Genomic DNA, 72,089 nt, shown 5'->3' with positions numbered 1-72,089 from the left:
CCCCAGGTCCTAAGCCCGCAGTAGTCTCCACGTTAAAGTACAGCATGCGCTTTCTGTTTTCGGAGTCAAAACACTCCTGTATGGGCGGCTTCTCAGGAGTATGTCCTCAAAGGCTCCAGGCCCGAGTCCCTGCCTCCAACCTTTCTAATGTTTCTGTTGTGGAACAAATGGCTCTGCACCCCCAGTGGGAGTGTCCCTCGGACTCCTGCTGTGGGCCCGCTCTCTGCAAGAGGCCAACTCAGCCATGCCACGTTGTGTGCCCAGCACACGTGGCCACTGGCTTTGATTGGGGAAATATTCCCGATCTGTCGGAATAATGATTTCAGTGTGTTCTGGGTAAGTTCATGGTGTGATCCCGTGAAGGTACCTCTTCCCCCCCCCCCCCCCCGCATGATAATGTTGTGATTGGATTGCTTCCCTGTCTCAATTTCAGTATCAGGCAGGGGGAAATAGCAAAACAGCATTCCTTCATGTAGATAACAGTAGGCAAGCTGGCCACTCCGGGCTGGTAACATAATCCCACCAGTGTACTCTGGCAGTGGGGCTTACTTGAGGGCAAGGACAGACGTTCTCTGCTCAGAAACAAGCCTGATAGATATTATTCCAGTAGCCTTCTTTCTGTCAGCAGAAATAAGGCCCCAGGGAAGAAAGAGCAGCGGGAGCCTGTCTCTGGAGTGAGCCCGAATGCCATCGTGGTCTCTGCTTGCCAGCTACATGGCCTTAATTATTCAGGCATTCGCTCAGGAATAGTGCAGACCCTGTGTAGGTCTGTGCCTTAGATAAACAAGCTGCTCTTGCTGAGCCTCAGCTTTCTCAGCAGCAAAGCAGGGACAACAGCACATACCTCCCCAGGACCATGTGAGGACACTGCACATAAATCTCGCAGCCCACCGCTGGCACAAAGGATGCCCTGCTTTAGCTGTGGTTTTTTGTGGTGTCGTTCCCTATACTCACATCTCTGCTATCCTTCCTCCCAGTTAAGACTCTGGACGATGCTCACTCCCTTCATCTAGTGAGCACCAGGTACCAGGCTCGCTGTTCAGCCTGCTTTCTGTATTCCTTTATTTAATGTTTACCTGGTGCTACCCACAGCAATGGAGCTGCACAGGCAATGTTAGAAATCATGTGGTCTGTGCCCTGGTTCCAGAGCTGGGCTACAAAGTCTATGACTCAGAGTGCTCTTCCTGAGAGCTTTCTATATGCCCAGCAGCACACACGAATCTAATATATTTAACTATGTACACAAAATTTTGTACAACTATATGTTAGAATAAGCCAAAATATAAATAAAACACTCTGATATCATATATATCAGATAGAATTGTATGTAATTCATTATACAACTAATATATATTATTTTATCAGATTAATATAACAAACTATAGTAGTCTATGTATTATGCATCATATAAAATATATGTACAAAATATATAAATATTTTATCATTTCCTTTCCCAAAGCTGACAAAATTTCTCATCAATTAGACAGAAACGATTTTGAAACAATAAAGTTAATACAGAGAGACTAAAGTTGCCCCAGAAATGGTCCATAGAAATTTCCCAGTTCATCCAGGTTACATTACAAACATGGTAGCAGAGGAGAGGAAGGAATTAGAAATGGCTTCCAGAGTCCCAACCTCCATTCTCACTGCCCCAGGTCCCTCAGGGTACTGACGTATGTCTAGTAAGGAAGTAACAATGATGTCTGTGAAAGTGACCAAGAGCCCAAATGTCCTCCAGTGAAAATGAGCCATCCTACAAACTCCACCCATCTCCACACAGGAGTGACCAGGAGTCCAGATGTCCTCCAGTGAAGATGAGCCATCCTACAAACTCCGCCCATCTCCACACAGGGAGTGCTCTCAACTTCTTCAGAGCATAGTCCCCAGAGCCCTGGGTGAGCTATTTCTTGGCAGAGGACATCACGGTGGTTCTGATGCAAGACCACTTTACTTTTGCTATACATTTTACCGTTATTTTTTCTTCTTACTCAGCAAGTGTTTATTGCTTGCTGGCTGGCTGCCTGCAAGGTGCTTGCTGTGCATTTAGCGTTAGAATCATAGTTACCTAGTATGGATCTTGCATTGTGCTTTACCCAGAGAGAAATCTGCCTTAATATACTAGCCAGAACAACCCTAAAAATGTTCTGGATCTTATCTGACCAGCATTCCCTGGTTGAAACTCAGGTTTAGACCTCTTCTAATACCACCAGAGGATTCCAGTGTCCTGGTTCCTATGCAGGCCCAGGTCTCTGTTCCAATTCTCCTCCCATCTACAGGCACACCCCAACGTCACGTGTGCTTTCCTGACATTCATAGAGATTACCTATGCAGAGAACAGTATACAGAAAGTGTTCACTAAATGTTATTTGTTTTTTATTGACCTCCCACCAATCATCATCATGAGAACACGAACTCACCTTCCTTGTACAATGTTCTGTCCCTATCACCTACATGGCAAAGGTTTAAGATGGATGTGTAAGATTGGTTCCGGTATTTATTTATTTCAAGATCTGGGAAAGCAATTTCAGCCTCCTCCATGGAAGTGCTGAGCTGGAACTGGAAGTTACTGATGCCGAAGTTCTTTAACACACCCCTGGAGGAAATCACACCATGGGCCCCCCAAAAAACTGGAGGGTCATACCATCCCAAATGAACCATAGAGATGAGTGCTGCCAGCTAACCCAAAAGCAAGCCACCCTGGAAATAGGTTTTCCTATCCTACTAACCAGAGACAGCAAGGGTGTGCACAGCCTGTGGACTATTTCAAGCGGAGTGTTATTCCTCTGCACCTCATCTCCATGCCAACTGTGCACAAAAATGACAGGCAGTAATTTTCCATGCCCAGAAAGTACAGTGTTGAGATCTATCTCACAACATGACATGGACTCCTCCCATCTCCTGCCTCCCCATCAACCTTATAAAGTCCTCTGACAAGAAGAAAACATGCCCAAGAAGAGCCTAGGTGAAGCCTGGGCTTTAATTTAAAAACAAAACAGCATTTGTTCATTAATAAATTAGTCGGTTTGAAGACATTTAATCATTAGCTTGAATGTGTCATACCTCAAGAGAGATCCTTGAAATTTCAGTATAGCACAAGACGGTAGAATAGGCTGATTCAGACTGATAAGCCCAGTCTTTCCCCGTGGGTGCTGAATTCCCATCTCTTCAAGCCCATCAGCCGGTTAGTTTAGTGAGCAGGCTTCAGTACCTGTGTCTTGGGGTTGTGCTGACCATAGGAAAGCGTGTGGGGAGAAAATGCCGAGTCGCTTCACATATTTTTGCAGGTTTCGGTACAAGGGTATCAACCAAAAAAAGGAAGGGAATCACAATCAGAGCATGCCAGAAATGCCTTTAGGCAGTGTATTTATGATTGATGTTTTTCTATAATAATCATATGATATTGCCGTGGGTTGTTTGCTACACTGGGAAATAGAAAAGGCACAAGGGAGAAAACGGAATAGAACCAAAACTCTGCAGAATCTAAACAAAATTCCTTCTTTATCCAAAGCACAAATTATCTTGACCAGTACATACACAGTACTTCCAAGGTATTCCTCTGTTTATCAGTAAAGATCTGATAGGGCTGGAGAGCTGACTCAGCAGTGAAGAGCACGGGGTGCTAAGCGGAGGACCTGAGTTCAGTTCCTGGCACCCACATCAAGTGACTCACAGTTGTCTGGAACTCCAGCTCCAAAGATCTCTGCATCCAGGAAACAAGGCACAGTATGATAAAAAGGACACCTAACATTGTCACTCAGAACAGTGTCAGGAAACCCATGCCATTCAATTCCATTCCACCCAGGACACAAATCATTCCTTGGTACCTTTTTCCACACTATGTATTCCAACCACCCACTGGCCACTTAGCAGCCACCATAGGGATCAGATTGAGTACCAAAGTGATTATCCACATAGTCATTGTGTGGTAACAATGTCACACACCTTTCCTTGACACTGACTGATGATGCCACATCTTCCCAAGAAAAAAGAAAATGTTACAAAAACATTTTGAAGGAAAAGGACCAAATCTATATCATGTTTACTATAGTATATTATTATAATTATTTAAATACTGCTCATTTTCATTTCTTATGGTGTGTGATTTATAAATTTTAGTGGAGATATATATATATATATATATTAAAACACTGGAACATATAGATCTTGATATTGCCCACAGCTTAGAGCATCACCTAGGAATATCTTAGAGTGTATTCCCCAAAGATGAGGGACTACTCTATTTTTCAACAATCATAACATTGCTAGTGAATGAGAAGCAGTTGATAAATCTGGAGTCATGAAGCTATTGAGTGATTAGATAGCTTTCTGGACACAAGGCACCCCTGCTTCATGTTGGTCTCTGGCGTCCAACACAATTCTCAGAATCCTGCTGGGACTGGGAGATGAAGATGGGAGGGGATTTAGACAGCTGGCTCTCCTGCTTGGAATGCTTTCCGGAATAGGTTCAGTGTAGCACTGTAAACAGTGGGATGGTTTCTAAGTACTTCCTTCAGGGTACATCCTTCAGTGTGACAACCCGACAGGTAGGTCTTGGATTATCAATGTAAGCAACTCATTCAAGCAGAGAAGCAGGCCTGTGCCCTTAGATCAGTCTTTGCCTACTGTGGCCCCAGAATGAAACAAGCATCTAGTACCACTGGACTGTGTCTTTTAGAGGCCAGGGCCATGGGACTCCTCTTGACCACAGAAGGATATTTCTACTTACATCTAGGATGATAATTACACATGTCATCCTTTCAACATGGAACACGTTTCCTCTTTTTATCCTTAAAGACGAAAAAGTTTTACTACTAAATCTGTCATTACCAAGTGGTATTTTCTTCTGGATCTATGCTGGGACCAACCACTATGCCAACTCACCAAACACAAATAACACCCCCCACACACACACACACATACAAAAATAAGCAAGAATTAAAGAAGAAAATATGAGAATAAACAAGGAAAGAATGTTTACTTAATGCGTGTTGTAGTGTGTTCTGCAATATAAAAAAATTATACTCCGTGAGTTGAAGCATATGTAGACACGAGGCTAAGAATTTGGTACTAAAAGAAGTAATCATCATAAAATAGGGCAGCAGGGATGGGAAGCTATAAAACAGATTATACGACCTATATCTTTGAAAATCATGTATGTTGGACTCTGCTATGCTTCCACTGGCTATTTTTCCATCTATAAATTTACTTCATTATAAAACCATGGAAAAGGCAGAGTCCCTGGAGGAGATATGACTAGCACCTTACACTGAAGCCAGATCATAAGTACTTCCTGAAGACAGAGTCACAATATAATGGTTAAAGCAGATGAACAGGGTCCTAAAAAAGATATCAATGCCAATGAATGGTTTCCAAGCATGGAATGGACAGTGCCTTTGAAGAAATGTAGATTTCTCTGCTCACTGTGATCTGAGTCTCCACCAACCATACCATCTAGTGATGGAGGAAGGTCATTGGTTAAGTAATAAAGAAACTGCTTGGCCCTCATAGGTTAAAACATAGGTGGGAGGAGTAAACAGAGCAGAATGCTGGGAGGAAGAGGAAGTGAGCTCAGAGGCCATGCTCCCCTCTCCCGGGCAGATGCGATGAAACTCCGACCCAAATCCCAACACCTGGGAGGCAGAGGGAGATTGACCTCTATGACTTCAGGATGTGGTAGCATACTCCTTTAATCCCAATGCCTGGGAGGCAAAGACAGGTGGATCTCTGAGAGTTCAAGGACAGCCTGGTCTACAGAGTTATTCCAGGTCAAAGATATACAGAGAACCTGACTCAAAGCAAAAAGTTAAAAATAAAAATAAACAAAATAAAGGTTAAAATAAATCCACACAAAGATAAAAAATAAACAGAGAATTTTGATACTATATGCTATTATGCTCTCTTTAAACTGTTTAAATGCTGAGGAAGGAGCAACAGCTGCTAAAAGATATTTATTTATAAATGCTGCTGAACTAATCCAACATAGATATTTTAAAAATACCTTGATTTCAGAATTTGGATTTAAGGATATGATACTTTGGAAAAGAGATTCTTCTTTTGTTTTCACAGAGGATGAGACCCTATGGATTTCTTCTATTCCAATATGGTGTGATAGACCTCGCCCTCCTAAAAGGTTGCTGTAAACACCCTCAAAAAATTACTTTGCTCAACTGCCAACTGAGATGAACCTAGCAGACAGGTTATCACATAAAAGACCTGAATAACAGCTCCCCCATTCAGCAGAAAGCAGTTTGGAGAGAAAAAACTGTGCCCATATTCCCAAATATTATTTAGAAATATTCTTTTACATTTAAAGGGGGATATGATATAGGTATGGATAATTTGCATTGATATGGATTTTGCTTTAGTGGTTTAAATTTAAGGTCAATTTTGTTATATGTATATGTATTTCTGATATTGATTAAGGTATTGTGATTGTGTAGTTCATTTAAAAATAAATGTATATAGGTTGTTAATGGATAATCATCGACAATAGTCAAGCTTGTAGTTATGTTAGATTTTCTAGATGTACATAGATATATTTTAGATAGGCATTCTTTGTATCTTTCAAAGATTATAGAATATAACATTTTAAATGTTTTAATAACTTAGGGTTTTTCATGACAATGAGACACTCTGCTCCTTCAGGAAGAAGATGGGCATTGAAGAGGATCCTTATGGAGTTTGATAGCCATTTGGGCAAGAAACTGCTCTTGCAAGGACTGTTGCATAAACTGGACACAGAGAACCCGCAAAGAGAGGACTGCTGAACTTGCCTAAAGGTGAGATGATCTTTCGGGGTTCCTGATTCATGAAAGAGTCTGTGAGACATTCTGCAGGGCACAGCAGATAGTAACTGAACTGCCTTTTAAAATTTTCTGCTCCGTGAAAATGTCTCTGGATACTATGGGCCTGTAGGCCGAAGATTGATGCCCCAACGGTACAGAGGAACTTTGGGTGACTGTCCAGGCAGCGAGATGTCTCTGTCATTTCTAGAGTTTTGGATTTCTTGTTTACTTAGGTAATATTATGTTCTTCTGGAGTCTTTGATAAACTTGAAGTATGGTTAGTTATAGTTATAGTTTTCCATTGTTATGATAAAAGATAAGGTGGATATAAATATTGTAACTATAATTCTTGCTTAATAAGTGTTTTGTTATATGTAATTTTGCTATGTTAAAGTTAAAGCCTTTCCTTTTTGTTTAAACAGAAAAAGGGGAAATGATAAAGGAAGGTCATTGGTTAAGTAATAAAGAAACTGCTTGGCCTCATAGGTTAAAACATAGGTGGGAGGAGTAAACAGAACAGAATGCTGGGAGGAAGAGGAAGTGAGCTCAGAGGCCATACTCCCCTCTCCCGGCCAGACGCGATGAAGCAAGCCGCCAGGTCAGACATGCTGAATCTTTCCTGGTAAGACTGGTGCTACACAGATTATTAGAGGTGGGTTGATCGGGATATGAGAATTAGCCAGTAAGGGCTAGAGCTAATGGGCCAAGCAATGTTTAAAAGAATACAGTTTGTGTGTTGTTATTTTGGGTAAAGCTAGCCAGTGGCAAGAGCTGGGTGGCGGAATGCAACCCGCAGCTCCCACAACAATCTAGGACCATTTGCAGGACTGCATTGGCAGAGTTGGATGCCTTGGGATCTGCCTCCCCATCCCTTCCCCAAAAGGAAGCGACCACTCAACACTGTACAAAATCCATGGGAATTCCAGAGAAGCACTGAACTGATTTCTTAGAAGTGCTTGGTTTTTTCCTAGAGATGTTTAGCAATAGAACCTATTTTTCTTCAAACTTTTTCCTGCTATATGGGGGTGCTGTTAATCAGGTATTTCATGGTGCATCTTATGTGCTAGGTTCATCTCAGTCACGAGTTAGGTAAAATAACTTTTTGAGGGTGTTCATGACAACCTTTCAGGAGGCCTTGGTCCATGAAACTATATTTGCTTGGAGGCAATCCACAGGTTCTCATCTTCTGTGAAAACAAAACAAGAACCTCTTTTTTAAAGCACCATATCCTTAGACCCAAATTCTGAAGTCAAGATACATTTATTATATGCATGTTGGTTTAGCTTAATAGCCAATACAATAAAATGCCTTTCTGTACTCAGCTTCTTCACAGTCAAAAAATTCAAAGAAAACACAATACAGAATCCAGACTCTCTGTGAATTTTCCATTTACATAGCTTATTTTTCTTTACTTCTTTTCATCTATGACTATCTGTAATCTGTCTCTTTAAAGACTTTACCTCTTTCTTAGAGCATTATTTATGAATATCTATACTCTTTTTCTTCTTTCTCCCAAGCCTATGTACATTTATCCAACACCGTAACACATTTTTGGGTCTTTTATGTCTGAATTTGTCCTTATTGCATTGTCTGTAATTCTCTACTCTCTCGAAGAGCTTTTAAAATGCTAAGAAGCTTGGTTGCGCTGTTCTGAATGTTGGCTCCACCTCTCTCCAATTTTAAAATGGTGGAAGCACCACCAGTGCTAGCTCTGGGGCCACCAGGCAGGAACAGCGCTCAGCAGTCCAATCCCAAGAATGAGCGTACAGCACATAAACCTTTTTTATCTGAGTTACAGCCAAATTTGCCACACAGAGCATTGCACAGCCTGGAAACATCTCTCTCTGTATGGTGGCAGGAATCCACCATGCTCTCCTGCCTGCCCAAGCCTAGTAGACCTGATCCTGCCCACCGCCCAGGCAGGAAGACCACGGGCATGGTCTCAGATACTTTTCTCCAGACCCTGCGTAGGCACACAAACACCAGGGCCCACAAATACTCCATATCCAGAGTTTGCACCTGGGTCAGGGCCCAGGAAGCCTCATTTTAAAATGGTGTGGCTTTTTTTCTGCTGCTATTTCTGAGTCATGAAAACCTCTCTGGGCATGCCACCAGCAAACAGCAAAAAGCTGTGTTAAACTCTGTTTTTGTGTCTAGAATTCATTTTCAAGGTTTTATGTGGAGTTAGTTGGCCATGTTGAAGGAGCCGATTGTTACAAGGAGTGGGCCCTTTGTTTGTCCCGGCCACCCAGCTAGCTTACACCTGAAATAACCACACAGAAACTGTATTAATTAAATTATTGCTTGGCCCATTAGCTCTAGCCTCTTACTAGCTAACTCTTACACCTCGATTTAACCCATTTCTATTAATCTGTATATTGCCATGTGCCTGTGGCTTACCAGGAAAGATTCAGCATGTCTGACTCTGGTGGCTCCATGGTGGATCTCTCTCTCTGCTTTCCTACCCCTAGCATTCAGTTCTCTTTTCCATGCATACCTAATCTGCCCTATCAAAAGGCCAAGGCAGTTTCTTTATTCATTAGCCAATGAAAGCAACACATAAACAGAAGAACCTCCTACACCAAGCATCTCCTCATACTTGGGTAGAAAAGTGCTGAGATTAGAAGGTAAGATGCCTCCCCGAGGCTTATGTGTTGAACACCAGGTAGTCAGATGGTGATGCTATCTGATACCTTCAGGAAGTAGAGTTCTGTTAGAGAAAGTGGGTCACTGGGTGATGACTTTGAAGTTGTACAAACCAGCACAACTTCTTGTTCACTCCTTGCTTCCTGTCTGCAGAGGCAAGGTGACCAGCATCATCCTGCTCTAGCCATTATGCCTTCCCCATCAGAAGAGAATCTATGTCCTAGAACTCTAAGGCAGAAGAAACCTTCCCTTCCTGACATTTCTTCTTGTCAAATATCTTGTTGCAGCCATGGCAAAAGTAACTAATTCATTTTTTCCCCTGGGATTTCCTTGAATTTCCTCTTCACACATTACTGCTTTGTATGTCAATGTTTGGGCTGATAGTTATATTCCACCAAGTCAGAGACTGTGTCAGACTTTCAGCAGTCAGTTATTACCAACATACAGCATAGAGTTTGTCATGTCAAGGATACAGAAAAATTTTACTGATTACAACGTGAATGAGAGAGGCTCTTCCCTAACTAAGGACTCTAATCATGACCCAGAGTCCTTTTTATTCTACTAAGGGACACAGATCCAAAGCAAGAAGAAATACAAATTCTAAGATCCTGCTATCAATGTTATTTTTTTATCAGTGCTGTTCCTTGGTTAAGTCTCCAAGGACCAAAGAACTTGGAAACCAGCAACACCCTCTTCTTTTCTGACAAGTTAAGAAAACTTTCAACCCTCTTTTCCCCAAAGCCCACCCTCCCAAGCGGGTTATTAGCTCACACAGGACTCCAGAATCAACAAGGCGGTCTTTGTTCAGTTGCATATCCATGGCTCTATTTTTGCTTCCAGTAGCCTTGCTCTCGCCAGGCTGTCTGTAGTTCTCCTCAGAGGATGACTGTTGCTAACATGTATAACTTTTCATCAGAGTTCCTTCATACTCTGAAGATATTTAAAATTGCTATACCCTTCTGAGATGACCATTGAAGCCATCTCTTTTTATTTACTCCACCCACAATTGCCAAGGCAACCATCTTGATGTTTCCTCAGGCATCATCTGTTGTATCAAATAAAGGACTTGTCTTTGCAATGGATTTCATATTATGGATCCAAGGGTTGAGTTTCAAAAGAATCTGAAAAACACCTCAAAACATTTGCAAAATATTATGCAAACATACAATTTTCTTTTTTAATCTCTTATTATTAATTAGTAAAGTTTTCCTCACATGATCACAGTTTCCCCTCCCTCCGCTCCTCTTAGTCCCCTCAATATCTCCTCCCTTCACCATTCACTTCTTCTTTCTCTTCAGAAATGTACAAGCCTCCCATGTATATCAGTCAGCCATGGCATAGCAAGTTGCAGTAAGACTAGGCACCTCTCCTATTAAGGCTGGATGAGGCAACCTGGTGGGGGGAAGGGTTTCAAAAGCAGGTAACAAAGTCAGAGACAGACCCTGGTCATTCTTTTAGGAGCCTCACAAGAAGACCAAGCTGTACAACTGTAATATACATGCAAAGGGCCTAGGTTAGTCCCATGCAGGCTCCCTGGTTGGTGGTTCATTCTCTGTGTATCCCTATGAGGCCAGGTTAGCTAATTCTGTGGGTTTTCGTGGGGAGTCCTTGGCACTTCTAGCTCTCATAATCCTCCTTCCCTCCCCATCTTCCACAGGAATCCCTGAGATCTGCCTGTTTGGTTGTGGGTGTCTGCATCTGTTTCCATCAGTTGTTTATTGAAACTTCTCTGATGTCAGTTGGGCTAGGCAACAATCTATAAGTATAGCAGGCTATCATTATGAATCATTCCACTGACTTCTTTTTTTCTTTTTTGCCAGCCATGTTTGGTTCTATCCTAGGTCTCTGGGCTGTCCAGTCTCTGAGTCCTGAACGCCAGGTGGTGTCAGGTAGTCCCTCTGAAAATATGGGTCTCAAGCTGAACCAGTCATTGGTTGGTCACTCCGTTATCTATGCCTCCTTTGTCCTGGCATATATGGTAGGCAAGGAAAATGGCAGGTCAGAGGTTATGTGTGTGGGTTGAGGTCCCAACCCCTCCACTGGAAGTCTTTTTTTAAAAGTTTTTATTTTTTTCTTACCATTGGTAAATTCTTTTTATTGTTCATCTCACTGGCCTTCCAAATGCTGTTTTGTATGGCACACAGAGAGAGGATCTACTTGGATGTGCGGTAACAGGAGGCTCCCTCTGACTAATAATCAGCCCTGCCTGGAGAGAAACTTTTTAAGTCTGTCCTAGGCAAGGTGTGGGTGTGAATCTAGAGCTGTCTCTTCCTTCCTTCCTTCCTTCCTTCCTTCCTTCCTTCCTTCCTTCCTTCTATTCTTTTTCTTTCTTCCTTTCTTTCATGTGTGTGTGTAGTCTGTGTGTGTATAGTCTGTGTGTGGTGTGTGTGTGTATGTGTGAAGGTTTTCCTATGCAGTCCTGGCTGTCCTGTATCTTACGGAGACTGCCTGCTTCTACTTCTCACCACATTCACCTCCCTGGATCTGGCCCCTTAAGGTTGATCACTGTCTTAAAGGGGCAGGTGTGTGTTCCACTGGAAGTCTTACCTGGTTACAGGAGATGCCCAATTCAGGTTCCATATCTTCCATTGCTAGGAGTCTTACCTAGTGTCGCCTTCATGGATTCCTGAACATTTACATTGTACTAGGTTTCTAGCTCATCCCAGTGATGCCCCTGATCCCAGTTGTTCTTCCCTCTTGCTTAACTATGTTCATAGCAGCTTTATTAATAACAGTTTCCATCAGCTGAAGAATGGATAAAGAAAATGTGCTACATTTACACAATGGGCTATTACTCTGCTGTTTAAAACAAGGACATCATGAAATTTGGAGGCAAATGAATGGAACTAGAAAAGATCATCCTAAGTGAGGTGTTGGAGGAGAGCCGCTTGTTCCTCCAGGCCGCCTGGCTAGCTTAGACCCAAAATAATCACACAGAAACTGTATTAATTAAATCACTGCTTGGCCCATTAGCTCTAACTTCTTATTAGCTAAGTCTTACATACTAATTTAACCCATTTATAGTAATCCGTCCACTGACCTCTGCAACCACTTATAGATAAACAATCACTCAGAGGCTAATATTTTTAAAAATATATTTATTTATTTATTATGTATACAATATTCTGTCTGCATGTATGCCTGTAGGCCAGAAGAGGGCACCAGACCCCATTACAAATGGTTGTGAGCCACTATGTGGTTGCTGGGAATTGAACTCAGGACCTTTGGAAGAGCAGGCAATGCTCTTAACCTCTAAGCCATCTCTCCAGCCCCTCAGAGGCTAATATTTTATTTTATTTTATTTGGTTTTTCGAGCAGGGTTTCTCTGTAGCTTTGGAGCCTGTCCTGGAGCTAGCTCTTGTAGACCAGGCTGGTCTCAAACTCATAGAGATCCACCTGCCTCTGCCTCCCGAGTACTGGGATTAAAGGCGTGCGCCACCACCACCCAGCCTCAGAGGCTAATATTAATATAATTGTTTGACCAGTGGCTTAGGCTATTACTAAATAGCTCTCACTTGTAAATTAACCTGCTTCTAATAGTCTGTATATCAGACTATTGGACAGTGTGACTGTGGTAATGCCTTAAGTGTTCTGGCATCTTGTCCTATGGGCAGCTTGCTAACATCTCTCTCTACCTCACCTTCTTCTCCTTTTTTTGTAAAATTTTATTTATTTATTTATTTTAGATTTTATTTATTATGTATACAATACAGTGTGATGCCTCCGTGTATGACTGCATGCCGGAAGAGGGCACCAGATCTCACTGTAGATAGTTGTGAGCCACCATGTGTTTGCTGGGAATTGAACTCAGGACCTCTGGAAGAACGGTCAGCATCCTTAACCTCTCAGCCATCTCTCCAGCCCCCTCGACTTCACCTTCTTTCTCTCTCTATCTCTTCTTGGATTTCCAGCCTAGCTATCTTCTATCCTGCCATAGGCCAAAGCAGGTTTTTTTTATTAATCAGTAGGAAAAATACATATTCACAGCGTATAGAAGGACATCCCACATCAACCAAGCTATACAACTGTCACATATATGATGTAGCGGGCCTACGTCAGTCCCATACTGACTCCCTGGCTGTTGTTTCAATCTCTGTGTGCACCTAAATGCCCAGATTAGTTGATTTTATGGGTTTATTTGTGGTATCTTTGACCCCTCTGACTCCTAAACCCTTCCTTCCTCTCCTCGACACGAGCTCTGCCTAGTGTGTGACTGTGGATTTGCTTCTATTTCCTCCAGTTGCTGGATGAAGGCTCTCTGACGACTACTGAGCTAAGAACCAGCCTATGAGTATAGCAGATTCAAGTTAGGTATCATTACGTTGGCTTGTTTTCCTTCAGTTGTGTTTGGTTCTTTCTGGGTGCTGCGCACCGTGCCCCCGTGTCTGCGCTCGGAGTGCTTGCACCCATTTCGCGAGCTTCGGGCAAGGGGGCTGGAGGTTAAAATACACAGACACACACAGACAGAGAGACAGCAACATGGGTCATCCTTGAATTCCCCAAGAATGCCTCCTTTATTGTGTTCAGGGGCAGATTATATAGAGATAGCCACGCCCCAGCCAAACCCACCAGAAACCACTCTCCTGCCATGGGGAACTCCTGAAGGTCTCCTGCTCAGAGCAGCTGTAAACACTCAGATCAGGGGATTACAAGAAATTCAGGATCTGGGGTCTCACTGCTCCCAACATCTGGGTCCTTAGAATGCTGAAAAAAACTGGTATCACTTACACTGGTGTGCGTCTGGAGAAAGTCATTTCTTCCCAAGACCTGGGACTCTATCAGATTAGTTTCTTCTATGAAATCATCTTGTCCCCTCCGGAGCAAGGGTCTATAGAATGTGATTCTTAAGCTTATCATCACTTGCTTGAAAGATGCTTCACCTGTAAGTCAGTCATCTTGAAGTTATTATCTTGCTTGGAATCCAGCATCTCCTCTGCTTTCTATTCTGAAATTATCCATCATAGATTATTATTATACAGGATTATTTCGTAGGCCACCTCCAACCACCCATGTCCATCCAGTGGGTCTCACTTAGAAAAAGATGGAGAGTTCACGGTCCATATGAAGAACCAGCTACCTGGGCACCCAGCCGGAGCAGCTACTCAGGGTCCCGGTTCCTAAGCGTCATATGCTTGGACTTAATGCTCTTCATTTGAGCTCATCAGTTCTCACAATGCCTTCTTGAAATTGTGTTTTGGAAATGATGTCCAGATGGACAAAGAGCTGTGTGTTCAGGGTTTAGAACCTCAGTTGGTGGGCAATTCTTCATTCTATCAGTTCCTGCCTCCCACCTAACCTCATTCTTTCTGCCTCTGACAAACTGAGTTAAGTCTTGAACCTGAGGAGGATCTCGACCTGGTTGGTAACCACAGTGCTTTGAAAAGCGATTAAGTTGAGGAAAGGAAGCCATCCCCTCACTCTCATAATCTCAGTACTGAGCAACTCTCAGCAAAGTAATTGAAGTCTCTTGGGTACCACCTCTCATCAATTATGGGGTAGGAAAGCCCATGAGAAGGCTTCCCTGTACTCTAAGGACACAGGGAGCCTATTAGTCTAGAGTCATTCGCAGGAGAAAGAATCCTGGAATCAATGGACTTCCCATGCATATCCAGAATGGAATCCCCTGGTCACATAAGGTTTGTGCTCATCTCTGAAAGAAAGAGGCCATCAATAGCAAATAAAACTATCATAATAGACTGAAAAGAAAAAAAAAAGCATGTTTTAATTCCGTACCTTTAAACGATTGACTATTTCTTGCTTCTCAAAAGGGGCCTCACGTTCTGTTTCACACAGGGAACCCTGATGTCCTCGGCCTTCCCTACGTATCAGCACTGTCCTTCCTGCATCTCCTCAGTTCCACACTGATTTCCTCCAGTCTTCCTCTCAAGCAGCCCAGAGCTGAAGGTCAGAACACGTCAGCCTCAACCCTGGTATTCAAGCTCTTCTCTTCTGTCTCCCTTGCCAAAACTACCATATCTTCCATCATCTCTTCACTTTAATGTCTATTTGCCTCAAATATCACCCCTAGAAACCGATCCCTAAGAGTCCCTGTCTTCCCTGCATAGGACAGAGATGTGTGCCCCCACTAATCAAGCTTTATCTCCTTACTCAGTTCCACTTCTCTCTAGACCACAGTCAACTCACAGAGGGCGTGCACTCTTCTGTCTACTCAGCCGTATACAGGGCATGTCAGGTGCATGTTGACTTTGATAGAGGATTCCTTTCCTACCTGAGTTTTCAAGAAATCTGTGCTGACCAACAGCATGTGGTCTAGGCAGAACTCAGTGCAGAAGCAGGATGAGAGGTGAGACGTCAGTAACCTCTGCGTCCATTCCTCTAGACTTCGGGGCTTCTTTTAAAGGCAATCTGGCCTTTCCCGTGCCCCACGGGTGCCACACGAGCCTACGGCCCAAGTTTGGAAGTGGTGGTTCCACAGATGTTTCCACTGTTTACGGATTCCCGGCCAAGTTCTCAGCCCTGTGAACTGAACTTGGTTTCCTTCAAGTCCATGGATTCCTTTTTAGCAGGAAACTTTTCATGACAGTGAGGAGATCTCCGGGTCCGTGTTGCTCTCTGCCAAGATTGGACTACTTCTTTATAAATTATGGCACTTAAGGATTCTTGGAGTTATTCAGAGCCACAATAAGTAAGCAACAGCAAATCACTAGTCCCAGAGTGAAAGCAGTTTCCCTGTGCATATGAATTACACAGATGCATCTCTCCACAAAATGGATCTGGGATCACAGATGGGGCAGGGAAGATTCTGATAAATAAATCAACTAAAAACAAAGTAAACTGGTAGAAGAACAAAGCAGACAAACTCTGTGGACATAGGACCATAGTCCAGTGTGCTCTTTTTATACATTCTCAAATCACCAAAGAACTGGTATTTTATACTCAAAGAATCCGATCTCTTTGAGCTGTCTTTGAGCAATTGTGCCTTCCTTATTTGAGGTCAGAAGAAGACCCTTCTAGCTCTTGACAGATATAAGCCTTCTTCGCAAATTTCATCCCTTGTGTAAGTATATATGTGTGTATACATAAAGATACGTGTGTGAATATACTCTACTTTAGGAAATATGCAGTTGAGTGAAGGTTGAGACAAGAGGTGGGTGGGGAAGGATGATCAGGGTCAGCAACAACAGGCCACGTGTATGAGTGAGCCTGGATGTGCCTATTACAGAATTCCCTCTGGTCATGAGTCCCATACAAATTCATTATTTGAAACTTGCTGGTTCTCAGATGTTCTTTAAGTCAGATATGTTCTATCCCAATATAAATAATTAAACTCTGAGCCGTCCATAGAGCCCTGTTCCACGTCCTCTTGTTGCAATGTTAAATAACACAGAATGTGGATCAACATAACAGTACTGATAAAGGTAGCACATTCGGTGGCAAAACCAAAAGCTGAAACTGGAGACCTTGCTTTCATTGCCAGCTTCATAGCCCATTTTAAATGTAAAGGAGAAACACTCATCACTGTAAGACTCAATTCAATAAAGTACTAGTGCCACCAAGTCTCCTATGTAGCCAGAAACTTTGTAAGATATTCTAGGAGGACTTAAGAGCAAACAGGGCCTATTTCCTCCATCCACTCACAAAACAGGGCCTCCCCACCACCCTTTCTCCAAACAGATGACCCAACTCCATTTTTATTGCCATTATTAGTCACATTTCTTTCATACTGACATGAATTAAAAAGATCTGTACTGTGTCAATAATTTCAACACGTTTGCATTTCCATTTTGGCTGTGTTGAAACTTTTTTTGCCATCTGTTTGTCCCTAGACTTTCCATACTCAAAGTGATGAAATAACCAGATTCAGTGGTTTATACCTGTAATCTTATGATACAGGGGGTCTGGAGAGGAGAACCCTAAGTTCAAGGGGAGCCTGGACTGCACAGTGAGTTTGAGGACACTTGTTCTTGACCCTTTTCACCCAGCCTCTCTCTGAGCCATTCTAGAAAGCAAAGTGCCTCACGTCTGTCACCATTTGAACCTCCTTTTCATGCCACTACTTCCTTTCAGGGCATGAGAAGCAGGTGCTTTTTTCTATTTATACTGGTATTTGTCACATGAACAAATGAACATTGTGAATGGGAAGGGCAAGATGGCATGGCAAAAAGAGAAACATTTGTAGGAAGAGTAGACTTTGTTGAGCAAGTGGCATCTATGTGGATATCTGAAATTCAGTGGGAACTGGCAAAATGATGAATATTAGATAGGCTCACTGTGGATGGGTGAGCAAAAGTTAACTGTGGTTTTCCAAGTACTACCCACATGTCTGTTCTGGGAGGGCATAGCCATTCTTCCACAATTTCTATCTCTGCTCCGAAATCACAGTAGGGTTCTGCTCTGGGCTGAGAGGCAACCTGTCCTTCTAATCTTAGAGCAGACTTTGGCAGGCAAATGAAAGGTGCTTCAAATGTATTAACTGCTGTCATCTGACTCTCGCTGTTTATATATGAACCAAGAATTGTCTGTGCTCTGAGCTTCACAGTATAGACTTAGTGGCATCCCTGCTCGGACCAGAGAGGATGGAAGCCCCATCAGGCGAGAAAGGTGGCAAGCATCTCTTTTAAGGGATTGGAATCGCTTGCTAAGCAGTAGAAGAGGGTGACCATTGCTACCATTTCATCAAGGCTCACTCTCACTTCTCAGACAAGTATCAGATTCTGGAAAATTTAAGAGGTGGTACCTAGTTGTAGAAAGTGGATTAAAGGGGTAATGGGTCTGAGGTTTATACATTCCCTTCTGCTCTCTGCTTGTCATTTATCATAAAGTGAGGAACCTCCTCTAACACAAGCACACACACACACACACACACACACATACACACACACACACCATGATGCATGATGTATGACATTATGGTCTTTCCAAGTACATGAGACCAAGCGACTATGTCAGGGGTTCTCAATCTTCCTAAAGCTGCAACCCTTTAATATATTTCCTCAAGCTGTGGTCATCCACAACCATAAAATTATTTTGTTGTTACTTCATAACTGCAATTTTTCTACTTTTATGTATTGTCATGTAAATATCCAGGAAATCTGACACGTGACCTCCAAAGGGGTCACGACCCACAGTTGAGAACTGCTGAACTGTGGATTGACGTCTCTGACAATGGATGCAGAACAAATATCCACTCCTCTAAAGTATTTTGTCACATCAATGAGAAAACTAGCTAAGACAAAATAAAGAATGCTTCGAGACGCAGCCTTGCATTATTAAGATGAGGTTTTATAATTTTCTTAGCTATTTCACACTCGCTTCCTTGTTTCTAAAACTGCTTGAAGCTTAGCCTATCTTGATAGTAGACAGTCGGGGAAGAAACATGGCCATTGAGATTGTGATATACACAGTGATAATTGTAACACACGCTATAATCAGTAATAGTAATTGGTAATTTTTGGTTTTTTTTACATACCATGGGCAATGCTTTAATGGAGGTGTTTTCTTGTAACTTTTACTTCATTGTTGACCCTTTCCAAGCCCTAGGAGATCGTATTCCCATTTTACAGAAGGAAAATCCACCCCGTTTTCACATAACAGGAAATCAGGGTAGCTTCTCTAGCAGAGTCAAGCCAAGAAAAACAGGAGATGAGCACAGAGTGGGGAAACCTGGCAGGAAATAACACCCCTCGTCTCTTTACCATTCAGCACCAAAAATGCTTGCATTTACATGGGCCCCATGATGTGTCAACTGTCTCAGTCCTCAGAAATGTACAAAAGCTGCTCATTGTAGAATATGGGCCTTGAGGTTGACTCTCTTTCTCTTGCTTCCAACTCAAGATCTGGTCATAAGAACTACCTCTTGCAGGCTGTTCTACTAGGAGCTGCTGCTGTTGGCTGTTTACACGCATATAGTCTTGGTGCTATGTAACACCAGTGCCTGGTGCTACAGTTGCAGTTCAGTTTTATTCTCTGGGTTATCTCATCATCCTGAAACAGGGGAGAGTAAAAGTTCTTACTCCACTTTTATAAAGACAATTGAAGTTCAAGGATGTCCTCAGTCCCCATTGTTGACCAGCACAACTGGGTACCAAAGTCCCAAACTCAGGCTCTCCAGAGTAACACAGCTAAGCATTTTAATAAGATGAAGAATGCAGGCCTCTACAAAAGATAAAATTCAGCTTTAAAGCCACATGAAGGTATACCCAAGGAATCTTTAAGAACATATCACACAAAACAGAGATCAATGGAGAGCTGGGCTTTATCCTGTACCAGACACTCTCAGACTCTCTGACAACATTGCAGTCAACATCCATGGGGTTTTGGCATGATTGTACATGGTTTTCATGTGCCAAGAAATAGACTTTGGACAAATTCAATGGGCTCTTCTGAGAAACACGGTTTCCTCTCATGCCGCTTTAATTCCGATTGGCTGGCGATCAGAAGAGCTGCATCTTAGCATTTCACCGGCAAAGACAACTTTCTGTGTCTCTGTGTGTTCTTTTATAAAATAACATCCAGTAGTTAAGACTTGAGGCCTTTTTTTTTCACCTTGTAGAGGAAAAAAATGAAGTCTCCTGAGCTCATCAAGCTACAGTTAACTCACTCTGATAGCTTACCAGAAAAGGAATTCACACTGCCGTGGCCCAGATCCCCTGTGGAATGCCCCTCTGAGTTTGGGGAAATCCATGTCATCACTTCTCTCCCGTTAGGGAGTCATGGGTATTTGTAGCTTCTTCCGTGGTCAGTCAGAGGTCGAATGAGACCAAACAATGGAATTCCCGCCCCAAGGACAGAGGAAGACTTTGGTTTCATGTTCCAATCAGAATTCACAGGGTTTCCACCTCAGACGTTTGTTTTCCAAAGCACTGCCTGGATTTGAGTGCTGTGCTGTAGACACCCATTGCTACTGCTCCTGTGGCTTCCAAGGGACTGGGGAGTAACCAGCAAAAGCTGCATGCTGAGGATTCAAAACTGCAAGCTTCACACTTGAGGGTAAAGCCCTGCAAGAGCCCTGGGCCCTTAGTGCACACAACGCTGTGCTTGTGTAAGACAAGGGCTTCCTCGCTACAGGTGCCGCTAGGAAGGCCAAACACTCTGTGGCTAGGACCTGTAAGTCTCTCGGAGTAGCCGTCAGAAGGTGTGTAGAGAAGCAGAAGGGAAAGGTGTGGTTCTTAGAAACAACTGGGAAGATCTCTAGATCTCTATGTTTTCTTAGTACCTCAAAAGCAAGAAGGAGAACACATCAATCACCACCTCAGAGAAACCTCCCTGGTCACGTATAATATAAAAATACCTTCCTTCCCACACCCTCTGTCCTTCCCCTGGGTAACTGTGTCATGCTGGAATCATAAAATTTCACTGCACAAATCACTTCCTGCAGGGTACTCTTGTGTATTTGGTTGACACTCGAAATCCCCATATCACAAAGTGATACCGTATCAGTGAACCAGCCCTGTTATCTATATATCCATATTATCCATGTTGGCCAAGAAACCCCAGTAGAACAGAGGGTACCCATCCAGCTGGTTTAGCATTATCAGTTCCCATAGATATTCCCAGCACCCCTGGCAATCTAAAGACACCTTCTTCCCCTGATGTCTTGTGTGAAGCCAAGTTAGAAATTATCAGGGGCTACTCTTCTTTTTGAGCCCCACAAAACGATCACTGCTGCAAGAACAGGGCAGCCCCCTTTCAGCTGCCAGAGAAAAGCACTTTTGGGAAGGGAGTCCCCTTTTGGTGATGAGCTCACCTTGTTTTCCTTCGTTGGCAGCCACAATAAATGGTCTGTTCAAATAGGAAGACTTTCCTGAGGAAGCATGGGAAACGGGGGTGGGGGTGGAGGTCCATGGCTGCTGCTAGAGACAACCGTTTCCATACACTGTCTGGAATGTACAATGTGCTGTTTTCATCTGCTGACAGTGGACGGGGGACCATGAGGTTGACGCCTCACCTATTTCTAAACCGTGGCCATCTCCTTAAAGAACTGCATCAAACCAATGGCCGCTTCTCTGATCAGTAGAATGGGAACTGCTCTTAGCACAGCACAGATGCAAACCCTCTGACTTCAGTGCACAGTGTCGGCCTCTCTCCTTCTTGTCTCTCTAGAATGCACACAAGACACAGTGATGATGGAGCTATGTAGGATGGTGCATCTGATCTCTAGTTTAGGTCAAGACTCATGAGGGAGCAGCAAGCTCCCTGCTCATGTCATATGGACAGGGCGAGGACAGAGGAGGGACATCCACTGAGATGCCATCATGCTGGGGTCATTGGAGCTGTGTCATCCCACCTCAAAGAATATAAATGCCCCCAAGGGATAGTAAGTGGTGTTCTCATTTTACATACTAGAAAATGAATCATGAGGCAGTTCAATAAACAGACCAATATCATACACTAAGCCTTGAATTTCTCCAAGCCTAGGTCCAAAATCGAATCTTAGGTCTTTATACTGCACCGTTCTTCCCAAATCTGCAGCACACACAGAAAGTATTGGGAAATGCTTAGAGGGCAACATTTTATCGTAAGAACAAGAATAAGTCATAAGTTTACTTTAAACTTTCTTCTTATATATAGTACCTTGGAAAGAATGTAGAGTAAAACTTTAGATAAGAAGCTGTGTAAGAATGTTCCAGGGACAGGTTGATAAGATCTGGAAATAGGCATGTCTCAACTAAGATTTTTTGGTTTTAAAACCAAAATTAAAAAAAAAAAACAACAAAAAAGCCCCTAGCCATTAAAACTATTTGGGAACTTTGGGAGATCTTTAACTGGCATGGTTTATAGAGACTTACTTGAAGAGTGTGGCTTGAAATATATCCTAAACAAAGGCCTAAAAGCTAGAGGACAAACAGAACGCTATGAGATACAAGAAGTAGCCTCTGTCTTTTAACTCCCCGCTCAGTTCCAGAGACCTGGGAGATGAGAGTTACCCCCAAATTTAGTTCCCATTAGAGATCCAGTTTGGTAGTTGGAAAGAAAGGGCTGTGCACTCTGAGATTCTCTAAGAGAATGCAGGCACCTGGCGCTGTCTTCCAAGATGACACACAGTAGACTAGACAACATAGGTGAAATCAGAGGGCTATCCAGAGGTGGGAAGGAGCCGGAGCAGACCAAAACTGTTCAATCCCTGTGAGTCCTACCATGAAATGTAAGGAATGGCATCCCAAGTGCTATAACCATCAGATACTTAGTAAGAGCCTAGGGTGGGCCAGACAGCAAGGCAGTGTTATTAGAGACAGAAGGCAGCATACAGATTGTTATAAAAGGACACATAGAACATGGATGTCAGTCATTAGAAAGGTAAATGATATGTCACTAATTTCCAAATGTCAGACATTAGGTATAAGGCCTGTGGGACAAGGCCTTGAGATTCAGAGAATGGAGAGATTGGTGAACCCAAAATGATTAAAAAAGTTACCCTAAGGGTAATCAAATTGGAATACTATGCATTGAGCTTTAGACTGGCAAAAAAAAAAATCTTGCTAGGCTGTTGTAATAGGAGTGGTGGGGCTGTGTCCCTGGAACCTGGCCACCCGCATGGCTAGCTTATGCCCCAAAATAATTACACGGAAACTGTAGTCTTTTAAACACTGCCTGGCCCATTAGTTCCAGCCTCTTATTGGCTAGTTCTTACATATTGATCTAACCCATATTTAATAAACTGTGTAGCCCACGAGGTGTGGCTTACCAGGGAAGATCTTAACCTGCGTCTGTCTAGAGTGGGAGAATCATGGCGACTCCTAGACTCTGCTTCTTTCTCCCAGCATTCTGTTCTGTTTACTCTGCCTATCTAAATTCTACCCTATCAGAGGGCCAAGCAGTTTCTTTATTAATTAACCAATGAAAGCAACAGATAGACAGATGACCCAGTAAAATGGTCTGAGCAGAAGCAAGGACATTGAATATACAAGGTGCCCTCAGGAACTAGCACATCAGTGGTCTAGGAAAAGGGATCCACAAAAAGTACCATTCCTGAAGGGAGACTTTACTTAAAATGCACCAAAATGGAGCTCTTTTCTTTATTACCTGACCTCAATCATCCACTCAACAGTGCTCAAGACTTCAGGGAGGGAAGAAAAGATGGCTTTTTCTCTACAGGACTATGGGGTTGGAGTTCAAATATGGCAGTAATAGTGTAAGAGAAATAAAACAGAACTAAACCTGAGATAGGCTGGCATCAAACTCCAAGGTCCCAGCTCCCTTCCTAGACCTTAGCCACTTGGCTTGGCCCAAACTTACCCAGTTCATTATGAGGCTCCCAAATGCCCTGGGCTACTCCAACCATCCCATCATCCTCCATCCCTCAATAACACTCATCTCCCCAACCTGCACAGGAAGATTAATGGATCCAGTACAGGGAAAGATCCTCTTGTATATTGACTTTTTTTTAGCAGCCTGATTTATACCAGAATCAAACAGCTCTGGCCCTGACTTTGCTTCTCCTCAAGGTCTTTGTTCCCTTTAAGGCAGTGCTTCTCAACCTTCCTAATGCTGTAATCCTTTCATACAGTTCCTCATGTTGTGGTGACCCCCCCAACCATAAAATTATTTTCATTGCTACTTCATAACAGTAATTTAGCTATTGTTAGGAGTCATAATGCAAATATCTGATATGCAAGATATCTAATATGAGACCCTTGTGAAAATGTCATCCAACCCCTAAAATGTTCACAACCCATAGGTTCTGTTGGTGCTAAGAAGATAAAACAAAACGACATGTCTGGGTACTGTGAACACCAGCATTGCTAGTGTTCATTGTGATGATATGTGTTCAGTGCACTAATATTTCTTCTATACTCTCAACCCAATGTTTAAATTCTAGAAATAAAGTGACCACTTAGTTTGGTCAGCCTCCCAACTCCCCTCAAGGCCCATTTAAAATTCTAACTCTTGTGAAAATGCCTTCAATTACTCTGGGCATTCCCTCATCAGGCTCTGATCCCTGAGTTCCTTAGTGGTGCTTAGCTATTAGCAGAGCATCTGCAGGGCTGGTGCTATACCGGTCATGGGACCCACATGTGGGCTACCCCTTCTCTAGTGACCAGCACAGAGTGTGTGCCCACCAGCAGGAAGGTGGTATCAGCACTGCATAAATATAGATATAAGCATTTCTCAAAGCAGCTTAAAGTGTTGACTCATCTACTTTTAAAATCAAAGTATTATGAAATACACATCCTTAATATTTAATTAATGTATTATTATTTTCACATATTATTAATTAATGTAATATATTGTTTATTAATATATTGATTAATATGTTAATATAAGATATTAATATATTACTACATTAAAACATCATAGACCTTGACCTTCTTCTAGATGTGCCATAAGGATATGAGTAAAAGACAGACTTCTAACATGAAGACCCTGCTTACTGAATACTGAGTACTGAATGCTGGATACCACCCTAGACATTTTGTGTGCATCATCTCACTCAAATATGAGAATGAACCCATGTAATTACACCAACTTTGATAAGAAGTGTCTACAAAAGCGTTGGGTGTCTATTGGTGGGCTTTTAGGAAAAGTTTACTCCTGAAGGCTTTGACATCTATGGACATATTCCTAGCTTAATAGAATTGTTGGGAAGGTAGAAACAGGTTCATCTAAAAGCAGGTCCCAGGGGTTGTGTCCTGCATCTTAGTTCCACACATCCTTTTTGTGACACTTCACTTGTCCGCAGGTCAAAACATGGAGACCGCAGGCTGCAAGCTCTAAAATCATGAGCCAAACTGCATCCTTCAAAGTTGATTGCTTCAGATCCACGGAAACCAGTACCACTGCATATTGTTACATCTGTTTTACATTAAAGGAAATTTATCAGCTTCTAGTGCTCTACTTAGAATCTCATATCCAGCCAGTGATAGACTCAACATTGGACCCAGGTTCTGTCTAGCCCAAAGCATGTGCGCTTAGTAAAAAACAATCTTCTTGACTTGACTAAGAAGTTTGCTTTTAAGGCCTTTATCCCTACTGAACTTTCCCACCAATAGTCCTTGTCTCTGAGTGTAGTAATATGGGGGCGGCGGCAGGGTTGCGTCCCCAAACACCCCAGCCGTCTGCCCGGCTCGGCTAGCTTATGCCCCAAATAATTACACGGACACTGTATTCTTTTAAACACTGCTCTGGCCCATTTCTAATCATCTGTGTAGCGCCCCTAGGTGCGCTTACCGGGAAGATTCTAGCCTAAGTCCATCCTGGGTTGGAGCTTCATAGCATGCGTCTTCCCTGGAGCAGGTAGCATGGCGTCTCTCCTGCGTCTGCTCCGGAGAGGAGAGCTGTGGAGTCTGACCTCACTTCCTCTTCCTCCCGGCATTCTGTTCTGTCTACTCCACCCACCTAAGGGTGGGCCTATCAAATGGGCCTAGCAGTTTCTTTATTGCTTAAACAATGAAATCAACAGATTGATATATGACACTCCCACATCATCTGAGATTTTGATTACAAGAGTCTTACCTCTTCAAGGCATTCCACAGACCCTCCCTAACTCAGTACCTTCCAATTAAGCAGAATAAAGTATCCATCCCAAAGATGCCCATGTTTTTATCCTCAGACCCAGTGTGGATACTATCTATATTAAATGGCAGGGGCATGAAGGAATTAAAGACAGCAGACAGAAGTAAGGTGGCTTATCAGACAATTTGTGTATGAAAGGATTAAAGAACCCAGTACAATTATAGAGATTTCCGTAATTGAAAGAACTAAACAGGAGAAACTGAGAAAAAAAATGTGACAATAAAAATCAAAGAACAAATAAGAGCAGTGTGGGCAAGCACAGGACTTAGGGTTAATCTGCATATCATGGTAAGTAACAAACTACCTAAACAGCAGCACTGTCTGGAACCACCAGGCATCATTGGTTTCAGTTCTAGGAAGTTATTGTACTCCTATGGGAACAAATAAGGCCAAGTGACAGTCTTAGAACCTTGTGACAGCTCACATTACAGAGGCTATAATCTAAATATTGGGAAATCTTTGTGATTAGAGGTTGAGACACCACAAATTGTTCCCATAATTAAACTGAAGAACACTGAATGACCAATTCAAATTTTTCAAGAAGAATGAACAGGAACTGGCCCCCTATCTTCTCTCCTGGCCTCAAACATGGTGTGTTGTCATGTTGATGTGGGAGGTGATACAGGCTGTGAATATGTTTTATTGCCATTGGTTAATAAAGAAGTTGCTTTCAGAAATGGCTTAACAGAGTAAAGCCAGGCTGAAAGAGATATATAGAGAGAGTAGGCGGAGTCAGGGAGAAGCCATATAGCCACCCACAGGGGACAGACAGATGTCTCTGTCGGAGCACACCAGAAATTTTCAGGCAAGCCACAGTCACATGGAGATACATAGATGAATAGAAATTGGTTAATTTAAGATATGAGTTACCCAGAAATATGCTTAAGCTATTGGCCAAAGAGAATTGCAATTAATACAGATTTCTGTGTGATAATTTTGGGAGTCTGCGTGGCCAGGAAAGATACAAGCAGCCTCCCCCAACATCATGTTGCACTAAATTTCTGATTAGCTGAGATTTCCTATGGAACTAATATGTTCTTGCTAGTTCCCTCATGATGCCCTCTCCTCTGGGAAGATCAAGAGCGGCCAGTGAGGTGCAGGCCAGCTGCTGGGTCCAAGCTCCCTCTCATACAAACCACATGCACAAATAGGAAGACGGCTTCCAGGGCTATCATTTCCTAGCCAGCAAGTGTCTTGGGTTTCTCTTTAGTGGTTAAGGATGTGTCGCCCGGGCGCCTTAGTATGGGGCACTTCCAACCTTCAATTAAAGAACTGCCATTTACTCTCTATATTAACATCCAGAACAGTAAACACAGTGCCCCACGGTCATTAGAGACAGCCATAATCCATGGCCTGCTGTGTATTGATGTCAACCCTGCTGCATTTGACAACTGAAGTAAATCCCAAAGAAAGCATGAGCTTTCAAAGCCAGCACTCCACTGAGGATATCCACCCTTGGCTGCCTCCCACCTCGACCATGATTCAACCACAGGGTTTTCAACCCTTTGTCTTTTACAGAAAAAACAACCACTTCTCATGCTGGGCATTGTACTGCTAGTTTTCATGGATGGGACCTAGTGGGGAATCTTTCCTGCAGGCTCGTAAAACAAATTCAGGTGGCTATGATTCCTAATCTAAGGGAGGCCATGATGGATCGAGCTGAAGACATCCTTGAAACTCCAACCAATTCAACAAGCGAAACAACTGTGAGCTGTTGATGCACACGAGAAATAGAGACGATGCTATAGTTAGACAGAAAGGCTGATGGAACCCTCTCGGCCTCCTTGTGGAGCGTGAGCAGTTTTCTTTTCACTGTAGCCTGTGTTTGTCACATCCTGTCCACACAACACAACGGTAAGCCCTCTGATCCAGCTTCTAAACGTCTGAGTCAGAAGACGGGGAGGAGATGCATACTACACACTGATAGATTGCTTAGGAGGCATGTGCCTGGATTGCCAAGGCAATATAAAGATCTAAATGTTACATAGGGAAACAAGGTGAAGAAGTAAGCTTTCTCAGCAGATGGAAGCAGTCTGGGGCTCAACACATGGGTTAAAGAGGGAGTGCTTATCTCTTAACTGTCCACTGGGCCACTGGTAGGGATATCAACAGGAAATATCCCTGGGAGTGAATCTGATGTTGGTTGTTACATTCAACACGCAGCATCCCTCCCGGTTATTGCTTCTTGATAGGCATGGACCACCCTCATGCATCCTCATCAAGAGGTTGCCTCTAGGCTGAGTCATGAGGCCTTGGTTGGTGTGAGCAAATTCAGCAAGCTAGCATGACTCAGAGAAACTCGAGGTTCCTAGCATCCTTCAGCTGCAGCCTTCTTCAGGAGGAAGACAGAGAACACATGCATGCCACCCTTTAAAAACTCGAGGTTCCTAGCATCCTTCAGCTGCAGCCTTCTTCAGAAGGAAGACAGAGAACACATGCATGCCACCCTTTAAAAACTCAAAGTTCCTAGCATCCTTCAGCTGCAGCCTTCTTCAGAAGGAAGACAGAGAACACATGCATGCCACCCTTTAAAAACTCGAGGTTCCTAGCATCCTTCAGCTGCAGCCTTCTTCAGAAGGAAGACAGAGAACACATGCATGCCACCCTTTAAAAACTCAAAGTTCCTAGCATCCTTCAGCTGCAGCCTTCTTCAGAAGGAAGACAGAGAACACATGCATGCCACCCTTTAAAAACTCGAGGTTCCTAGCATCCTTCAGCTGCAGCCTTCTTCAGAAGGAAGACAGAGAACACAGGCATGCACCCTTTAAATAAAGTGTGCATCTTTAGAGAAATCGCTTTGCTTCTATGTTACATTGCCTTTTTATTGGTCAGGTGTTATTTCAATGTGTGTGAGAGGTGTGCATGTGTGTGTAGGAGCACATGAGTATGTGTGAGTGTGTGTGTGTGTGCATGTGTGTGTGTCAGGAGGCAGTATTTAAGAAACAACATTCTTAGGACATCCCTAGCAATATCTATCTAGTCCCCCGCTTTTGACAACACTGTCATTGGTCTGGAGCTCACTAATTAGACTGTCACATCAGTGAACCCCCAAAATCCTCCTGTCCTTTCCTCTCTGAAACTGGGATTACAAGCACATGTCACCATATCCAGCATTTTGATGTGGGTTCTGAATATCAAATTCAGCCCATTGAGCTTTCATGGCAAGCACTTTTACCAACTGAGCCATCACGCTGGGCCTATGGTGTGTGTGTGTGTGTGTGTGTGTGTGTGCATGCATGTGTGTATGTGGTGTTATTTAATAAAGTCCACAAAAGCAGACCTGGAAAAAATGTACACTATTCCTTTTCTCTGGCTATGGATTCTTCAACTGTCTAGAAAAGACTATGCCCCATTCCCTTTTGGGAAGGTTGTATTTACAATAACAAGCAACCAAACACACTTTCTTATCCTAATTCAAGGCCCTGCAAGAAGCAAGGAAGGAGAAAGTGTGAGGCAAACTGATGGAGGCGTCCACATTTTCTGGAGAGCTTAAAAGATTTTTACAGACCTAGCGTGGGTCTCTAATGTCTTCAGAAATCACAGCCCTTTTTTCAAACTTTTCTGGCCAGCGCTACTGATCAGGTTTTTCTATGCATTGTCGCCACCTGCTGGGAAGTACTAGGATTGGCTTCTGGTGCCCTATAGGGTGGACACCTGGCCAGCTCAGGAAGGTGTGAGAGATGAGATTGTCAAGTTCATGCCATGGCTTTCATTCCAGAGGGAGTAGCTAACCTGGCCGTGGCACACGGAGATCTGAGCTTTAATACTCTTCTGGAGCCCTAAAGTCTACATTCCCTCTGGTAGCTCATCTCACTGTTGAATCACTTTCTCTCCAAAATATTTTTCCTCTCTGTGATCTCAGCGCCACTTCTGCTTAGGTTAATTTCCTACTGATGTGTTTTGATCAGGAATGAAAACCAACTGCTTCCAGTTCTCTGAGGGAAATCCTCGGCATGCCTGCAGAAAGAGCCACGAGCGTGCCCAGTTCTTCTGCAAAGGTCTCAGTTTTGAATCGCTGCTAGAAGCTGCCGCCTGGCCGTCACTCAGGTTTTCCTCTACCTCTGAGCATCCTGTGTGACACTAACCTGACCCCACTCCTTGTCCAGCCCTTCAGAAGACAAGTGCCCGCTGACTAGTCCTTCCTGGCTTCGTTGCCTGACACTGTCTGTAGTAATTCTTTTCCTTCAGAGGAGGTAGAGAGGTGGGACATTGGGCGGTGAGACCCTGTACGGGCTGTCAGCCGCTGTAGCTTCAATGCTCTCATCGTTAAGGAGAGGGAGGCCCCTTTCTAGCGTTTGCATCCCTCTCCAAAGCCACCCCGGCCATTTTTTGAGAGCTAAGTTTGGTTTCTCTTAAAGAATTTGCTTCTGAAAAAAAAAAGAGTCTGAAAAAAACTGGATCTGTTATGTCCTCAACCTATTTTGAGTTATGTGCTTCCAAACAGGAGAAAGAGAAGGGAGGGAATGAGAAGAAGGCCTGGCTGCCCTTCCTGCAAACTGCCTCTCTTCCAGAAGACACTTTTAAAGACCGAGAGAAAATGACTGATCAGAAGCTACAAAAAAAGGGGGGGAATAATGTACTAATACAGGTGGCACCCAGCAAGTGCTTCAGTCAGTCTGTCCCCCAGAGTTTAAGTCACTACAGGGGCTTTGCTCGATTGAGTCTGTCCATATTAGCAAGATACTATGGAGCCAGTGCCCTGATTTTAATTAATTCTTGTGATAATTGCTATCAAATGGGGTGCTATCATCCCACTGAACAGATGGGGAAACTAAGGCTTTGGGTTTTTTTTTTATGCCTCATGCTGAGTGGACCTGACAACCATTCTCCTGTGACCTTTCTTGAACTGGAGGAATGAAACTTCTGCTTTTCAGATACATACAGCCTCGTAATAAACTAACGGAGAGGTCTTGTTAGTGTGGAACGGTAAGACCCAAGAAGGAAAACTATGTCTGCCCTTGTCACCCTGGACCCTGAACCATGGAAGCCTGCAGCTAATTCAATCACAGCAACAAGCTTCTCTCGGGGAGAATGATTCGCGTTCTCAGGCCTGAAGCCTAGCCAGCCATGGGGCTTGAGATGTAAACTAGGAAGAAACAGTAACCACAGGGTGGGGGAAAGTGATAGCAGCTGGGTAGTCAAGAAGAGGCTCTACAGGGGGGAACAGCTCTCATCCAAATTGGCCATTTCTGCTCACTTCCAAAGACAGGGAATCAAAAACATATTGAGAATTCCAACCTGACTTCAACAGCAGAGAAGTCTTTAAAATGCCATTGAGGGGAGGGGGGGGGAAGCGTTGGGATTTGAGCGAGGACCCACAGGAATGTGGTATGGACTCCTCTTTAAAAAAATACTGCACATTCTTCTTCCCCATTCTCTGACTTAAATGAGTTTCCCAACCAGCTGGAGCAGATTCTAAGATCTTCTCAAGTTCTGACTTCCTCCATACTTAGCCCATAGGAGGCCAGCAAGTATGTGTTAATGGACCAACCAACAGGGATGCTTTAAGCCCCAACATCCATAACACCTAGAAAGGCCTTTTCTTACTGTGGTCAGCACTGTGTTCATCCTGGAGACTCGCAGCTGCCCAGTCCAGCCCAAATCCTACATTTCCCCCCAAAGTTCTCCCCAGATGACTATGCCATACCAGGTCAGTTCCTAATTCTCGATGCTGATGGAAGAGAATGCTTTATTTCTTCTGTAAGGGGAGAAACCACATTTTGCCACTCTTGGTTATGGCTGCCATTTGTCTTATATTGAATTTTCAAAGAACTCCATCATCTTACCTGCCACTCACAAGGATGCTTGACAATAGACAGGTTTCCTTGGTTACAAATAAGAGAAGTATAGTGTGGTAGAGCTTAACTGGAAATGAAAACTCAGACAACCAAGAAAGACTGGAGGACAGGCTCTCTCTCCCACCCACCTCTTTTTTCTTTCTTTCTTTTTTTTTTGGCACTCTGCCTCTCTCTGTATCTCTCTCTCTAACTCTCTGCACCTCTGTCTCTCTCTCTTTTTCTCTTCCCACAGGCTGTTTCTCTTTCTCCTCTCTCTCTCTCTCTCTCTATCTCTCTCTCTCTCTCTCTCCCCTTCCCTTACCTTCCCTTCCCCTACTCCCTTACTTTCCCCCAATAAAATTCCCCATGTTAAAAACAAACAAAAAAGACTGGAGGACATATTTCAAGGGCTCAGAAATAGGGATAAATAACTGTGATGTCTCTCTCTCTCTCTCTCTCTCTCTCTCTCTCTCTCTCTCTCTCTCTCTTCCTCTCTCTCTCTCTGTCTCTCTCTCTGTCTCTCTCTCTGTCTCTCTCTCTCTCTCTCTCTCTCTGTGTGTGTGTGTGTACTTCCCTCCTTTTTCACTTGCTCTCTCCCTGTCTCTCATTTTTCTCTCTATCTCTTCTCCCTGCTTATGTATGTCGCTCGCCATCCTTCCTGCTTCATTTGACTGACTTGTGAAGTAGAGGGCAGAGATTACTTTTTCTTATCAATGGCTAAGGGTTTGCTGGGCGGTGGTGGCGCACGCCTTTAATCCCAGCACTCAGGAGGCAGAGGCAGGCGGATCTCTCTGAGTTCAAGGTCAGCCTGGTCTATAAGAGCTAGTTCCAGGACAGGCTCCAAAGTTACATAGAGACCCTGTCTCAAAAATACAAAACAAACAAACAAGAAAGCAAGCAAACAAAGAAACAAAAGACAAAAATAAAAAAGGAAGGGACTGGAAGCATCCAAAAGCCAACTCTCCATCTTGGCAAGATATAATCAATTATGTCCTCTGAAAACCACACTAACAGTGAAGCTTGCACAGCTGCTTGGGTCTCCAGCACAGTCATGTGATGCTCTTTAGTAGATTCAAGATGAGAAACCAAGGTTCCCAGTGCTCCCTCCCCAACGATGTAGTACTTGGCTGCTAACCGGTGGCCTGGTTCAATAAACATCAGCCTACAGAAGGTTGGTTAATGTCTCCTCTAATCGAATGCTCCTCTTCCATTTGGGAATATTTAGGATGAAAGAGAAATAGTCTTTAAAAAATGAAGCTATCACTAAATTGTTGTTATAATGTAGCCTGGAAATTTACTAAAATAGCAATTACAACAACTACAACATTGAACCATCAGGGGTGCTCACTATGTGCTAACAACCATTTTTAGGGATTTGCATGTTAACTCCCAGCTCCACGGGCTAATCACCACTGAATGCTGGAAAAGCCAAAGCTGAGATGTCAGGTCACATGTAAAGTCACACAGGTAGGTAGCAAAAGGATTCCAGGATGGAAGAAACGATCTATATGTCAGAGATATGCCCTGTAGCCAGATTAGATACCCCGAAAGAGTTACAACAACTAATTTTTGCTCCTTTCTCCAAGGTCATTTTTGCCATGATCTTGAGTTCCTCCTTGATGTCTCTGACTTGGCAGAACCCAGGTCACTGTCCAATCCCACTGAATGATCATCTTCTCTTTCTAGTTTTCTTTGTTCTGCCAGGAACTAAATCGCCCAGCTCCTCGACATTGTAGCACTGACCTGTAGCTCTCGCTATTCCAAATTTGTCTTCTTCCTGAATGTCCTAGCAAGACTATGAAGATCTCCAGAAAGAAGATATACTGATCTCACTGGGGCTTTAGTCTCCATTGCCCAATGCAGAGATGATACCAGGAGACATTCAGTGTTACTAGAACGAGTGAATACATTAACTCAAGTGAGAATATATATGAAGACAATGCAATTACTTGATAGGAAGATGCCAAAGTAATTCCAAGGTTATATCCAGTTCTCTCCTATGTTGCTTAAAGTGCAGTGAGACTGAAGCTTTGAGAAGGAAACCAACGGCCTTGGAGTGGAATCAAAAGTAACAGTCCATGTTCAGGCCCTATCATTGTTATGTCTAGAATGCCAAAGGAAGAAGAAAGAACGAATAAACACAAGCCAAACCATGCAACTACCGGGAGCCTATAATCAAATTATTTTGGTCACCTCCTCTCAGACCTAACCATAGGAGTCCACTTCTAAGCATAGGTCAGAAGGTAATCTGACCTATGTCAAACACAGGATTCTACTGGGTGTATTTCCTCAGCTACATCCTCAAGTAACAGACTAGCTCTCTCATGGGTATGGGCCAAACAGCTGGTCTTGTTTTCCACCCTTCCTACTCAGGCAACCGGAAGCAGACCTCCTTCTAGCTGCACAGTGCACTCCTGCACAGTCTCTATTAGAACACGCTCCACAGAATTTCTACTTTGAGCACCTAGACATTTGGTCTCCCTTCCGCTCCTTCCCCTCCCCTTCTCTAATGTTAGACACTAATGAACTTTCTGTTGTAGAGGTAACCAGTGCTTGGGTTGGATCTGAGTCCTAATCCACAGGAGAGAATTAGTGCCTGGTACTGTGACCCCAGTCAAAGACTCATGATTGGAGAGGCCATGAGGGTTATAGAGAATTCACTACTGTTGTATAATTGACATGGAGACATTCTTCAATCTAAATATTTGTGTTTATATTCACAGACAAAGGCTAATGACTCTCAACCTTGGCCAGGGAATCTCCTCTCTGCAGGAGAGTGGTGTATTCAGAGAGTCATAACTGCTCAAGGTGCGGAGAATAGTTGACACGGGAGCACTCAGTCCTATTCAGGGCATTCTGTCATCCCTCCAAGGCTCAGGAAACATCGCAGAAGAGGCAGAAAGAAAATAAGAACCAGAAGACAAGAAAAAATATATGTGGAATGCTCTCTTTTAGGCATAATACAGGTATTGGAAACATCATCTCATCAAGCCTAAACAGGACTGGGTCTGTCAATAATCAATCATAGATTGGAAAAGGCTGAAGGGGGTCCCATGCATCCTTGATGAACTGTTGTCTACTGGTGGGTTATTGTCTTCAGTCATCTACCTTCATGAATCTCCAATGAACAATTCCCAAACCATAGTCATACAGATGGTCCTAGTGAAACCTAGTGGGTCACAAAAGAAAAACGGAAGTCATGAACATAGGAAAGGGACTTGGGGGTGGTGAAGTGGGAGGGGGAGAGAAGGTGAGAATGGGAATAATTAACATTCATTATACACATAAACAAAACTGTCAAAGAACATTTGATTAAAAAGAAGGAAAAATGAAGAATCCAAAAATATAGCTTTCTGTTTTAGGATTTAGAAGTCAAGATTTAGCAAGATATAGCTTACCCATCTTAATGACGAGAGTAAAAGAAAGGGGCACCTGCCATTTATAAGAGAGATGGCTTATAAATTAAACTGGGTAATATCAGATCTCAGTATAGGTATGGTATTAGGCAGGGTTTTCTAGATAAGAAAAACCCACAGAATGAACAAATATGTATCAGAAGGGAATTTAGTAGACTGGCTTCCAGGATGTATTCTAGAAAGTTCAACAATGGCTGTCTTCATGATGTGAATCCATCAGCTACTTGTAATGCACAGGCCAGACACCTCAGCAGTTCCAGTGTATCTCTGAAGGCCCAGATGATGATGCCTGGATAGTCTCTCTCTCTCTCTCTCTCTCTCTCTCTCTCTCTCTCTCTCTCTCTCTCATTGGGCACCATTCTGTAACATGTGGGCCTGCTTTTCAGGGTTTCCGTCCTGCCCAGTTCCTGCAGCCGATAAGCCCCAAAGAAATTCAAACAGAGGTCTCCATAAGTTATAAAACTGATTGGCCCATTAGCTCAGGCTTCGTATTAGCTCTTATAACTTATAAAGCCCATTATTCTTATTTATGTTAGCCACACAGGTTGAGTTGCACTAAAATTTCCTAAATTGAATGCTTTTAAAATGGGTACTGATGAGTTAGCTTGTCAATTGATGCCAGAAGCCATGGGTGAAATTCACTTCCTTGTGGATCTACTCTGTCTTCTTTGATTCATAATGTTACACATTTTACGAAGGTTCCACCTGCCCTTGAGGATCCTGGGGAATTAGTGTTGAAAGGCTCACTGATCTAATCTCTTCCTTTGTTTTATTAGCCATCAAGGTGAAATGATATGTTTACTCCAGCAGGATGGTAGAGCTCCAGGGAGAACTTGCTCCAGCACCAGGCCAGCTCCAATGTTATTTATGACACTAGCCTTTGAAGAAGAATCTAGACTAGGGTGAACTTTCTCCTTTCCTGCTGTCCTTTTCATCATCACAGCCATCAGGGACCTCTCATTATGTCTCTGTTTACTTTGTACTTTGCTAAATGCCCTCCGTAGGACATATACAGGCTATTTCGGTAGCACCGTGCACATAGAAAAATGTTTTGTTTAGGCTCCACCTTTGGTTCATGTTGCCTGGAGCCTGCCAAAGTTAATTGAATTGGAGAGAGAAAGCAAACATATCAAGCAGAAAGAGATAATTATGGCTTTAATTCTACCACTCCTTCCCTGCATGCCTCTCTCTCTCTCTCTCTCTCTCTCTCTCTCTCTCTCTCTCTCTCTCTCTCTTTCTCTCTCCCATAGTTAGACTTCTATAGCATCCACCCAAGTCATTCTAGAAGCAGAAGAAGAATCCTGTAGGGCAGCCATGATATCAGAGCCATCCATTATTACAGTCTTAAATTGGAGAGCCCGAGGGAGAGACCTTTGTATGCCACTAATTATAATATAGCTATAAAATCTTTTCTATAATAAGCAATTTTCCACAAAAACAACATTTCTAAGTCTCCTGGGACATAGCTGAAGCATAATTTGAATTTCATGTCCACTTTTAAAATAAAAAGCTTCAAAATCCTTAAGCATCATACAGTTTCAATCTTGAATTGTTTTATTTTCAGTAGAAGCCCCATTGGGGAAGAGAATTCATTGCTCTGGACTATTTGACTTAGCCTCCGTGAGGCTGCAGAATGGCTGAGAACAGTACACATATCTATGAAGGGTCTTTGAAGAGAGAAAAATGGTCAATCGTTTTCTACTTTTCCTGGAAACAAGACATTCTGATTTTAGTCTGTACTGAAACTGAAGAATTGAGAAAAAATATTAAGAAGTCTATTCTGGGGCCAAGAAGATAGGTCAATGGGTAAAAAGTCTTGGCCCACAAACCAAATTACCAGAACCCCAAATTTTTTAAAAAGTCAAATGTGAGGCTGCCAGGATAGTTGGATTCCTGGAAGGCAAGTTGTTCTCTGATTTCCAAATATGTGCACCAACACACACACACACACAGAGAGAGAAAGGGAGAGAGAAAAAGAGAGAGAGAGAGAGAGAGAGAGAGAGAGAGAGAGAGAGAGAGAGAGAGAGAGAGAGAGAGAGAAAACAAAATGTTAAGGTAGAAAAGTCAGATAGAGGATCTGTAATCACCATGGTCCAAAGACAAGATGAGATGCAGAGACTATAGGATCAGCTGGATGTTCTTGGACAGGTATGAAGTTCAGAGGCAGAAACAAGAGGAGAGACCATGCCTCAGACAACAGGGAGGAGGGAGAGAGCTGACACCTGAATAATGCTTTGACCTCCCACCCCCACGTGCATTCACACTTACTCATGCACATGTTAAATAAAAAACTTAGTAAACAAAAAGTCTATTCTTCCAACAAGTATATACTCAAATTCATCTCCTGTGATGGGGACAGGCCAAAAATCCTTCAATATTACAGAAAACTCAAAGATCTTTAATATGCAACAGCTCTGAGAGAGTACTGCCTAAGACAATGGTATGCATTGCATATCCTATCCAAAGGCCCCTACTGGTCTGAGCACATGCTCCAGATAAAGTATTACAAGACTGCAAGGTAGAAGAAGAAGGAACCACTTAACTAAGACCAGGAAGACCAGTCTGCATGCAGTCAACAAGAAACACTCTGGTTTTGCACCCTGGACAGCAAGAGGCAGATGATGGGGAGTCGGGATGTCACATGTTGGTGTTTTTGAGACAGACAACTTGAAGATGGCTGATGTGGCCAAGATGTCATTGGTGGGAAAATGTCAGTAGTGGTCAGATTTTGTGCTCAGCATGGCACAACCTAGAGTCATCTGAGGCCAGGGACACTTAAAGAATTGACTGAATTACATTGGCCTGTGGTCATGGCTGAGAGAGTTGTCTTAATTGATGATTAATGTGGAAGGACCCAGCCCACTGGAGGCTGCACCATTCCTGGGCAGGTACATTTGGGTTGCATAGGAAAGGTAACTGAGCATAAACCAGAGAGCAAGTCAGTAAGATGCATTCCTCCATGTTTTCTGTTCTGGTTCCTGCTTGAATTCCTGTCCTGACTTCCTTCAATGATAGTCTGTGACCTGGAAGAATAAGCTGGCAAAAGTCTTTCCATTTCCCAAATAGTTTTTGGTCACAGTGTTTATTAGAGCAACGGAGGACAAACTAGAACAGTGCCCCAAGCATAATAAAAGAAAAAAAAAGGAAAGGAAACCAGGAAGCCATATTAATGCATATGGACTTTAATTGAAAAATAAGGAAATGCCGTTAATAGGTTTTAGCTAGGGAAGTCACACAGAGAAATTTTTGCTTTTAAAAACTGATCTTTGTCATAAAACTGAACTCTCTGATCATGACGAACAATGAGGGCTGATGAGATGCCAAGGACAATGGCACGCAGTTTTGATCCTACGCAATCTGCTGGCTTGGTGGGAGCCTAGCCAGTTTGGATGTTCACCTTCCTAGATATGGACGGAGGGGGGAGGACCTAGGACTTACCACAGGGCAGGGAACCCTGACTGCTCTTTGGACTGGAGAGGGAGGGGGAGAGGAGTGGGGAGAAGGGGAGAGGGGTGGGAGGAGGGGGAGAAGAGTGGGAGGAGGGGGAGGGAAAGGGGAGGCTGGGAGGAGGTGGAAATTTGTTTTTTTTTTCCTTTATTCTTTTATCAATAAAAAAAATAATCAAAAAAAAAAACTGATCTTTGTTCAATATGGAGAATAGTCTCAGGGTGTGAAGGTGGTGTTGGGGGGCAAGCCATGGGACTGCGGAGGAGTGCAGCTAGGATGCTGGTATAGAACCTGGAATGGTAAAAGGGACATAGAGAGAACGGGACAGGTTCATGGGCTCTGCTTAGGAAGGAGAATGAAGACAATGAAGCAAAGAATAGGGTTTGAGAGGAGATGAAGTAGAAATTAAGATATCCATAAGAATCTTTATTTGAACAATAAGCTGAGTTCTGACCAGTGCCGAGACGGGAGGTAAAAATTGGAAGAGAACCAACTTCCAGGAGACAGAGTCAAGATCTCAACTTCAGCCACAAGTAAAAATAATAATAATAATTGTAGTGAAACCATGACCATGAAGGAGATCTCCGATAGACAGAGCACACACATCCTCTCTTGTCTCGCACATCTCTAACGTATGCATGTCACCCAATTTGATGTTTGTCTCATGTTAACGAATAAACAATAATTTTTAATTGGTACATTAAAGCATACGAAACCATGATCTCATTAGCTTTTGAAGACAGAATTCTCACTTAAACAAATGGTGAATGTACTAATTTGCCTCTTCCCCGTCACAATTTCTTTCCACAGCATAAATAATGTCTCCCTTTCTAGGACAGCAGAGAATCACAACTGGTGACAAAATAAAGTGAATTAAGATGCAAACATCCAGATCCAGCTGATTGCTTTTGATCTGAGAAAGAGACTTGGAGCAACTACTCAGTGATATCCCTAGTGCCCGCTTGGGGTACCCCCTCAGCTCTCAGCTAAAAAATGGCAAATGAGCTAAACAATGGCAAATAAGATTTTTTGAAACATGCCAAATCAAGAGGTCAATGGCCAATAAGGTCAGTGAAAAATATAGAAAATTTTAAACTAGAGAAAGATGAGAAAATAGATGAGAAATAAAGCCAACAAGTAGAGGTTGAGCCGACCCACCAGACTGTTTAGTCTAGGCACAGTTGCTAACGTGGTTTTGACTGCACAGAGCGTAAAGCCACTGAGTATCTCCCTTCTGAAATTTCCCTTTATCTTTTCAGAGATGCTTTCAAAGGAAATTGCTAAAAAGTTAAGGTGGCCAAATAAGAAAATTTAAGTGCTGAAGACCAATTTCTCATGAAAGCCGATGATAAATGTATCTTAATATCGCTTTTCATCCTGCACCGTCAAGGGTGTTAGTGACTGTGCAAAACACAACAGCCCGAATCTACTGAAGACGAGGCTTTCATCTTTCATTTCTGCATCCATAAGTGGTACTTTAACATATTCACCCACAAAAGACCCTTTTATAGCACTCATTAAAGCATTTTTCATTTATATCAAATTATCTTTGAATAATGTCCAGTTTTTAGTTTCAGATTTCCTTGTGTACATAGGGAAAATTAATGAAAATGCTAGCTATTAATTCCAAAGAAAGAAAACTGTTAACACTACTAAATAATGATAATTTATACCAGCCACATTGCAGAGCATTAGTTCTTTTCAAAAGAATTGACTTACTTTTTATCCAGTTTTTTTCCTTTAAGTTCATTTAGAGAGTGATACTATATCTGACATAATTGTGATATTTGAGATAAATTCAGTTTCAAGTTTAACAATAAAGAAGTATTATTTATTTGTGAGGTAACAATGTGCATTCAAATGTATTGGAATATAACATAATGGGAAATTTTTCATTGATTAAATTTGTTCTTTGATAAGTTCACATATGTATATAAGACATATTTACATATAATATATACATATAATACATTTAAATTATATCTATATAATACATATAATACATGTTTATTCTCAGTTGCCCACCCTGTCTTATTTCCTTCTCACCCTATGATCCCCCTCTTCCTTATAGGTCCCTTTCCCACAACCATGTGTTGTTTTGTTTGGAGACCCTCTCATCTTAACCGTGGATATCTGTGTGACCACTGGGTTTAAAACCAGCCATTGCAGCTTGGGGTGCTCACCAATATATACAAAACTGAGACAATGACTACCCTTGCCTCAGAATTCCATCAACTTCTAAGTATTCAACAGGGAGAAATAGGGCCTCATGATCCCCTCCATCCTCAACCCTTGATTGGCTGTTAACAGGCACAGTTTGTGCATCCCTAGCACAAACCAAGACAGCTGTTGTAAAGTCATGTTTAGAATGACTGTATCATACCCTAAATATAGCATTCACCTCTCCTCCTCCTGTATTCTGACTCTTACATATTTCTGTTCTTTCTTCTTCAATATTCGCTGAGCATTGGAAGGGGCAGTATGAATATCTTGTTTAGGACTAAGCACTAAATTGTCACTTATCCTAAGAATCTTGAACATGCAATGGGTTTCTGCATTCACCACCATTCAGTGCAAAAAGAGACTCCCATGACTAAGGCTGACAGTAGTGTTTGTCTATAGGTATAAACATTTTTAGACTATAGATGGATGCCATGCCAATCTAACAAAACGGCAGTAGTGAGTCCTAACTGGGGCCCATGACCTCCACAGACATAGCTTTTTGATGAGGTTTATAGTACCGGGCATGTATTCCCTCTTATGCAATGAACCTCAAACCCAATCCAAAAGTGGCTACTTATCCCCTAACAGTCATGCAACCCCTGTACCAGTGGACACATCTTGCCTGACAGGTTGGCATTCAAGTTTGTAGTGTTCACAGCTGGGTATGACCCTTGACGCCGTTTCTACACACACACACACACACACACACAGAGAGAGGAGAGAGAGAGAGAGAGAGAGAGAGAGAGAGAGAGAGAGAGAGAGAGGGAGGGAGGGAGGGAGGGAGGGAGGGAGGGAGAGAGAGAGAGAGAGAGAGAGAGAGAGAGAGAGAGAGAGAGAGAGAGAACCCTGCAAAGTAACTTCTGTGTGAGCTAGTCAGCAGGGCTCGACCTTGCCTTTTCTTGCAATCAGACTTCCAGACTTTGTGGTCTATTTTGCAATAGTGTCTTTTTCCCTTAGTATGGCGGGCAATCAACATGAATGACAACAGTCTTTATTTGAGGGGACCATCGGGAACCTCATTGGCCAACAGCTCCTAAAGAGGTACCCCACATAAAGCGCTAACCCTTTTGTTTAAAAGTCATCTTATTTATTAAAATAAAAGCCTGAAAGGGCAGAAACGCACTTAAGTGAGCTGTGGAATGAACACCCTGCATAGGTAAACCCACAAGATGCCACACCATTAAACATATGAATGATTGCACATTCTCAAATATGTTCTTGACAAATACAAAAATGTTCTTAGGAAAATGGTATGCAATTTAGAGTTCCTAAGAATAACACTGTTATAGGATTGCTCAAGACTTTGAATAACTACTTTCTAAGTTAGCCTGAAATGATATTAAAGTTTTGTAGTTGATACTTCTAAATTTATATTCTACTTTGGTCAAACTTGCCTTGGAAATTCCTTAACAAAAATATCCAGCAAGGAGAGCCAAGAAGTTCTTTTAGAAGGTTTATTGAAAGCAAAGCTTGCCAGCAGGTATTCATCATTCCTCCAAAGGATACAGCTTAACACATTTTATTATTGTGACCTCAAACAATGAATAAATTCTGCTTTTAGAATCCTGTAATTTCTTCCTGCAATATCTCAACCCGTAAAAGATATATGGATGGAACCCCTTCTTTTAAGTAAATATAGTTATATTCAGTATTACAGTGAAATGAAATTAGCACGCCTACATCTAAATTTGATTAAATGCTCAAAAGCATCTTAATTGGAAACAATACATTTAGACTTTTTCATGTAAAAATACTTGTGAATGTATCTTGAATGGAGCCTTTGAGTTCAAATGTTAACATTTCAATGGAAAAAATATTAAGCTAAATTTCAGTAGAATTGTGAAACACTAGGTATCTTGTATCCCAGCATAGAGTTCATGTGAATGTGTGTGTATGTGTATGTGTGTGTGTGTGTGTGTGTGTGTGTGTGTGTGTGTGGTATTTGCAGTGCATGTGTGTGTGCGTGTGTGTGTGCGTGTGTGTGTGCGTGTGTGTGTGATATGTGTAGTGCATGTGTGTGTGCTTGCGGTGCGTGCAGTGCATGTTTGTGGCATTGAGTACAGTGTACATATCTGAGTGGGTACGTAGAGGCTAGAGTACAACCTTGGGACTTGTACCTCAGGCGCCGTACATGTGTGTGATCTATTGACTTCATTTGATATCATTCATATCTCAATGCAAAAGTTTTTTAAAAGCATGTTAAAAGCTTTATAGTTTAAATATGTCATATTTAAGTATATTTCTAAGAAATGAGGCAAGAAATCCAGGAAAGAACAATAGGGGAAGGTTCTCTCCCAGGCCTGGCATTCACTGCTTCAGCAACAGTACTGACCAGCATCCCAGCCATCCACCCGTCTCTGTCCCCTGGCACTGGGGTCACAAGCAGGTGCCGTCATCACACCCCATTTTTCTCACATAGGCTTCAGTAAGTCTCTCTCTGCTAGGTCCTCATGCTTTCAAGACGAGTGCTTTACCAACCGAGCTGTCTCTCCAACTGGAAAGACCATGTATTCAGTGAAACACTTCACATGCTGTGGAGAGGAGCCGATTCTGTTACCAGCTTTAACAAAGATTGGGGATGTGTAGAGGCCTGACTGCAAAAGGCCGGCACAAAGGAATTTTAAAGGGTAATAAAAATTGTTTTTCTCCTGGTAGTTACATAAATCCACATATGTATTAACACCCAGAGTTGTACAGTATTAGTATTTTTTACTGTGCATAAATTTTGACAGTAAAATGATTACAATTATATCTAAAAGAATAAATGAAGAAACCATAATCCCAAAACTTATTTGGTTAATGTATATCTGTTTTATTGCTCCCTGTGCTTTACTGTATCTTAAGTATGACTTAGGTAAAAACCTTACAATTAAAAGCTATTAGTCCATTCTCAGTCACCTGAGACCTGTGTGCTGTTTCTTGTTCACCGCCTGAGGCTTAGCCATATTCATGAGAACTCAGACATGACCTGAGCTTATAGCAACTAACTTTTGATATATTCTCATATTGCTACGTTGATGCCTTAATGCTCAGATAATAGCAATAATTCTAAATTTGTTCTTTATTTTTAAATGTGTGAGTTTTCTGTCTCAATGTGTATGTGCACATCTATGTACATTGCCTGTGGAATCCAGAAGAAGGTGCTGGACCCTCTGGAACTAAAGCTAAAGACACTGGTGAGCCACCTTGTGGAGGCTGGGAACCAAACTTGAGTCCTCTGCAAAAGAAACAACACTTTTAACTGCTGAGCCATCTCCCCAGCCCCCAAAAGTGATGACTCTATAGGCATAATTTTTCTTCATACTTATTTTCACCATCAGAGATTTCAATTTTTTTCAGTCGTTTACAGCTGAAGCATTTAGGTAATATAACAATTTTGCTTATCAAGTCATTTCATAAGTGGGGGTTGGTTTGGCACTAGGTATAACATTAAGTACCATCAACCAATGAGAAAGGACATGATGTGGATATGAGTTCTAAGTGTTGAATTGAAACCAACTGCAGAGCCCCTGATATCACAGCACACTGCAGGTTTGTTGGCACTTATTGTGGAGGAGAGCAGCGGGGAAACTGAGTCACCACACGGCACATACCATCTAATTACAGACATGCCAGATTCTCTGAGTCTAAATTTAATTTGACGTTTGATTCAATGGAGCAAGTACATATTAGTTATAAGTATGAAGAGCCCATCCTCATTTTCTATCCACACATAGATATTTAAATAGCGTTTTCCTTACAATCCTATATGTCAATGCTAGGGATTCAGGGGAATTCTTTGTCATTTTACATAGCATAACCTCTGATCGAAAGCCATTTGTTCCTCAAAGTAAGTATTTTTAGTTCGTGGGGAGTCTCTATGCTTTGGAAAAAAGAGTTCAGCAAACTGAGGGGAGAAGTGTAAGTTCAGCATGAGAAGGGCAGGATGGCTGCTCTGGTAGTGTTTTGGTGGATGTTTTTGTTAGAAATCCTTTGTAAGTTACAGTTCTTCTTCAGAATATAAAGCGGTGATGGCCTCAGCAACTAGGTTGGCTCTGCCTCCTTATCCCAAGGACCTTGCGGTTCTTGAAAACACAGCATACTTTTTTCCTTAAATCTTCAAAGATTTTGTATATTTTAATTAGGCAAGTGTTCTGTGTCATTATGGCATCTACAAACATAACTTGTTTACATTCATTCTCCTCCCTCCCGCATTCCTTGGTCACCTCTTAGGCCCTCTAACCGCGGGAGCCTCCTGTCTTTTTTCATGTCCCATGTTGCCTCCATCACTTTCCTCCACTCTTCTCCCCTCGCGATGGTCCTCCTAGTTCCGTGACCTGTCCCCTTATTTACCACTGCATTTACACAGGCATCCTTAGAAACACTAAAAACTAGGACCCACACACATGTGAAAAAGCACATACAATATGTCTTCCTGAGTCAGGATCGCCTCATCTAATACAATAGTTTCAGGTCTTTCTATTTTTCTTCAAATTTTGTAATTTCATTTTTGTTACAGCTTAATGAAATGCCATTTTATATTTATCTACCACATATTCAATGTCCATTCGTCTGTTGATGGACATCTAGGCTAATTATACTTCCTTGCTACTGTGAAGAGAGCAGCAATAATCATGGACATGAAAATATTTCTGGGGCAAAACAGAGAGCACTTTGGGTGTATGTATGCCCAGGAATGGTGTACCTGGGTCATATGGTAAGTGTATTCTTAATTTCTGGAGAAATGCCGCACAGATTTCCACATTGACAGTACTGGTATGCATTCACCAGTGAATAAGTACTCCTCTTACCTTGCATACACACACACACACACACACACACACACACACACACACCAATTCAAAGCAGATCAGAGGCCCTGATTTATGGCACAGCTCAGAGGTAGAGTGATTGCATTAGTCCTGATTCAATCCCCTACACAGAGAAGGAGAAACCTACTTTGAACTTGAACATTCTAGGTTAAAACAATACAGGAGAGATACTTTGGCATGTGCTTTCTGAACATAACCCCAGTCATACACAAAACAGTGCTAAGAATCGATGTGTAAGATCACATAATATTCTAAGGGTTCTGCATAGCCATAGAAGTGATTGACAGAGCAAACAGACAATGAACAGAAGGAGAGACTATTATGGCAGCTACCCTTCAGATAAGGGTTAATCTATATAGTATATAAAGTGATGCATATAAGCACAGAAAACACAGCTCACTTCCCTGTTGCCTTAAGTCTGTTTCCTATAAAGCTCCACACAGACCACGGAGCACCTACATACCACTCTCCTCCCCAATGCCATTAGCACCCAAGCAAGTTCTTACTGCACAGTCTTCTTGGGATTGTCTACAAACAGTAACTGCTTCCTTCACCCTACTGAGACCTTTAACTCCTTGACATTGCTCTTTGTCACGTCCCTCTCTCCATCTCACATCCATTCCTCTGACAACTGTTTGCTGTGGACCTACAATGCCATCACTGTGGCTTTAGTGGGCATCCAATCCATAATTAATTAGTGGGGAATGCTCAGGTCTTCTCTTCTAAGTCATCTCTTTCCTCATTAAAGCAGAGTTGATAAAGATCAGTTCCTTGATAGTAGCCAGAGTAAGTGTCTCTCTGACAGTCTGATGGAACTCAGCCCAAAGAGAACCAGGTTTGAGATGAAGGACCCTTGACAGCCATTCACAGCAGAGGCCCAATGAATGCATGGATGTCTAAGTGAGCAAACACTGCTTTCCCACCTGCACAAGGAAGTCACTTTCTCCATTAGCACTTTCCATCCCAAAGGGGAAAGCCCCCATGGTGCAAAGACTTGGGACAAGAGATCTATTACTCCAGTAGTTAGGTTCATATGTCTCTTGCTGATTTTTCTGACTTGTTGAGACCTATTGTCGGTTTGGCCACGGTCCTAACATATCCTGGCCCATTCTGCTGGCTTCAGCTCAGCTCACACTAACACATGTGGCTGAACTCAATATCAGGGTAGACAATTTATGAGCACTTGTAATCACATGCCACCCACATCCAATTAACCCCGTAAGGGAAGTATGGGTTCTTCCACTGCAATGAGCAAATCCCCATCCGCCCCACACCTCAGCTTTTCCAGATGACCCTTCCCTGGGTCTGAGTGCTCACAGTCTCCAGCCAGGGAATAAGAAGCCCTTTAACACAGCATGAAACATTCCTTTGATTTTTAGTCCAGCTGCATGCAAGGTTTTCCCACCTTGAGCCATTCCATTCCGTGTCAGAGTTTTCAAAACCAAACTACGAAGAGCCAAAGATGCTGACCACACACCAGCCACCCAATGGTGAGAAGGCACCACTGGGAAAGAATGGCAGCGTGTATATTTTTTTTTTATTTTGACCTTGGCTGAAACTGTTTTAAAAAGAGGAAATGCCGTAGCAAAGACCTACCAGATCTGGGCTGCATCTGGCAAAAGCGGCTTGGGTTTCCATCCTCTGCTCTGTTGTTTTAGGCTTCTTCCAATTTCCATTTCACAAGATGAGTCTGTTGACACACTACCTGTCTGTCAACAAGATTCCCTCGGGCTGGTGGGCTGGGGTTGATCGATGGTCATAGCACTGTTGATCTAGAAAGTGGAGAGAGAAAGCTCAGATTAGTAAGGAAAAAATGCCTGTGCTAGAGGAAAGGGTGAAGTGAATCCTTTGATGAAGGACGTCGTAGAGGAAAGCAATCCCGCTGAATGGATGTTAGCTGTAGCATCTCTGAGATGGTCTAGGCTTGTCTGTAGACTCTGCCCTAAAGAGCATGGAGGTGAGAGACGCAGTTTCCAAGGGGTCCTGGGGTAGAGTATGGAGCTGTGCTATTGCACTGGCTTTCTGGTGTCTTTAGATATTTGACAGGAGACAAGTACAATAAAATTTGACTGAGGGCTTGTTGCTTTGTGTTGGACGGTTTGGGAAAAAATGGCTAGTGGTTCACACACTTAGAGATTAACCCACACTGATGCAGCTCTGTGCTATCTAACTGCAACTTACCTGTTCTATATAGCTTTTCTAATCTCCTTATTTGTATAATTGTTCTCTGAGCCACTACGGTACTCATAAGATTGTAGTGACTAGAGCAAACACGGCTCCTTTTCGTCAGGACTTGTTCAATAAGACTGTAACTCACCATAGCATAGTCTGTCTTTTTCAGTTTTGCAATTTCAGGTCATAGAACAAGGTCCAACACAGAATAAGCACATGGTGAGGATTTCCTGGGTGAAGAAATCAGCAAAACAGTGCCCAGTAATGGATTGTTGTCTTTAGGACCTTAGAAGACTGTCTAAGTAGACTTCTTAGAAGACTGTCTAAGTAGACTTCTTAGAAGACTGTCTAAGTAGACTTTGTTTCTTACATTGCCAGTAGACAGAACAGTGAGCCTGACTGGCCCATGGGTCAGATAGAAGCTAAGATTCCTTAACCTAACAGAAAAGGAAATGTCAATTGGCACTTATAATAGTTGTTATGGAACCAACCAGAGACTCAAGAAAAGAATCTGTCTTGAATCTATTCTTTCAGCATGCATGCAGAACTATAGGTAAGTGTCCTTCCTTTTCTCTTCTTAAATATCTATTTTTTATTTTATAAAAAGGTGTTCTTTAGCTCTGTGTATGCCTGGTAACCAAAGAGCCCAGAGAAGGTGTCAGATCCCCTGGAACTGGAGTCACAGATGGTCTGGAGTCACCATATGTTGGGAATCAAACCAACGTTGGATTATCTGAAATGACAGTGAGTGCTCTTAACCTATGAGCCTCCCCTCCAGCCCTGGGATAAACTAGCCAACTCAGTAGGAGGGGTGTTTATTTTATTTGTTTTCTTTCTTTTGTTTTGTTTTGGAGAGCTCTGATTGGCCTGGAACTCACTATGTAGGTGATATTTGCCTCAAAACTCACAAAGATCTGCCTGCACCTACCTCGAGTGCTGGGATTAGCGGTGTGTACCACCATGCCCAACATCTTTTTATAAACCATATATTGTGCAAAGTAATGGATTTATGACATTTTAACATAGTATCTCATTTCTTTGACCATATTAACTCCACTACCATCTCTTATCTCCTTCCAATTAGATTCCTTCCTCTTGTCAAATAATCCCCTCTAATTTACACACACACACACACACACTCATTCATTCTACACATGAGAGAAAACATATTTGTATGTCTGGGTCTGGTCTATTTAATTTAATATGCTGATATCAACTTTATCCATTTCACTACAGATTACATCATTTTATCCTTCTTTACCTGTGCACAAAGCTCTCTTGTTTATATAGTTCCTTTCTCCATCCATCTGTTGATGGATACCGAGGCTGGTTGTGTAATTTGATTATTACAAATATTGCTTCAAAACACACAGATGAGTAGGTGTCTCTGTAGAGAGCTGACTTGGATTCTTTCAGATGCGTTCCCAGAAATGGTATAGCTGGATCACATGGTGGTTCCATTTTTAGTTGATTTTAGTATTTTGAGAAAGTCCTTACTGATTCCCGTCTGACTGTAGTAGCGCACATTGCCTTTCTCCCACATCCTCATCAGCATTTGCTGTTCTTTGTTGCTCTTTATGCTATTAGACATTAGAGGTTGTGTGTGTGTATGTGCGCATGCGTGCATGCATGTATCTGTGCACATATCCATGTGTATATGTGTGTATGTGGGCACACATGAGTGCAGAGGTAGAAGCTGATGTCAGATATCTTCAGTTCTACAGGTTTTTTTTGTTTGTTTGTTTGAGACAAGGTCTCTTACTGAATTGAAAGTTCAACAGTTCAGTTTAGCGGCTGGCCAGGAAGCTCTGGGATATTCCTCTGGCTACCTTCCCAGTGCCGGGATTGCAGGTGTGCAACATAACCCCCAGCTCTTTATAGGGATGCTAGGGATCTAAACTCTGGTCCTCGTACCTATGCAGCAAGCGCTTTAGTAACTGAGCCATCTCCTCAATTCAGTTTTTCATTCAGCATTTAATGTTTTTAATTAGCACGCAAGCTGTTATATATCACTGTGGAATTTTCGAAGGCTCTCTTAGTAGACTCTCCTCCCCCGCATCTCTCCCCTGCTCTCCTCCCCTGCATCTCTCCCCTGCTCTCCTCCCCCTCCCCCCGCATCTCTCCCGCTGCTCTCCTCCCCCCATCTCTCCCGCTGCTCTCCTCCCCCGCATCTCTCCCGCTGCTCTCCTCTCACATCCCATGCAAGCACTGCCCAGTCTCTCTTCCGCTTTTATGTCACGTGTCCTCTTACCCACCCCTTGTCCTCCCACAGCACCCATGTTTACCCTTCCGTGAACTTCTTTCTATTTCTTTAAGCTTTACTCGCATTAAGATCCACTTCTAAATACACATGTGTGCATTATAGGCTGAAAACCACATGTGAGTAGAACGTGGCTTTATCCTTCCGGAGTCTGAATCTCCTCACTTAATATTCTACCTTTCAGATCCACCCGTTTGCCTGAAAAAATATATACATAATTTCATGTTTCTTTATAGCTTAATCAAATTCCATCAGGTGTATAAATACTACATTTTCACCACCTGTCCATCTGTTGAGATCATATAGGATGATTCCATTTCTTGGCTCTCACGGACCCAGAAGTAATTAACACGAATCTGCGAGTATCTCTGTGGTAGAACATGGGGCTCCTGGAGTGTATGCCCAGGTGTAATACAGCTGGGTCATATGGAAGTTCTGATTTTACTATTTTAAAAAAACCTCCATACTAACGTCCACAATGGCTGCCCTAGTTGGCACTCCCACCAGCAGTGAATAATGGTTTCGCTTTCCCCATGTCAGACCAGCATTTGAAGTCAGGTGTCCTGATGATTCCTTCCTGGGATGAGGGGGAGAGAACTTAAAGTAGCCTTCGTTGGCAGTACTCTTCTAACTAGGATGTCGAACACTCTTGAAAATACTCCGCCATTTGTGATTTTTCTCTTGAGCGCCGTCTGTCCATTTCACTCTGCCTAATTTTTAGTCATCAGTTGTGTTTCATGATGCTTAATTTACGTAATTCTTTGTAAATTCTGCGTATTGACCCCTTCCCTGGTATAACTAGCAACTAGGAAGGATTTTCTTCTATTCTGTGGGCTGTTTGCATTGCGAATTGCTTCCTTTGCTGTACAGAAACACTGGTCTCATGAAAGCCTGTTGATCCCGGAGATAGCTCCTGTGCTGCTGGGCATCTTTTCAGGCATTCTTCGACCTCCACCTGGAAGTGCATTCCTTGTGCCTTCTCCATCAAGATTCAGTGTTTGGGGTTTTAAATTAAGGTCTTTGATCCACTTTTCTTCCAGGTGAAAATGTGGATCTAATTTCACCATTCTCTGGGTAGATATCACTTTTTTTTTAATCAACATCACTTATTAAAATAGGCTAATCTTCCTTTCTTTTAGAAACTTCACTTTTGAAGGCAAAAGAAAAATTCGTTGGCTATATTTGTACAGGTTTATTTCCAGGTGCTACATTCTGTTTCTTTGAGCTAATTGTTTTAATGTCGGTACCATCCTGTCTTTGTCACTGGAGGTCCGTAGTGTGATCTGAGGTCCTGTACTGTGGTTCCTCCAGCTGTGGTCTTCCTCTCTAACATTGCTTTTCCTATCTGTTGTTGTTTGTGCCTCTATATGAATGCTTGAATTTTTTTTCCCCTAATTTTGTAAAGAATGACATTGAAATTTTTTGACAGGAATTATATTGAATTTGTATCTCACTTTTGATAATGTCGCCACTATCACCATATTAATGCCAAAGTCCAGGAACACAAAGAGTCTTTATATAATCAAGGATCATATTTGACTTCCTTTTTCAGTATCTTGAAGTTTTCACTGTAGAAGTCTTTTACTGCCTTGGTTAAGTTTATTCCTACATACTTTTCAAGCAACTATGAATAAGATATTTTTCCTCATATCTTTCTTTCTCTACAAGTTCATTGTTTGTATATATGAAAGCTACCGATTTTTTTCATGGGATTTTTTTATCCTGTATTTTTACTGAAGTGTAAATCATGTTTTTTAAATAAAAGTTACTCTGTCTGGAGTGAGATGAAATCTCGGTGTAGATTTTGAGGTGCAGTTCCTGATGCAGGAGCATGTGGCCTGATGAGGGGGGAAAGTAGAGTCTCCCTACCTTATATGAAGGAGAATGAGTGCAGTCCTAGCCAAAAGACTCATAAGGAAGGAACGGATCATGCAAATGGCTTGTTGAATAGAGCTTTGCAAAACGGCTGTCTTAAGAGGCAGCCAAAATGATTTGACAACTCCAGAGACTGGACATGGGATACACTTGACAACTCTTGAAGGCATGAGAAGAAAGATAGCCTGTTTAGACCCAGAGAGCTGCAGCTGCAGGACAGGGCTGTTAGGCAAGAACCCTGGCTATATGGAGAGAAAAACAATTGGGTACCACGGCATGTCCATGCAAGAGGGAGCAAGGGATGCATAGCCTGTCCTTTCTCTTAGTATTCGGATCCTCCATTGTCAGTCCAGCTGAAGTCATGGGGCATGGGAGTCTGTCGTCCATGGTAATCAGCTTCTCCTTGCAGAGTCAGATGCTCAAGGACAGAAAACAGAGCTAAAGGTAGAGAGCAAATATCCAGCACTATCAGCATCTTGTTCCCTTCCATGCACATCTTCTCCTTGGTGGAATGCAAGTGACTCCAACCATCTCTTGTTCCTTCATTCTCTGCAAGCATGCTAGCTAGATGAAGTCGTTACTAAAACACTTGACGCGATTTCTGCTAGACGAAACCCGGACCTAAAGTGGTCATCCATTTACGAGATGCTGCATTCTTTTCCTAGATTATCACATGACACAGTCACTAAGAAAAATGCCAGAAAATTCAGACCCGTCCTTGCTGCCTTAGTAGTAGCAGAAACCCACAGTCTCCTTCTGAAGCAAGTTCAGTAACTCCCGCGAATACAGTGCCTTCGTTTTTGTTTGTTGAGGAGCTGGCCTGTCCCAAGTTCTGATTCCCAATGGATCTACAAGGTGCTGATTAGTTTTTCGATAGTTTTGTCACAAGCTAAAATCATCTGGGAAGATAGAACAGTTAAGCAAATGTCTCCAGCAGCTTGCCCACGGACAAGTCTATGAGGGATTTTCATGATTAATAATTGATGCTGACAGGCCCAGCCCACTGTGGGTGGTATCGTCCCTGGGCAAGTGCTCCTGCGTTGTATAAAAAAGCAAACTGAGTCAGCCATGGAGAGCTGGCCAGTAAGCAGCACATCTCTGAGGTCTCGGATTCAGTTTCTGCTGCAAGATTCCTGCTGTGCGTTAGGCAGTCCCTGCCCTAACTTCCCTTAGTGATAGGCTGAGATGGGGAAGTGTAAGCCAAGTAAGCTCTTTTCTCCCAAGAGCCTTTTGGTGCTTATCATAGCAAGAGCAAACAAACAAGAACACACAGCTTTCCCTCCTTACTAGAATTCTTTTCCCATTGGTCAGGCCCAAGGTTGTAGAGACAGAAGTCTAAATGCATGGTTAGAGATGTCAGTGAGGGTCATTCTACCTACACATCTTAAGTTCCTGACCCATGAATTCTAGCAGCCGGTGAGATCCTACCTTCATTTTTCCTCCGATCTGAAGCACGTATCTCAGCCTCTCTGCTCATGCTATCCCTTTAACTGAAACTGAGCCAGTTTCCATGAACGAAGGGACCGTGAAATCTGTGGGTATGAACCTGTAGTCACATTATTTGCCATTTAATAAGTTAAATGTGTTGGCAGAGGGGAAATAATACATTTGAAGGAAAGGACCCATTTGGAATACATAGCCAATAATCTGAGAGGAAATATGGCTGCTGCCTTCATATTGGGAGGAAGTCAATTATTCAGCAGCATGTCAGTAGAACTGATCTGCTGTCATATTTGACCCATAATTGCAGAGGAGAAATTCATTTAAAGATACCTTCAGATACACAGATTTGTCCTAAAGCTATTAAAGAGAAGAGAGTCTTTAAGTATGTCCTAGGAGGCCAACCAGTTTCTCACCTTTGCCCTAGGCTGCTCATCCGAGAGTCATTTGTCCTTTTCCCCATCTGTGCTCTCTAAGATTCCATGAGCTGTGGCCCAGAGCGCGAGCCGTGTAATCCAAGTCACCTAACAATACAGCTAAAAAATGTGATCTCCAGATGCCTTCCTGCCATCTGCACCCCATCCCTTGCAGCAGCTGCTGATAATTTGAGTAATGTTGTTTCCCTGCACACCCCCATTATCCATCTCACCCTGGCAAGGAGAGTATCTATGCCTTCATCAAATACACGAGCAATGTAATCCCAGAATCTCATTTTGAGGATCTGCTTTCTGGAACAAAACCTGGTTTCACTTACTAGATCAATCGTGTCCCCAGGAGCAAACCAATGCCACAGTGAGTAGGTGTAATTAAAGGCATCTTAACTGAAAGGGCATTTATACGAGGGGAGGCAAGGCCGTGGTGAGCCGAGAAAGGGCAATGCACCTGGGCTAGTAAGAATAGAGCTCTGTTACGGCCCCGAGTCCTGAATGCGCAGGGGAGAATTCAGGGAGGGCTAAGAATGTGGAAGAAAGCCAACTAGCATAGCAGGAGCTGGAGTTTGGATTCTGGACTCTGACCATGGAGAAATAGCTGTGACAGAAAGTCAACTGGGGAGCTAACCGCCCTGACCTTCTTTCTCTCAAGGCAGTGGGCAAAGCCAGCTGGGAGCCAAAGGAAAGAGAACCTCCTGCTTGTCAGACTCCAAGAGGTCATCTCCACAAGGGGCACTGCAGGGAGGAGAGGGTAGAATGGGGGGTGGGGGGGTTGGGAACCAGAACTTCCAGGAAGGCATTTGCACCGACCAGTAATGGAATAAACTAAACCCCATATGCCTGTTATGGTGTGAATCTGAGCGGTCCCTAAATGCTCATGTTTTGAAACCCTAATCTGCTTCTGGTGTTATTATAGCCTGGCTGGTAGAAGTTAGTCACTAGGGGTGGCTCTATTAAGGTTATACCCACTTCTGGTTCCTGCCTGTGTTGCTTTCCACTTTCCGTTTGCTCCAGTGACATGTCCTGGCCACAACCCCCACTATATAAACTTCTTTATCCCATCCCACCATAGTGAACTAAGACCATGAGCTAACATAAACCCTTACACCCTTAAGTTGCTTTCTAGGTGTGTTTGTTACAGCGGCAAGACTCAGAAGTGGAGCAGCAATGGTCTGTACTATACTTGCCTGGCACAGACATTCTGGAGTATGAAGGAGATGGAGCGGAACCAGAATGCCTAGACCTTTGGAGCCTGGTTTTCTTCGTATTTACCCAGCAGGGTATGGGAGCAGGTCCCAGGCCATCTCAGAGGCTGACTAATTGTCCCTGTTAAACAGACTTCCAGGGATTTGGAAGCTGCATGTCATAGGAATCTTCACACCTGGACCTGACTCTCCACTCTGACATTTACAACCTGTCCAAGACTGGACCAGTGACTCAGTCCCTTTGACCATGAGTGGCCCGCTTGTTCGAGTAACCACCCTAACTAAATATTGCAAAGAGTAGGTGAACTAATGGCAAATTCTTAACAGGGCTTTTGTCACACATGATAAAATGCCCTCGAGATGCCCCTTCTCCACCATCGACCTTTTTCTCCTCTGAGGCTGTGGCTGTCATGTCACGCACATTTCTGACTTGCTTTGTGAGACTTGTTTTGAAGAATTAAGGTAACACTGTCAAAGAGAAAACACATGTTAGCAACTTACCGCATATTAGGTAAAGGCAGGTTGGTTTGCTGGTCGTGAGACATGTGCCTGTAATCTCAGTGCTTAGGAGGTGGAGAGAAGGAGATCAGGAGCCCATGATCATCCTGGCTCCACAGAAAATCCAAGGCTAGGCAGGACTACATGAGATTCTGCCTCAAATAGATGAAGCAAACAGCAACAAAGACTTAGTAGTGATGGTGTTTTCAGCAATGATAGGGTTGTTTTGATGTGGATAGAATGAGTTCTTCCTATAGCTATAAATACATCGTTTATGACATGCTCCTCAACAGAGAGATGTTAATTGACTACAATCTATGGCTATAAGGAAAATCCACAGAAATCATTTCAACATGGCTGACTCTGAAGACCAGAGCGGGATTAGAAAGCTAATCCCACAGAAAGCAGACTCTCGCTTATTTCTCTGTCTGCTTCCGTATTACCCAAATGATTAAAAGAAATAATATTCATCCTGATTAACTTTTTTAATTTTTATTTTTTTCATTTGCTATTATTATGGGGCCAGGAAACAGAGTCTTTCTATTTAGCTCTGGTTGGACTGGTTCTCACCTTGTAGGCCAAAGTGGCCTTGAACTTGTAGCCCTTCTCTTGCCCCCACTTATCAGGTGTTGAGACTGTAAATGTGCATCATCTTGTTAGGGTCTCTGCCTGTGAGAAATGTTTACACGTTTTACACAGCTCCGTGGGAGGCCAACTGACAGGGCTGTTGACAACACAAAATGGGTGTTATCAGTGACATTAATGAACTGCAGCTACGTATTGATATAAAATGTGGCCACAAGAGTCATTAACTTACCAAAGAGAAAACACATGTTAGCAACTTACCACATACTAGGTAAAGAAAGCCTTGGCCATTGTTCTATATCACAAGCACCATGTCTGTTTTTTCTTTATTTAGTTTTCAACATGTAATCAGATTTAGTAAATTATTGCCCAACTCAATTGGCTTGAGACAACATCAAGGACACAGATCATTCCTGTACCTTTTTAATATCAATCTTGTTATCCATGCCCAATAAGTAAGAAAGAAGGACTAGGTGGTGGTGGGTCACGCCTTTAATCCAAGCACTTGGGAGATGGAGGCAGGAGGACTTCTGTGATTTCAAGGCCAATCTGATCTACAGAGCTAGTTCTAGGATAGCCAAGGCTATACAGAGATACACTGTTTCCAAAAACAAACAGACAAGAAAGTAATAAAGGAGGAAGGAACCCATCACTTGATGAGCTCTGGGACAAGATAGTTCACCTGCTTGCAAAGAGTTACTTGTGTGAGTCCAAAATGGCAAACCTTTGCTCACGTGACAATGTGTTTTCTATGTGACAGTCATCATCAGAAGTTAACTAGCCCATTATCTGTTGATTTAGGATACAATCCAATACCCTCACTCACTCTTAGGCAGAGCTAACCATATCTAGACTTTGGCATCTCTTCCATTTCTCCTAGACCCCCTCGCTATTATCCTTGCAGAATGGACCACCAAGAGGAGGAAGACTAAGACCCTAGAAATAAGCATTCTATAGAAATGCTGGAGCAAAGACCACGTTAACTGAGAAGAGAGACAAATGTTACCCTTCCCTGTGGTTTTCCTGAGTCTGTTCTTCCTGTCTTCTTTGCTATGATGGACCACAGACCCCCTCTCGTCTTCTATTGCATTGCCTAGTAAACTCTCCATACCTTCCTTGAATTCTCTGTAGTCCTCAAATTAACTCACAGTCAATCAGGTGTTCCTAAACTTTGTGGTGGTTGAGGAAACATGGAAAAGATGGTGTCGAGGGCTGGAGAGATGGCTCAGTGGTTAAGAGCACTGATTGTTCTTCCAGAGGTCCTGAGTTCAATTCCCAGCAACCACATGGTGGTGGCTTACAACCATCTGTAAAGAGATCTGGTGCCCTCTTCTGGTCTGTAGGCACACATGCAGAAAGAACACTGTATACATAATAAATAAACAAATCTTTTTTTTAAAAAAAAAAAGGTGGTGTCTACCTGATTTACATCAGCATCACTAGGAGAATTTGGGTAGATACTATTAAATCAATCACAGAAACTACTCCAAGATTCTAGAAAGTAAATAATACTTTCCCTTGTGTTCCTTGAAACTGGTACTGCAGTTCCTTGGTCACATAGGTGTAGTCAAATATTTAGCAAACTCTGTAAAACATTATGCTAAATAAAGTTTATTAGCTGACGATATGAAACTTTGAACAGAAATGCATGAACCACTGTGAGAGGGGTGGAACTTACTCAACCCCAGAACTTTCCCCGCTAAGGCCCATTCTGAACACTGGTGTCTCAGAGAAAGCATATTGGGGAGTAGCCTTAGCTTTCCCTAGCAGCTTTTGTTTGTAGATGAAAAATTTAATAATTAGTCTTTTCAGACAGTTTTTGTGTAGACTAGGGCAACAGCGTGGGTAGGTTAAGGATAGATGTTGATCTTATTTTAAGCTCTTAATGCTAAAACCCAGGGAAGCAGTTAAATCTAACGTGTAGATACAAAATTAACCCTTCTGTGAGCCTTAATGCTAAAACCTAGGGAAGCAGTTAAATCTAACATGTAGATACAAAATTAACCCTTCTGTGAGTCTTAATGCTAAAACCTAAGAAAGCAGTCAAATCTGACATGTAGATATAAAATTAACCCTTCTGTGAGTCTTGCTGTAGATGATGTTACCAGAGCTCTCACCACTGTGGTCATTGATAATCTTACAAACGATCTCAAGCCCTGACACTCGTTCTGCAAGGTAAAAACCTGTGGTTTTGTGGAGGCTGTAAGATTTAGTCAATGGGCCAACAAGATGGCTCAGTGGGTAAAGTCACTTGCTGCCAAGCCTGATGACCTGAGTTTGATCCCTGGAACCTAAATGAAAGAAGGAGAAAACTGACCCCTGCAAGTTATCATCTGACCTCCACATGTGTGCCATAGCAAGTGCATGTTCCCTACACAATAACTAAAAAATAAATAATGATTCTTAGTCCAAATCATATTATATTATAGAATTATGACTAGACAAAGGTTAAATCCACCCTAGTTTTAAAGATGAAACCCAATATATTGCAAGTACTAAGCGCTGTAGTACACAGAGAGGGAAAAAAATGTTTATCAAAATCAGGCTAGACCCTTGTTATCATAAGCTTATTTTTAAATATAAGATATATTTATGCACGTTAAACTTTATACATATGTAGATATGTATGCTCTGTATGCATGAATACATGTACTTAGAGTATATTCTTTCTAACTCCTGAGCTATCTACTATGAAGGATGAAAGTTAGGGGGAAAAGTGCAATCATGAACAGATAAAATGTACCAATCAATCCATCAATCGATACATAAATAAGGCATCTATAGAAGTGAAGAAAAAGGAGAAGGAGGAGGAGCAAGAAGAGGAGGAGGGAGAGGAGGAAGAGAAGAAGGAGGAGGAGGAAGAGGAGGAGAAGCAGAAGCAGAAGCTCATATTATTCAGGAAGAAACCCGAGCTTTCACTGGAAGCAATAGGTCCCATTCTGACAATATGTAAGAAACTCCTGACCAGATAGAAATAGAAACTACATTGACATTCTCTTGGGACCGCTCTCAAAACTTCACACCCATGAGATTCACTCCCAAGAGCTGGCTCTGGCACAGCCTAGGTGGCATTTGACACAGGCCCATTTGACCAGGCATGTGGGTGATTTCACTGTATCGTCAGAAGTAACCACTACTCACAGAAGCAAGGAATCCATGGTAGATTCTCTTCAGTCCGACATCATCCAGCCTTTGGGGCCAAGGGCAAAATGTCCAGCGAAGAGCTTTTCCAGACGTTTATTCACGACTGGAACTTTCACAGCCTCACCCTGAGCAGGGAGCCGATGCCAGTAATCCACTGCTTCCTCCCGAGCTTCCAGTCGCCCCAGGCTACCCTGTTGGCTTCTGTCTTCCCCTTAGCACTTTCTGTCAGTCCAAAAACCCCCGGAAGCTAAAGCGAGCTCCTGTTTGTTTATGTGGCAACTAGCTCAGAGTCTCTGCCGAAAAAATGTCCTTGGCGTTTGACAAAGCCAGCTTGGAGATGCCTCGGTGTGCTTTAAAGAGGCCACAAGGCAGCCCGGAAACAAGTGCCCTCCGCTAGCAGCCAATCGCTGAATAAGACCATATTACAAAACAGCTGGTGGTTCAGAAACAAGGGCGTTTTGACATGTTTTTGTATCCTTTAGCTTTAAAGGAATGTAAAATCGAAGGCAGGAGCTTGCATCTGATTATAGTGGATATGTCAGATGGAAACTGACTTCGTGGAACTGTTTTTAATTTGGAAGAATTCTTCACTTACAGCGACACATGGAATATGGAAAGGATCAAGAGTTTTGGACATCTATTTGTAAAATAAAGACATCGTTATTGGGAAGCCCCTGTCTTAAGCATCTTTTGAAGCCTTGGGAGAGACATCAAGGCTAACTCTTTGAAATCTTATAAAGTCGTCCGGAGATGATGATGATGAAAACATGGTTTATTTTTACAGGCTACAAAGAAGAGAAAAATCTATTTCTCTAAAGGCCAAAGTTTAAAAGCTCATTATGAGCCCTCTGATGAAAAGAGGCAGAGTGTCTGATGATACAATTAGACATTAGACTGGTGGTGAGTGCGGCGTGAGAAGAGCAGGTGCTACCAGGGCAGCCAACGACAAGTAAACAATTATTTCTTAACTACAGGCACTGCCCCAGTGGGGATGCTTGCTGCATTCAGGGAAGTGGTAAAAACAAGCTCCCAGCAATCATAGATTTGGCATGGTAATACAGGAGAAAAACAAATAGAGAGACATCAAAATATATATGTGAACCCCAAAGCAGAATTGAAATTTGGAAGACATTTCACCAACAAGGGAAAGGTTTAGAGAGATTTGAGAGCATCTAGGTTGTTTCCAGGTTCTGGCTATTACAAATAATGCTGCTATGAACATAGTTGAACACGCCAGACACAGAGGTGTGTGTGTGGAGATGCAAGTGAGAAAGAAGGACATGGCTTCCAGAGTTGGAGGCTACCCATCCTCCTTGTTGTCACCTACTCAGCTTGAGGGGTAGGAAGAAAAAAAAATCTCCATTTTGGCATTTTCCTGCTCTAAGTAGAATACTGGTGATATCGTGAAAGCTTCCTTTGGCCTTGACTCTAGCCTCTGATCAGAACACCGAGACCAGAGTAGGTTCTACAGGGAAAGACATAGCTTCTTGATGGCTTTAACAATTTGGGAAGACAAGAGCAAAAGGGGACAATATTCATATTTATTGAGAACCTGTAGGAGCCAACCCGATGCCAGAAGCTTCAAAGGTATAGAGATTTAATCCTTCAGATGAAATAACTCTACAGAAGTTGTTGCCTCTCCTGGTAAATGGAAAGGAAATGGGGGAGTTTAGAGGCCTCATCGCCTAAGATCACACAGCAAGTCAGTGGGAATGTGAGGTAGGCACAGGGTGGTGAGCGAAATCCAAGGCAAAGGTGAAAAGAGACCACAGAGGTTCATGCTCCTGCCTCCTGTCACCTGCGAGTTCCTCCTGTCTCTGATCTCACTGCTCCAGTCACATCAAAGAATTTTAGAACTGGAAGCATCCTTAGGAAAAAATGCCAACCCTCTTCTTTGACTTGCGAAGAGCCTGGCAATGCCAGGGTTTACACAGCAGTGAGATGCAAACCTCAAAGTCAGACTCCTGTGCTCCTGGCAGGTCCAGACACTGGGCACAGAGCAGGCAAACAGGCAGAGAAGAGCCTGGCATCCCAGTGTGTTCCTCTAGTCTAACCACTACTGCTGGACTCAGAAGGCAAAGCAGAGCAAGTCCAGACCCACCCCAGGCTGCATGAGATGCTGTCCCAAAACAAGCAAAAAAGATAAAAATAAAACATAAATGAATAGGTAAAGCTGTAAGGGAGTTGGCTCTGAGCACTTGTAGGGGCTCAGCTTCCTTCAGCTTCTACACCACCGATGGTCAGAGACAAGAGTGTCTGCCAACCTCAAACACTAACAAATCCCAATGCTATCTGACTCCAAAGAAGGCAGGATACCGTCAGGGCACACCATTTCCCATGTGGCTCCTCTGCTCTACCCTAAGCCACCTGGGAAAAGAACTCACTGAAGAAGAAGTTGGACATAGACATGCACAACTCTTCCTGAGAGCATCTCAGACCTCGGAGAGAAGACCCAAAGAGGGAGACATCCTTGGCACTTGCAGGCACTTGCCTAAAGACACAAACAATGTGCCAAGAAGCAAAACTCATAACTTAACTGTGTTACCTCAGAGACTCATCGACAGTTGGTATTGGGCACTTGATTTCTTCAGTTTCCAACTTCAAAAAAGACTCAGAGAAGTAGGCCACAGGCCAGCTGTAATGACCCAGCACAGATCCGGTCTTCCCTCACCGATATCTCTAGTCACTGAAAAAAAAAGTAAACAAATTAGATTCTGCTGCAGTACAAGAGGGACCCTGCTAATACTACATGGGCTGCTATGTTTCAACCCACAGACTAATTTCCAACAAATCTTATTCCCAGGCTAAGTAATGTTGTCATACCAGAATCTATTCTAAATGACTATCAATTCATATGCATATGGACTTGCAAACACACACACACACACACACACACACACACACACACACACATCTTGAGAAAAGGTTGAGCTTGCCACAACATGAAAAAAAATCAAAGTCTTTTTTTTTTGACGCTTTTATATCAGTGGTTCTCAACCTTCCTGATGCTGTGACCCTTTAATATAGTTCCCCATGGTGTGCTTGACTGCCAACCATAAATTTTTTTGCTACTTCATAACCCAAAACACAAGAGATGCTCAAAAATATAAATATCAACTGTTATCCTAATTTGTATTGCTTCATTCATTCTCATCTTATTTAGTTAAATCCCAGCATGCGAAAGTTGAATTCATTTGCTTCAGGTCAAAGAAGAGATGGAACAATGCAGGTTGTGAGCCAAGTCATAACTCTAGGGAAAATCATAGGTAGAACTCGGTGGATCTACTGGGCACACCATATTATAGTATGGTATAATACAGTATGGTATGGTATGGTATGGTATAACATAGTATAGTATAGTATAGTGGGTATCTGTTGTGGCATATCAATTGCATTTTAACAAATAAAGACTGCCTGAAGATCTGAGACTAAAATATTCCCACTGGTCAGCCTTACAGACCAGATTTTATACATATATGTGTAATATATAATATGTATATATATAAAAGACTGTCTTCTACTTCTTGGAACTATGTCTCTCAACAACTCTCATGGAGAGAAAGAATGAGAATGGCAAAAATTGAAAGCAGCTTTGCTCAGAAAGAATTAGAGGATCAAGATTTGGGCAGTGGAGACCAATATAATAGCACCAAGCAGCTTGAAGACTGAAAACTCATTAGATAATCTCCAGGCACCTTTGCTCTGCACAGTCATGAGTACAGAAGGGCAGCAAAGCACACGGAAATGTCACACAAAGATTCTGAAAAGTCTACAAGTTCCTAGCGCCTCTGAGGACAATGACAGTGAATAGAAATGAAGGGAGGACTGAATCACAGACTCATAACTAAAGTAGAGTTCTCTAGAGATTAGAAATAAGGTAAGATGAAGGCACGAACTCCTGAAGCAGGCTAAGGATGTAGCTCGGTGAAAGGAGCTCTCATCCAGCACATAGGAAGACCGAGGTTCCACTCCCAGCACTGCACAAACTGGGCAAGGGAGCCAAACTCAAGGGAGGTTGAGGCAGGAAGATCAGAAGTTTAAGGTCATCCTTGCCTACAAATTGTATTCACAGCCAACCTAGACTACAGGAAGCCCTATCTCGATTTAAAAATAAAATCTTGGAGAGACCTTTGTGGAACCAGGCCCAAGCCAGAAACCTCCACTGGAGTGGGCACAGACCAGGAAAATTACCGAAACAGATCTAAGCCAGTGACCTAGACCAGAGTAGGCCTGAGACAGTGAACTCCAGAGGAACAGGTAACAAAATTAGAAATAAAAAGGGGGACATAATAACAGACATGAAGAATCATCAGGTCATATTTCGAAAACCTGTACTCCACGAAATTGGAAAACTTAAAGGAAATGGACAACTTTCTGGATAAATATCACTTACCAAAATTAAATCAAGACCAGATAAACAAACCAAATAGACCTATAACTACTAAAGAAATAGAAACAGTCATCAAAAGTCTCCCAACCAAAAAAAAAAGCCAATAATAGATGGTTTCAGCTCAGAATTCCACAAGATTTTCAAAGAAGAATTAATACTAATACTCCTCAAATTGTTCCACACAATTGAAATAAAAGGGGCATTGCCAAACTCTTTTTACTAGGCTACAATTACCCTAATATGCAAACCAAACAAAGACATTACTAAGAAAGAGAATTACAGACCAATCTCATTCATAAACATCAATGCAAAAATACTCAATAAAATACTGACAAACAGAATCCAAGAATACATCAGAACCATCATCCACCATGATCAAGTTGGCTTCGTCTCAGAGATGCAGGGATGGTTCAACATACGAGAATCTATCAACGTAATCTGCCATATAAACAAAATGAAAAATGAAAAAGATATGATCATCTTTTTGGGCACTAAAAAAGCCTTTGACAAAATACAACATTCTTTCAGGATAAAGGTCTTGGCAAGAGCAAGGATATAAGGAACATATCTAAACATAATAAAGGTAATATACTGCGAGACAACAGCCAACATCAAACTAAATGGAGAGAAACTCACAGCAATCTCACTGAAATCAGAAAAAGAAAAGGTTGTCAACTCTCTATATATCTATTCAGTATAGTTCTTGAGGTCCTAGCTAGAGCAATAAGAAAACAAAGGAGATCAAGGGAATACAAATCAGAAAACAAAAGAAGTCAAACTCTCACTATTTGCTGATGATATGATAGTTTACATAAGCAACCCCAAAAATTCTACCAAGGAACTTCTACAACCCATAAACACATTCAGTAATGTAGCAGGATATAAGATTAACACAAAAATTCAGTAGCCCTCTTTGACATAGATGATAAATGGACTGAGAAAGAAATCAGAGAATCAACACCCTTCACAATAGACCCAAATAGTATAAAATATCTCAGAGTAGCTCTAACCAAACAAGTGAAAGACCTCTATGACAAGAACTTTAAATCTTTGAAGAAAGAAATTGAAGACGACACCAGAAAAATGAAGAGCTCTCCCATGCTTTTGGGTAGGTAGAATTAACATAGTAAAAATGGCAATCTTACCAAAAGCAACCTACAGATTCAATTCAATGCCCATCAAAATCCCAGCAAAATTCTTCACAGACCTCGAAAGTGCTTGACTTCATATGGAAAAGCAAAAACCCATGATAGCCAAAACAATTCAGTACTATAAAGGAACTTCTGGAGGCATCACAACCCCCGACTTCAAACTCTACTACAGAGCTACAGTACTGAAAACAGCCTGGTATTAGCATAAAAACAGACAGGAGAAACAACAAAACCGAATTGAAGACCCACCTTCAACCTACAAACACCTGATTTTTGACAAAGAGGCAAAAAGTATAAAACGGAAATTAGAAAACATATGCAACAAATGGTGCTGGCATAATTTGATATCAACATGTAGAAGAATGAAAATAGATCCATATCTATCACCACACACAAAACTCAAGTCCAAATGGATCAAAGACCTCAACATAAAGCCATCCACACTGAACCTCATAGAAGAGAAAGTGGGAAGTACATTTGAATGCATTGGCACAGGAGACCATTTCCTAAATATAACCCCAGTAGCACAGACACTGAGAGAAACAGTCAATAATGGGACCTCCTGAAGCTGAAAAGCTTCTGTAAAGCAAAGAACACGGTCAACAAGACAAAACTGCAGCCTACAGAATGGGAAAAGATCTTCATCAACCCCACATCAGACAGAGGTCTGATCTCCAAAATATGCAAAGAACCCAAGAATTGGTCATCAAAAGAACAAATAACCCAATAAAAAAATGGAGTACAGACCTAAACAGAGAATTTTCAACAGAGGAATCTAAAATGGGTGGAAGGCACTTAAGAAAATGCTCGACATCCTTAGTCATCAGAAAAATTCAAATCAAAACAACTCTGAGATTTCATCTTTCACCTATAAGAATGGCCAAGATCAAAACACTGATTACAACTTATGTTGGAGAGACTGCATTGCTGGTGGAAGTGCAAATTGGTACAGTCCCTTTGGATATCAGTATGGTGATTTCTCAGAAAATTAGGAAACAACCTTCCTTAAGACCCAGTAATACCACTTTTGGGTATATGCCCAAATGATGCTCAATTGTACCACTAGGACAGATGCTCAACTATGTTCATATCAGTATTGCTTGATATAGCCAGAACCTGGAAACAACCTAAATGCCCCTCAACTGAAGAATGGATAAGGAAAATGTAGTACATTTACACAATGGAGTACTACACAGCAAAATAAATAAATAAATAATGACATTTTGAAATTTGCAGGCAAATGGATGGAGCTAGGAAAAAAAAACATATTGAGTGAGGTAACCTCATCCAGAAAGACAAATATCATATGTACTCACTCATAAGTGGCTTTTAGACTTAAAGCAAAGAAAACCAGCCTACAATTCATAATCCCAGAGAACCTAGACAACAATGAGGACCCTAAGAGAGACATACATGAATCTAATCTACATGGGAAGTAGAAAAAGACAAGATCTCCTGAGTAAATTGGGACCATGGGACCATGGTAGAGGGTTGAAGAGAAGGAGAGAGTAAGGGGGGAAGCAAAGAAAAATGTATAACTCAATAAAATCAATAAAAAAGAACTAGAAAAAAATAAAATCTTGAGGTGAAGGGAAGGGATGCCCGCTTATTACCCCTTGCACACCTTCGTACTCTCACCTGCATTTGTAAACTTACGAGCTGTTAACAGGGAGATGAGACACTAAACGAATCTTTAAGGAAAATTCATACGTGGTTTGTCATCCTGTGGATTATTGCATGGATGTGATTGCTCAGGGCGACAATACTGGATCTAAGCACATCCGTGGGAAGAAGAATGTGACATATATACACTGGGCATCATGATGTCATGCTCCTAGGAGTATCCAAGAGGCGAAAGACTCCAGAACAGCCAACGTCAAGCTGTCTCCAGAGTCTGTATGTGTCACGTGACAGCCGCTGTGACAAAAGCTGGGATGCATAGGGGTCATCAGGAGATAGAGTCCCATGGAAAATTCCACATCCAGGTGGGGGAGCTGTTTATGAACTTGAGAATGAGTGCCACATCGTGTAATTAATCCAGGTCAGTGGAGGATGAGGGGCACAGACCCAGACTTCTCAGGCTTTTTCTCTGACTGCACTTTCACAACCATCTCTGTTTCAAAGATGAAGCAGCTATGGTGAGGACGTTAAGCTGGGCCCACAGGTTTTAACACAAGGAACGCTCAATCCACGTTCAAATACTGCCAGCATTCCCACCCACCAGACCTGTGACCTCGGCCAATGGTTTTCCTCTCAGATTCTATTTCTCCATCCATATAATAAGAGGTACTGGGTAGATGTGGTGAAAGTGAAGTAAAAATATAAATGCAATATAACAATCATCCATCACTTAGTAATGGTCTAATGGTCCTAAGCCAGCCAGAACTTATTCAGGATAACATGAGTCACAGCCAAGAAATTAACTCTGGTCTGAGAAATGCTATTCTCTTTCTACAGCGCAAGAGAGTGAGACGTAAAAGGTCCAGAGGGAAGAAAAGGAAAGTAACTTGGGTACCAAAAAAAAAAAAAAACAACAACAACAAAAAAACAAACCTGTGTGTATAAACACTGATGGTGCACACTTGTAATTCTAGAACTAGGAAGTCTGAGGCAGGAGGTCACTGAGTTTGAGACCAGCAGAAGCTACATAATGAGAACCCTGTAAGTAAATGGAGGAGATGGAGGAGGGTGAAGAGGATGAATGGGGAGGGAAGGAGGGAGGGAGGGAAGGAGGGAGGAAGGGAGGGAAGGAGGGAGGAAGGGAGGGAAGGAGGGAGGAAGGGAGGGAAGGAGGGAGGAAGGGAGGGAAGGGAGAAAGGGAGAGAGAAAGGGAGGGAGGGAGGGAGGAAGGAAGGAAGGAAGGAAGGAAGGAAGGAAGGAAGGAAGGAAGGAAGGAAGAGAGGGGATGAGAGGGGCCACTACCATTACTACCAGGAGGAGAAGGAAGAAAAGGAGGGTGTGAAGTAAGATAAGGAATGTGAAGAAAAGGAGAAGGAAGAGGAAGAAGAGGGGAAGAAAGAAGAGAAAAATGATGAGGAAGAGAAGGAGGTGGGCAGCAGTTATAAGGAAACTTTTGTTACCTTTGAGTTGAGCTAAAACCAGAACCTTCAGTTTGGGGCACTCATTCTCGGATGTTATATTCATTATATTTAATGGCTCCTTGATACATGGCTGCAAACTATCCCATGACATTAAGCAGCTATAGGAAAGAGCCGCAAACGAAACTTCGGAGAGAAACCTGATGAACTCCCAATCTAGCCTCCTCTGCTAGAACTATTAACACTCGGCCACTCGTTCTCCCAGCTCTTGTGTCTGAGCCAGGCCTCACAAAGGGCAAGGTGTGGTGACAGCGAGAGCAGGCCTGTGGAAACGCTTGACATCTGTGGGTCTTTTGTGAAAGGGCACGCCCCGGAGTGTGCCTGCTCTCGGAGCCACTCCCTAGGTACCCAGCAATCCCCTTAATGGACTCCACCTGTAAGCACAGCTATTCATAGCCGTGTCCTCCGTGTGTTTTGTTAAAACCTCTCCATCATATTTCTTTACTTTGCAAGGCTATTTCCTACAGGTGGCCCATTAAAGTCTGCCTCCTTCTCCTCCTGATCTGCATTCTTAGAAACCCGTGGTAGACTATACAAACAAATGTTCCGGACGATAAAAATAGTTTGCAGCCATCATTTGCCCTCTCTGCTTTTCTGGTGTTTCTCTAAGTGTGATTTTCGATAGCTTTGCCTTCCTGGAAACTGAGGTCTGACAGAAGGTGGAATAAGCAGAAGAGGCCTAGGCGAGTGGCAGGGCAGCCATCTTGGTCTGCTCCTGGGTTGGGGAAGCAAGACAGGCTCCAGACGAAGCAAAAATGCGAGGAGAAGTGGGCAGAAAGACCAGAGAAGGAGGAATGACTGATTAAACACACCTTTACCTGCGGAAAACAGTGATGCTAAAAGCGACTCTAAAAACAGGGCTCATCAGTGATAAAGCAGAAGTAGCCAGGTATGAGCAGCATCGTGCAGTTTGTCTTCCTGCTCACACTTCCAGACGGATAGCGCTGGTGTTTGTTCTCTGTCTCTCTGTGACTGTGTGTGTGTGTGTGTGTGCGCGCGCGCGCGCATGTGTGAGGGGGGTATTGCACATGAGCTTCCAGGTGTACAGACTTGTACACACACACACACACACACACACACGTGCAGAAACCCAGAGGGTTGCATCCATATCTTCCTCTGTCCTGTCGCTTGCCCTCCACCTTATTCCCCTGACACGGGGGTCTCCCATTGAACTGGAAATTCACCTTTCCAGAGAGGCTGGCTGGCTGGAGGGCTTCCAGGGTCAGCTTCCACCCTCCAGGGTGGACGTTATATGCACAGAGAGCTATGTCCAGCCTTGTACGCAGGTGGTTAGGAATCCCAGCGATGTCTTCATGCTAACACAGAAGCACTCCCGCTCACTGCCCAATCTTGGAGGTGGGCTGCTTTTATTAACAGCCTTGCAAATACTGCTAATAGTTCTTGGAAAACAAAAAGAGAATAATGTTTTCTGTCAGTTTATGATTATATTTACCTCAGCAAAACTACATTTTTAAAAGATGTATATACTTAGATAAACAAAAATAAATAATTTGGGGAGAAAGATATGAAATCTCCCTAACTGTGAAACCCTGAAGTCCCATCCCAGCTGAGACGCTATTGGCAATGGATGGCTTCTGGGGCAGCAAGGGTCAGTTTTCTTCAGCCCCTAGTAAGTTGCGGTGGGGATGGCCCTATACTCCTGCACATGTGACCAGTACTCAGTGAACTCAGTGGGTTTAGAAGAGAGAACATGAGGTGCTCTTAAAAAGTGGTCGGGGCCTTTGACAGGTGCGGGAAGCCGGGAGAGCTGGATCAAACACACTAATTGGGAAATTTTCAGATTATAAATTTCAAAGGTAGAATAAAGATGCGCGATTTGGGGATGTCAATTTCTATCTGTGTGTAATCAGAAAGCAGTGGGACATTGGACTGTGGGACCCTTGGACTGGCTGCTTTAAGTTCTATCTGTGCATAAGTTGGGGAAGGTGGCTTTTATATCATAGAAAAAAAGCATACTAAGTGGCCACCTCATGTAACAGCTGTATGTTTTATGCCATAATCATGTTAAATTGCTTTTTCCTGTTTCCATTGTTTCTTTTTTTAATATTTATTTATTTATTTATTATGTATACAATATTCTGTCTACATGTATGCCTTCAGGCCAGAAGAGGGCACCAGACTTCATTACAGATATTTGTGAGCCATCATGTGGTTGCTGGGAATTGAACTCAGGACCTTTGGAAGAACAGGCAATGCTCTTAACAACTGAGCCATCTCTCCAGCCCCCCCCCCCCATTGTTTCTTTTTGAAGCAGAATGTCACTGTGTAACACACGCTAACACAAAACTCTCTAGGTAGCCCAGACAACGCTTCTGCCTTAGCCTCCCTGATTTCATGATTACATGACTATACCAGTGTCTGGTCAAGTTACTTCTCTTATAATTTGGTTCTGAGAGGAGTTGTTTCCAGAGCAAAGCTGCTCCCTGGTTTTGGTAGAAGTACTGTCTGGACAACTTTGGCCTCAACAGTTCATGTCTCCTACAAACCTGTCAACAAACCTATCGAAAGCTAAACTTCTGAGTAAACACAGAATGGGGTGTGTGTGTTGAACTGTGAAATAGTGGAACACATTCCCCACGAAACAGCAAGCAGTTCTTATCTGTATGCTCCTTTTCAAACAAAGTCAAATGCAACTTTAAAAAAAAGGACAGAGTTTCTTGGTGTAGCAAGCCTGGCTGTCCTGGAACTCACTCTGTAGACCAGTCTGGCCTCAAACTCACAGAGATCCACCTGCTTCTGCCTCCTGAGTGCTGGGATTAAAGGCAAGCATCACCACTGCCCGGCTCAAAGGCAGAATTTTAAAGCATATAATAGGTTCCTCCTCTATGTATTTGTGTTAGCAGGATCTTAAGAATCAGGGTTTTCCAGAAGAGAGAGACTTAGATAAAAGGTTTTGTGTACGTAAAATAAGAATTTATTAAGTCCTAGACACTAGTGCCTTTTTCATTTGGTCCATATTGTGATCCTGAGTTAGATAATGTCCCATTTTATAAGCAATAAGACATGACTTAGGGAAGGTGGGTACCTTAGTCAGGGTCACACCGACAGCAGACACGAGCCATGTTCGGGCGAGTCTCTCTCTCCACAGTCTAAGTATATAACCCTTCACATGTGCGCATGCCAGTACAGAACATTCACATTGGGCATTGCTTCAAGGACATGATTGTAGATACCTAGACAGTTCTTAACGCTGGGACTGTGGAACTAACTCCTTCCTGTTCCCTGGAGCTCCTGGTCACAGTGCTGTCGTACGTAGCTAGTTCCTTCCTTCCTGTGTCACTAGCACCTCGGAATCTAGTGCGGTCCATTCACATCCACCATTGCACATCCACGCCATCACACCCCAATAGCTCTGTCATATCGTGTACAACCCCAGAGAGATTCCCCCATCTTCTCCAGCCCTGCTGCTGGCTTTCCTGCATCTCACATAGACCACTGCAGTTGGGTGGATGCAGGAGAGGAGGGCTTCAGAGAAGAAACTTGCTACAAGCTTTGGGCCTTGGGAAGAAGTGGAATGAGAGCGAATGCCCACACGGCATCCCTGCCTCTTGCCCCCGCTTCCTCACCTTCGTTTCCTCTGTGCTTTTGACACAACTCGCGTCAGGAGGCATGGTCTTTCAGAGGTGTCAGCCTATGACTTCTGCACCGGAAAGACACAGCACACCATCATTTTGGGGTGTGCTGAGGATGGGCAGCATCCCACACGCGCATACCTCTAAATCAACCCAATGTAACTAAGTAGCAGGGTCAGGTCAGGACACGGAAGCACATTCCCAAAATAGGCGGCTTGTCTTTCCAATCCCTGGATTTTCCCTTCATGTTCTTTCCCTTTATAACCCTGCTGTGAGCTTTCCTCACGACCTCATGCTAAGCTATCTCAGAGAGGACTCGGCTAGGAAGCTGTGTCCCACCTCCACCAAGGAGAATCCCCAGACCACAGAAGATGTTGGCCCTCTTGGAGCGCTTTCATTATTGACTTTCTGCTAAGGACAGTGTTTACAACAAAATGCCCTGAAAAGAGAGCTCTGATATGAATCTTGTGAATATTCCCCCCAAATATCAAGCAGAATTCTTGCCCACAATAGGTTCCAATAACTGCTTTCTGCAATGGTTGAGTTCAGGATTTAATTGAGAGAAGAAAGTGTTGGCCACCGTGTTGCATGGTCACTTCCTTATCAGAATCCACGTTCTTCACGTCAGTGCTGGAATAATGCCCTTGAGTGGAAGATGATGCCACCTGC

The sequence above is a fragment of the Microtus pennsylvanicus genome, chromosome 2 (genome assembly GCF_037038515.1).
Source record: "Microtus pennsylvanicus isolate mMicPen1 chromosome 2, mMicPen1.hap1, whole genome shotgun sequence".
Classification (NCBI taxonomy): Eukaryota; Metazoa; Chordata; class Mammalia; order Rodentia; family Cricetidae; genus Microtus; species Microtus pennsylvanicus.
This window is presented reverse-complemented; position numbering follows the sequence as displayed.